The sequence below is a fragment of the Poecilia reticulata genome, chromosome 4 (assembly GCF_904066995.2).
Source record: "Poecilia reticulata chromosome 4, P_reticulata-male-v2, whole genome shotgun sequence".
NCBI lineage: Eukaryota > Metazoa > Chordata > Actinopteri > Cyprinodontiformes > Poeciliidae > Poecilia > Poecilia reticulata.
In genome coordinates, this window is record NC_088833.1 from 433,291 (window position 1) to 505,379 (window position 72,089).

Consider the following 72,089-nt stretch of genomic DNA (forward strand, 5'->3'; position numbering starts at 1 on the left):
TACTTCCCCAAACACCAGATACATTCACTAAATAAGTGATAAAAGTAACAGAAACAGCAGCTGTTGGGGAGGGTCAATCCCTCACAGGCAGTTCTCTGTAGATGGAAACGGTGAACGAGGCTACAGGTTCAAATTGAACCTACTGTCTCTGTTTTCTGTTTGCTTTGTGTGATTCTGCTGGGGGACAATAAAGACATTTCTACTATTTTCTATTCCGTCTTTTATTTTGAAAACCTTGTTTTAAAGCTTCCACAAAGCGGGAATGTTCTCCTGACTGGTTTCTGATCAGTTTTACTCATAAAGTCCAGAAATAAAGACCCTGAGCTGTAAACTGTCCCTGCTCCGTCCCCCAGCAGAACCCGACCGGTACCGCCCCCTCTAGTGCAGCTGCCCCTTTGCGTTGCATACAGTGCATACACACTGGAAGATGCTCTGAAGGTCGGACTTGGTGTGACTGGAGTTTCTTTAGCTTTGGGAGTCGACTCGTGATCATAGCTTTGCTAATCTGGAAGACTAACTAACCAGTCACCCAGTCACTGATGGTGAGAATCTGTTCTGAATGATCTGGACACATTTTAGGTTCTTAAACTGTTTTAGTTTCATCCTGATGATGGAAACAACAAATATCTGATTTTTATTGCTCTATTTGTTACACCTGCTTTAGGAGTGATCAATCATAGCTGTGATAATAAAATGAAGGACATGAAATATTAAACATTTATTTCATCTTGATTTAATTGTAAGGAGTGACTGTGGCTCTTTCTAAGTCAACTTAACTCCCATTAAAAATCTAAACCTGTTGCCACTACTGCACCTACCTGTTTTAACCTGCAGGGGGAGCATAACCCCATCAGTAAGGTGGACAGCAATTTGAGCATTTTAGTGATTTTCTAACCTAAACAACCGTCTACATGTTACTCAGTCATAAGCTGAGAGATAAGATGCACTATTACCTGTACAAGGTCTTTGGATCTTAAAGCTTCATTAAACGCTGCGCTGGAGTGGAATAAGTTCAGCCTGAAAGTATTTATAAAATCCTCCTGGGGACCCGTCTGCTCCAGGACATTTATTATTTTTAAGCTTTAATATAACAGACTTAATCTCTTCTGCTGCTCAAGACTTTAACGTCAACACCCTCAATGTCTGTCATTATTATTTCTTTGTTTTTATTATCATATTTTAGTATTTGTCATTGAGTTAACATCCCTATGCATGTTCATGTTATTTGTTTGAAATAAAGTTATATTTTTAAAAACTTTACCTTAGTTCCACTTTGCTCGACATTTTAAATATAAAAGTATAAAAATCAAGAATAAAGAATTATTTTGTATATATGTGTAACTTTTATATTTTTACAGTACATATTCAAATTCACTTCAAAAATAATTTATTGATCCCAAAGGGAAATTAAATGTTTTAATTCATTGATTGAAATTCTTCATAGTCTCTGTAGATGGTGATGCTGTTGGCAGGAAAGATTCTCTTGTAGCAGTCTGTGTTGCAGTGAATTGAAGACGCCTCTGACTGAAGACACTCTGATGAAGAGGATGCTAACGGTTGTCATAGCAACAGCATTGGCGTTGATTTAGTCTCCTGTTATTATATACAGGCCAACTGACAGCCTGGTTCCATTTGTTTACCAATAATAATTTAGTCATATTAAAACTCTTATTCAGACAAAGAAAAGCTTAAATATCAGAGACAAAATAATCTTTTTGTTTATCTCGTTGCATTGATGTAGTTTAGAAACCTGTGATGTGCGTCTCCTTGGAAACCTCTGCAGAATATTTACTGCAGCTGGATTTATTGCTAGAGTGAAAATCAAAAACTGTACTGTGTGTTTGTTGGTATTAATGGAAAAACATCCATTCATTACGCCGGAGTCAGTCACTGATGTGGTTTTAATTCTTTCCTGTACAGCAGAGCCTCACAGCCCAGAGGGATGAAATACATTAGGTCTCAGTCAAACATGCAGACAAATCCAGTGCTGATTTTAGCTTCTTCACAGCGTTTATCACCATCACTATCATTCAAAGTGTCGACTAATTATTGCTGCTGTCAGCGAAACGGCATAGAAATGAACCTGTTTAGGACCAAACCACCTTAAAGGATAGAAAATAGATGTTAAGCACTTGGAGAAAAAGTGATTTGCAGCATCTTGTCCTGTGAGGTTATGGACACATGGTGGGAATACTGACAAACTGATGTGAGGAACGGAGAGAAAAGGAGGAATAGAGTTAGTGTTGTGGTTGACACCAGCTCAGTGGAACATGGCTTTCCCACAGATTCACAGATCCAGGGTCATGACCCCATCCGTGTTTCCTCATTTCAGTGTCTGTCTGTCTGCTGTTCAGCCACGTTAGGTCACTTCCTGCTTTCTGCTGCTTGGGCTGCATGTGTGAGACTTTTAGGGGATTCTACACACTTTATTTGGAAGTACTGTGGTATATTTTTGGTCATTTGATCACTGACCCCGTTTCCTAGCAACCCTAGCAAAGCCCACCCCGTTTCCTAGCAACCCTAGCAAAGCCCACCCCGTTTCCTAGCAACCCTAGCAAAGCCCACCCCGTTTCCTAGCAACCCTAGCAAAGCCCACCCCGTTACCTAGCAACCCTAGCAAAGCCCACCCCGTTACCTAGCAACCCCAACAGAGCTTAGCCCCGTTACCTAGCAACCCTACCAGAGTCCAGCCCTGTTACCTAGCAACCCAAACAGAGCCCAGCCCCGTTACCTAACAACCCTACCAGAGCCCAGCCCCGTTACCTAGCAACCCTACCATAGCCCAGCCCCGTTACCTAGCAACCCAAGCTGAACTACAGCACATTTGGTCAGCTGGATTTATGCACTGTACAATGGCTGCTGGAAAAGACAAGTGTTTGTTGTTGACTCACCGTCAGGAAACCACTTGCTGCGTTCTTGTTGGTTGTGAAGAAGGTTCCACTTCTACTATTCAAGGATGTACAGTTGTACTACTGCACATCTGTTTGCAGCCATTTTCATTTCCGAGTGTAAACGTTGAGTCGAGGAACGTGGCTAGGTGCAGCACCTTTGGATTTAAAGTGGCAAGTGGCCATAAACGACTCTTACTGAAAGAAGCTCAAAATAGGTAGAAGAAAAGAAAATGTCTCTAAAATGCCCTTTGGTCTGAGCGTGTCTGGATTTTATGTGTCAGATTAGATGGTGAGAGTCTGTGGATATCATCAATTTTTATTTTAGTTATTGATTTAGCTTGAATTCAGGTTTGGTCTTTGACTAGGCCATTTTAACACATGAATGTTCTTTGAGTTAAACAATTCCTCTATAGTTCTGACTGCACATTTAGGCTGTTGAACCATTTTCATACGTGTAGATCAAGAAAGTATAACTTATCTTCCAAGACTGGAAAACTATTTTCTGTTTTGATGAATTTTACTTTAAAGCTTTGGTAAAATGTAGTATTTTAAATCCATGCATCACTTACAGCATCTGCAACTGGGGATATCAGAGCTCTGAGCCAGTTTAGATGAAAATATCCTACCCTGGGTAACTTTGAGAGTCAAAGTCTGGAAAACATTTAAACTAAAACATTTATTGTTAATAATCTTCAACCAGCTGAGATCAGGACCTCAAGCAGGTAGAACCACCTAAAGAACAATTAATACAATTAAAAGTCAATGAAGCTTTTAAAAATATTAAACTGTAGTAAACAGAAGATTATTTACATTTTGTTTTTGCCAGACTCGCTCTCTACCGCCCTCATGTGGTCACACATTGAAACTACACACTAAAATCCTTCAAACTTATGTATAAGAATATAATTATATTAATAGTTAAAAGTTTGTTAATTCACATTAAGATATGTTTTACTGAAAAGGAATGTATTATGTCGAATGTGCGGGTCAATATTACCCAGTAAGTTGTTGTGCAAGGAATTCCTGGCAAGTGTCCTTTCATTATGTCGGAGCTAAAATATTATTGAGTTGTTATTGCAGAAGATTTTGGTGTGTCTCTTTTCCTTCCATTGTGCGTTGCACGCAAATGGAACGAAAACAGAACATGGAAAGGATGTCTGTTTGAACAGATAAGAACTAACAATCTGACTAATGGTCCTCTGAAGGAGCAGATTTAACTTCCACGAGGTCAAACCCAGAATTCTTGGAACTTCCAACACACTCAATGTAAAACAGAGCCAGAAGCAAGATTCAGAACGCCATTGGTCAGACGGTTTCCAATACACAATAGCAGACTGAAACGGTATAAATGCTCGAAGCCAGAAGCAAAAGACAAGACATTTTGGATTCTGAGACGATGAAAATGAGATGATGAAAATGTAATGTGTGATGCTGCAGATGTGCATTAAATGCCTTCCTGTTTGCCAGTGAGCCGGAGAGAATGGAGTTTTGTGTATCGTCTCTTAATTCATGAGTTTATCACCTTTGAATTCCTCCATAAACTGGTGACCCCGACGTGATTTCCTTTTGTTCAATTCTGATTTACGTTGTTCCTTCACTGAGTGATAGTGGGGAGGAATGTTGAGGTGGTAATAATATGACATGGACAATATGTTAAATGTATATGGAAGGTCCTCATGCGCAGGTCACATGTGAGTTATTAATGGGACTTTAGAGTCCAATAAGGAGCATCAAGGATTCTCCATACAAGTAATGAAGACCTTTAATTGGAACATGTTGCACTATAAGATACTGCTCAGTTTTCCTGTCTTCTCAGGGAAACCAGAGTGACTGGCGGTTCAGGGACCCTGTGTGTTGGACTCAGAGACTCATGGACATGGGAATGTGATGGGACCTGAACCTGGACAGTGAGAAGGCAGAGTAATAAAATCAAGGAAACATCAACCCGGAACAACAATTTGCTTCTGCGACCGAGGACAGGACCTGTACTACACAACGCTGCACTGCATCGCTGCAGAGAAGTCAAGTTTACTACTACTCGGTTCAAACCAAGCCAACTGTCCTATGATGGTGTTTGAGCAGAAATCATTGTGGGTACCATGGTCATTGATTTCACTGGTGCCTGAGGGTGGTTGCCCGGAGGGCCATAGGATAATGTTCCCCTCGGATGAAAGGATTGTCAGAGAGGGTTTTTCGATCCTATACCAATGGAACCTATGACCATGGGAGAGCAATGCACTACAGATTAACTAGAAAATAAGTGTCCTTATTTTAGGGGGGAATGTAGAAGAATATAATTATATTAATAGTTAAAAGTTATGTTAATTCACATTAAGATGTGTTTTACTGAAAAGGAATTCAGTAAGATTGAATGATGAATCGGTTTAATGATAAAATCACGACCGATTATCAGTGAACTGAAGGACAGACTCCATTGTTCAGCATCAGAGTTTAGATCTGCAGCTGCTGATAATCAGTTTGTGTTTAAAACGAGTTTCTGCTTAAACCTGTTAGCATCGTTAGCTCCGCTCAGAGTCTCTGCCAGCTGACAGAGAACCCATTACAGTGAACCCAGGAGAAGAATCTGCCTTCATTTACATCACTGGGAACCAGTAAACCTGCTAGTCTGAAGCTGGGAACCAGTTAACCTGCTAGTCTGAAGCTGGGAACCAGTTAACCTGCTAGCCTGAAGCTGGAAAGCCTGGGAATCAGTTAACCTGCTAGTCTGAAGCTTGAAACCAGTTAACCTGCTAGTCTGAAGATGGAAACCAGTTAACCTGCTAGTCTGAAGCTGGAAACCAGTTAACATGCTAGTCTGAAGCTGGGAACCAGTTAGCCTGGGAACCAGTTAACCTGCTAGTCTGAAGCTTGAAACCAGTTAACCTGCTAGTCTGAAGCTTGAAACCAGTTAGCCTGCTAGTCTGAAGCTGGGAACCAGTTAGCCTGGGAACCAGTTAACCTGCTAGTCTGAAGCTGGAAACCAGTTAACCTGCTAGTCTGAAGCTGGGAACCAGTTAGCCTGGGAACCAGTTAATCTGCTAGTCTAAAGCTGGAAACCAGTTAACCTGCTAGTCTGAAGCTGGGAACCAGTTAACCTGCTAGTCTGAACTTGGAACCAGTTAACCTGCTAATCTGAAGCTGGAAACCAGTTAGCTCGTGTATTTTATTTAAATATTCTTGGTCTAAATAATGCAAAATAAACTGCTGTCTAAATGAGAAGCTTAAAGCTCAGATCAACTGAACAGGATGTTTCTGTTATTACTAAATAAACCTGTCAAAGTAAAAATGAAAACTTAAATATATTTTAATTTCTTTGTTGATCCAAATACAAAAAGCTAGAGAGCATGAAGGATTAAAATTAAAGGTGCAGTTATTATATTTGTACAAAGAACATTATTAAAATCTTTATTAACCAAATAACACACATTAGTTTAGAAGAAATATAAAAATAACATAAACCAATCAGCACATAATCCCAGTGATTCTCTGAGGTCTGAATAAGTCAATAAAATCTCAGTAAAGAGCCTGATGTGACACATCGAGTCCTAAAGTTCTCTAGAAAACTAAAACATGAAACATGGAGTTAAAAAGTAAAACACAAAAACAATCAGAGTTTCTGTGGGACATCCAGTTCTAAACTGGTTCAACTGGTTTCTGTGATGGAAGCTGAAGTTTCTCTGCAGTTTCCAGTAAAGCATCTTTTTATCTGTGGAGCTTTGAGGAACATTTTCCTGTCAGCAGAAGAAGAAGCAGCAGAGAAAAGAGGATTGAATGTCTTTCATGATTCAGAGCGGAACTGAAATGATTCCCATGTTTCCATCTCAGACCATTTCTGGTTCAAGCATGAAAATGATCCAGAGAGAAAAAAATCAACTTTCCAGTTGAATCCAGTTCAGATCAAAACTCCATGAAGCCTCTAAATGGAGCCCAGTTGAATCGGATCTTTACTGATCCAAAGAGACAAACAACATCAGACACTAAATGACAGACATCTTGGAGGTCAGAGGTCATCATCAGGATCCAGTCAGAGTCTCTTTAGACTCAAACTGCTGCAGCTTCAACCTCTGAGGATCAGCAGGACACAGAGACCGTTCTCTACTTTACAGAGATCCGATCCTGCAGAGAGAAGAAGGATCAGATCAGTGAGTGTTTCCAGCCTCTCCTGCAGCAGTCAGTGACGCAGCACATCCAGTAGACGGTTTCCAGGCTGCAGTCAGACTGATCTCAGAGCTGTGACCAAGATGAACCTGATCACTTGTTTCCTGTTGAACTGAGAGAATAAGCAGATCTGAGATCAGATCTGCTGCTGCCACAGTCTGATGAATGAGGACCACTGTCTCTAGACATGCTGGACGGCTGGACGCTGGAGTCCAGCTGGACGTCCTGGAGACATGGAGTTAACCTGCTAGTCTGAAGCTTGAAACCAGTTAGCCTGCTAGTCTGAAGCTGGGAACCAGTTAGCCTGGGAACCAGTTAACCTGCTAGTCTGAAGCTGGAAACCAGTTAACCTGCTAGTCTGAAGCTGGGAACCAGTTAGCCTGGGAACCAGTTAATCTGCTAGTCTAAAGCTGGAAACCAGTTAACCTGCTAGTCTGAAGCTGGGAACCAGTTAACCTGCTAGTCTGAACTTGGAACCAGTTAACCTGCTAATCTGAAGCTGGAAACCAGTTAGCTCGTGTATTTTATTTAAATATTCTTGGTCTAAATAATGCAAAATAAACTGCTGTCTAAATGAGAAGCTTAAAGCTCAGATCAACTGAACAGGATGTTTCTGTTATTACTAAATAAACCTGTCAAAGTAAAAATGAAAACTTAAATATATTTTAATTTCTTTGTTGATCCAAATACAAAAAGCTGGACAGCATGAAGGATTAAAATAAAAGGTGCAGTTATTATATTTGTACAAAGATCATTATTAAAATCTTTATTAACCAAATAACACATATTAGGTTAGAAGAAATATAAAAATAACATAAACCAATCAGCACATTATCCCAGTGATTCTCTGAGGTCTGAATAAGTCAATAAAATCTCTGTAAAGAGCCTGATGTGACACATCGAGTCCTAAAGTTCTCTAGAAAACTAAAACATGAAACATGGAGTTAAAAGTAAAACACAAAACAATCAGAGTTTCTGTGGGACATCCAGTTCTAAACTGGTTCAACTGGTTTCTGTGATGGAAGCTGAAGTTTCTCTGCAGTTTTCAGTAAAGCATCTTTTTATCTGTGGAGCTTTGAGGAACATTTTCCTGTCAGCAGAAGAAGAAGCAGCAGAGAAAAGAGGTTTGAATGTCTTTCATGATTCAGAGCTGAACTGAAATGATTCCCATGTTTCCATCTCAGACCATTTCTGGTTCCAGGATGAAAATGAACCAGAGAGAAAAAAAATCAACTTTCCAGTTGAATCCAGTTCAGATCAAAACTCCATGAAGCCTCTAAATGGAGCCCAGTTTGAATCGGATCTTTACTGATCCAAAGAGACAAACAACATCAGACACTAAATGACAGACATCTTGGAGGTCAGAGGTCATCATCAGGATCCAGTCAGAGTCTCTTTAGACTCAAACTGCTGCAGCTTCAACCTCTGAGGATCAGCAGGACACAGAGACCGTTCTCTACTTTACAGAGATCTGATCCTGCAGAGAGAAGAAGGATCAGATCAGTGAGTGTTTCCAGCCTCTCTCCTGCAGCAGTCAGTGACGCAGCACATCCAGTAGACGGTTTCCAGGCTGCAGTCAGACTGATCTCAGAGCTGTGACCAAGATGAACCTGATCATTTGTTTCCTGTTGAACTGAGAGAATAAGCAGATCTGAGATCAGATCTGCTGCTGCCACAGTCTGATGAATGAGGACCACTGTCTCTAGACATGCTGGACGGCTGGACGCTGGAGTCCAGCTGGACGTCCTGGAGACATGGACACAGCAACAACACTCATCTTCACACCAACACAAACACAGGAACACAGCAAGCTGCTGCTGCTCTGATTGGCTGGTTGCTGTCTCTGTGTCCAATCAGGAAGCCTGAACCATTCTCCTCCCACTGAGAAGCTGCAGCTTTACTGGGAACACTGGAGCTTTGCTCTGATGCTAACTGGGTTTAGCTCAACATGCTGACAGCAACTGGACTCACTACAAACATTTACTTACCGTAAAGTCTCTACAAAACGTTTCAGCTGCTGAACATCTGAATCCTTCAGGTTGTTTCCTATCAGGTTCAGATGTGTCAGACGGAGGCTGTTGGACTTCAGAGCTGAGGCCAGAAAATCACAGCTGATCTTTGACAACCTGCAGCTGTTCAACCTGAATAAAGAATAAAAGATGAGCTGAAGCCAACAGGATGCAGGTGAACCAGTCCAACAGAACCAGTTAAAGATTCTCATGAATATTAAAGCCAACAAGCTGCTGCTTCAATAAAGACCTGCTGACTTCAGAACCAGAACCAGAACCTGGTACTGGGTCATGATGTGTTGGAGGATTTTAGTCAGTAAAATCATTCCAGGTTCTGATCAAAGTGTTGAAGCATCAATCATTGATTATTGATTTGTTCCTGTCAGATTCCAGGAATTCACTTTTCTAGACTGGGTTGAATGACCTTTGACCTGCTTGACCTGAGGGGATTTCTACACACTGGGGGTCCGAATGCTGTCCTGTTCTGACCTCAGATCAGCAGGTCCAACTCAGAGGGACTAAATTAAACTCTGGATCCAGGAACAAACTCAGAAAATATTTATTAGATCAGAAGAAATGAACTTTGATTTATGATCAATTATAGATAATTATTCACTCAAATATCAATAATTATATAATTACATACTCCAATGTTTCCAGTCTGCAGCCTTCAGTCTGTAGAAAACCACAGAGCTCCTTCAGTCCAGAACCTTCCAGGTTGGTGTAGCTCAGGTCCAGTTCTGTCAGATGGGTCGGGTTGGACTTCAGAGCTGAGAACAGAGACGTCCAGCTGGTCTCTGACAAACTGCAGCTATAAAATCTGAATAAAGAATAAAAGATGAGCTGAAGCAACAGGATGCAGTTAAAACTGAAACATGAACAAATAAATAATAAAATGTAGAAAATTAATTTCCCTGAATGTAAAAGAAACTTGATGAACTGATTCTAACATCTGATCCAGTCAAACTGGGTTAAAGAGTCCAAACCAGCAGAACCAGAACATTTGATCAACAAAGAAACTCAAAGTTTTCTCTGAGCAGCAGCCTGGATGAGCTGAGCTATTTCTGCTGGTTCTGATCATCAGCTGGAGACCCGACTTGGTAACCGGATCAGAACCACTCAGTTTATCCATGAATGGCTTTGGGTTCTTCTTAAAGCTGCTGAAATCAATGGAGGCCATTATTTCCTCAGGAGACGAGACCTGATGAAGCTTCATCACAGAGACGAGGCTCCAACCGACTGAAGAGGACGGTTCCTCTCTGACCCGGCCCAACAGAACCACAGCTTCAGGACAGAGGGAGGAACCTGCTGCTGCAAACCTCACTGTCATTCAGCTCATCTAGATTTGCTTTTCTACAATCAGTCACTTCTTAGATGTTTCATTAATGGTGATCTGAACTGGTCAGTGTTTGTGGCTCGACTGGAGGATCAACATTTCATTCTGGATGTAAAGATGAGAATCAGAAATAAAACCATCTGAATCTTTACCAACCAAACTGAAACATCTCCATCATTAATTCACTTCATTTCGATTATTTTACTCAGTTTGTTCATCAGTCAGAAACATTTTAAAAACTGAGAAACAAAGTTCAATAATCTCAAAGTCTGAAAAGAGAAAATAATTCATTTATAAGGTTAAATGTTTTAGACATTTTAATCTGACATTTAAACATGTTGGTTTAAAATATTACAATAAAATTATTAATTAAACTAAGAACTAAAGTATCAATGAATGATTTATTGGATAAATAGAGAAGACAAACCTCAGATTCTTCACTTTACTGACTGAACTCGCTAGGATTTCAGACAGATTTTTTATATCAGAGTCTCCAATGGCATCACCAAACAGTGTTCCCAGTTTGATCTGACTTATTTCCAGTTCAGTCAGATCTGGGTTGGACTTCAGAGCTGAGGCCACAACTTCACATTCAACCTTTCGGATCAAACAGCCACCAAGTCTGTGATGAGAGAGAAATAAATTCAGTTCTAATGAAATCAATCTGGATCATAAACAGGTAAAATATGATAACAGTGATGTCATCATGATGTCATCAACTGATCAACCTCTGATCTTCAGGTCAATGAGTTTGACCCGACAGAGATTCTGTGCAGCTCCTGACTACAGTCCAGGTTCTGGTTCTGGTTCTGGTCCAGGCTTCATGTCCTCAGACCTTCAGCTCAGTCAGATGTTGAAGATCTTCTATCATCTGTGAAGGAAAGTTCAGTTTCTCTGCAGCATCAGAGCCTCAAAGGAGCTGCAGCAGCTGATGCAGAGGCTGACTGAGCTGGATGAAGGAAACTACTGGAGATGATGGAGAGGAGGAGGAGCTGCTCACAGCTCTGACTTGGACTAGGCCGTTTGGCTCCTTGAGATCTTCCACCAAGCAGGAAGTGAGTTATAAATGAAGTGAGCAGAGCAGGAAGTCCAGCCTGCTGTGGACCTCTGGCATCTCTGGGTTTGTTTAGCCCATATCTGCTGCTGCAGCATCTAGAATCCTCCTCATCATTAATAATAGTAGCATATTCTATAGAAACGTGGCTCCCAGCAGCAGATTATTAAATGCTGCCACAGAGGAAACTGGGAGCAGACCAGACACATGATGCTCCCAGTTGTGTCTCCGTCCATCTGCTGGATTTGATGCTTTAACAAAGTAGAAAGTGGACAGTCGTCAACCTGCTTCAGCTAAAAGCTGCAGATTGTTCTGGTCGTCCTGCAGAGCAGCAGCAGAACCGGTCCTGCTGCTCCTTCAGGTCTGGACCGTCCTCTGTTGGTCTGAGAGGAACTGGGACAAACTGGTTGGAAGAGGGACACATGTCTCTGCAGTGGTCTGTCCATCGTCTCAGAGGAACAAAGGTTTGGATGTCAGAAGAAATTGTTGCTAAACTCCTAAAGAGCTGAAGAGCAAAACCCCTGGAGGAGACGGAGCGTTTGGGTCCAGCAGCATCTTCATGGTGAAGCAGTGAAAGTTCTCCAGGAACTAAAGAGGCTGGGATGTCTAAAGAGGTGAAGCTCATGTCTCTGCAGGTCTTCATGGAGGACAGCTAACAGCTTCAACAGAGGCTGCAGATGAAGAGCTGATGAGGAAAATGGCTCCAGCTCTGGAAGCAGATTCTCAGAGCTTTGGAGGATCTGACAGAAACCAGGACTTTTTCTGGAACCAGACAACAATCACCACATTTTGGTCTCACACTCTAAAAAGTGTTTTTGGGCTGAAATTCATCTTATGGACTTATTGACATTAATTTAACTTAATTCTTTTGCTGTTGCTATGCCAACTTACTTTTTGTGTTCATTTAACTCAAAACTTACACTAAATAGTTGAACCAACTTAATTGAATTGCTTCCAGAGGTAACAAGCAATTCAATTAAGTTTATCCAACTTAATTTATTAAGTTTAACTAATTCAATATATTGTAATCATCCAACTCAATTTGTTAATTTTATTTAACAAATGTATTAAGTATGTTTAAGATAACAGGTTTAAGTCACTCTTACTCAAATCATTTATTTTCTTCTAATAAACATTTAAAATCTCTTTGTCTTAATTCTACAGAAAGTCAACTCAAACTTTTAAGTTGTTCCAAACTAAATATTTTGAAAAACTTTTACAGTGTCCTCTAAATATGCTCTAATTTAAAAGTTACAAATCTTTTCCTTAAAGGACCTTTTTACTTTGACTTTACTTGAAATAATTAAGTTCAATATTTGTATCCCACGTCTGACCATGACTCCAGCTACCAGGACAGATTCCCCAGTAAGCGACTGTGTCTCTGTGGGTAGAGCAGTCGTCTTGTGATCGGAAGGTTGTAGGTTCAACTCCAGCTTCCTCCTGCCACATATCGATATGGATATTGGTGTGTGAATGTGACTCTAATGTGAAGAGCTTTGAGTGGTCAAAGTGACTGGAAAAGTGCTGTGTAAGTTCAATGATTAGAGTAAGACTGACTTAAATCTGTTAATACATTTGTTTAAAAAATTAACAAATTGAGTTGGATGAGTAGAATATATTGAATTGGTTAAACTTAATTAAGTTGGATAAATGTGAAGTCAAATCAGGAAAAAAAAAAAAGAACAAAAAGTCACGCACTTCCACACGGACCTAAAAGAGGGACGGACAAGGAAAAAAGAGAAGACGGAAGAGAAAGCATAGACATCAATACTAGACGCCTCATGGAGGCTGAGTCGTACGTAAAAGCGTCCGCCATCTTCTATGTGGCAGCAGAGGATCGGAGCTCCTTCAGTCCTGTGTTTCTACCGTTTTACAAACAAACTGGATTCATTAGGATTACCTTCCCCAGGTAAGGAAGAAAGATCAGAATTACTTTACAGCCAGAAATTTGCTTCTAAACAACCGGAAAATATTTCCTATGTAGCTAAATTGGCCAGCAAAATAACCGCTGATTGTTAGCATAGCAGCTAATATAACCGCTGATTGTTAGCATAGCAGCTAATATAACTGCTAATTGTTAGCGTAGCAGCTAATGTAACCGCTTATTGTTAGCGTAGCAGCTAATATAATTGCTGATTGTTAACATAGCAGCTAATATAGCCGCTGATTGTTAGCATAGCAGCTAATATAACCGCTGATTGTTAATGTAGCAACTAATATAACCGCTGATTTTAGCGTAGAAGCTAATATAACGCTGTTGTTAGCATAGCAGCTAATATAACCGCTGTTGTTAGCATAGCAGCTAATATAACGCTGATTGTTAGCGTAGCAGCTTATATAACCGCTGATTGTTAGCATAGCAGCTAATATAACCACTGATTGTTAGCGTAGCAGCTAATATAACGCTGTTGTTTGTTAGCATAGCAGCTAATATAACTGCTGATTGTTAGCGTAGCAGCTAATATAACCGCTGATTGTTAGCATAGCAGCTAATATAACCGCTGATTGTTAGCGTAGCAGCTAATATAACAGCTGGTTGTTAGCATAGCAGCTAATATAACCGCTTGTTGTTAGCATAGCAGCTAATATAACTGCTGATTGTTAGCGTAGCAGCTAATATAACGCTGATTGTTAGCATAGCAGCTAATATAACCGCTGATTGTTAGCAAAGCAGCTAACGTTTCATACTGTTTTCTAATGAGAGTGATGAGAAACGGCTGTTAGAGGAGAAGTTGATTAAAAACCAGAGGATTTAGTGAGTAAAGATCAGTCAGGATCAGAGCTTCAGTCTGTTTCCAGCTCAGCTTCTCCATGTCGGTATTTAGCTATAAAGATGCTACGAGTCAGAGCCCAACATGCTGAAAATGGCTTTTTATGAATGTGAAGGAAACATTGATGTATTTTCTATTACACTTTTGGATAATTTCTCTTTTATTCTTGGCTTTAGCCTGTGAACCAGGACGTCTCAGAAGTCATGGAGTTCTCCCAGTGTGACCAGCAGACTGAAGCCTGTGACCAGTGTTCCCAGTATAATAAATACATGTTTTATTCTTTCACTTTTTGTGTATTTTTAAATATCTCAATCTGAAGTATTATTGTAATAATGTAGATTTTGTAATGAAATATAATTTACTCTGTTAGAATTATTTTCACTCTTTGCTGTCAATAGCAGAGTTGACAAACTGTAATATATATATACTGCTCAAAAAATAAAGGGAACACTCAAATAACACATCCTAGATCTGAATGAATGAAATATTCTCATTGAATACTTTGTTCTGTACAAAGTTGAATGTGCTGACAGCAGGTGAAATTGATGGTCAATCAGTGTTGCTTCCTAAGTGGACAGTTTGATTTCACAGAAGTTTGATTTATTGGAGTTATATTGTGTTGTTTAAGTGTTCCCTTTATTTTTTGAGCAGTGTATATTCTCTGGAAAAAAAGTAAGAAAAATATGTAGTTTAATTTTTGACAATGATTGATTTATAATCAAGTCATTTCTCAATAACGTATAAAAAATACAGGAAAATTATTTGTTTGTCTTGAAATGTTAAATGTATGGAATTATGTAAATATATTATTTAATAAAACACTGTAAAAGTGTGTCTGTTCATCAGTGTCAATATAACAATTATCAGAATAATTTATATCAAATAAAAACATTGTGCTCTTTATTCAGAAATGCCCCAAAACAATTAATCACATCAAGAGTTAGAAACTCTCTTTAGTCATATCTTTGATTGCCAATATATTAATGTGTGAGAAAATGTGTCAATGGCAGGAATTAACTTAAAATACTTTGTAGAACGGCACTTTATAAAGTTCGGTCCATTCACTTGTATTAGCTTACTGGCAGAGATGCCACATTCAATATGGCGGACGCTGTTACGTATCGCAGCAACGGGCCGGCCCGCTCCATGACCTTTGACCCGCTCCATGAGGCGTCTACGTATTAATGTCTATGAGAGAAAGCCGCCAAACAAAGAGGGCAGGAGTTTGCGGACTTGTTGAATCACAGATCCAAGTCAACCTGTGTAAAACTGGATGATCTTGTAGATGAGCAGAGAGGCAGCCGGTAAGACATGAGCTGTATTGTTATGAGATCGGACCGCAAAGTTGTCTACATTCCTCCAGCCAGGCTTCCAGTTTGGCCGATCGGATCATTAACACCTAATAGTGACGCTTGCCGTTCATTGATTGATGGACTTTTATGATTGAATTGTTTATTGTATTGATGAAATGGATTTGGGTACCGAGTTTAATTGTTAATTCATTTATCATCTACTTGAAAGAATAATTTAAAGCTAAATTATAATAAATATTTATTATTAATGTTGAGAAGCAGATGTTTGTATGTTAAGAAATGTAAAAATAAATATTAACTTGAAATGCACTTTAAAGTTAAGCTTAAAGTTAACATAAGTTTAGTTACTTGTGTATTTAATTTTGATTACTTTATATGTTTAATTTGTGATGGGTTGCTTGGTATTATCTAATTTGCCATTTCCTTTGCAATTGAGTGAAATTAATTTATAAAGATTAGTCATTTTTATTTTTGGGTTTGTTTAAAGGTTTTTACCTGCACTTTCTGGATCAACGGTGAACATGTCCATACACTGTAAAATAAATGGAAGTAAAAGCAAGGAAAACTGTTTGGTCCTTCGAGTAAATCCCTGTCATTAAGAATCTCCATGGGATCATCAATCCCTTTTCAAGTGGGGAATTTGCACAGTTTAAAAAGAACTTGACAAGAAACTTAATTGAATTGCTTTTTACCCATAGAAGCAACTCAATTAGGTTGGTTCAACTTTTTCTTTTTAGAGTGCAGTTACAAACTCAGAGGAAACTAGTGGGAGGAGGAAGAGGTGAGGATGATGATGGGATGAGGAAGATCAACACTGTTCACAAAGTTTATAATTAATGGATTATTTAAATGGTCCAACTTTCCATCAAACCTAAACAATTATTTTATAAAAACAGTCAAAGATCCTAAAAGGTGAATTATGGAGCAGCAGCTCAATGAGTGAAGAGTTTAAAGTTTAAAACGTCTCTCTGGCTGATTGGATCTTAGAGAAAATAGACATTTTCTAGAGTTCAGGGTTTTCTATTCATTTCAACCGGAAAACTGATAAAAGTTGAATATTTTAAAATGATCAAAATGTCTAAAAACCAGAAGCTGCAGCTGTCCTGGATGAACTGAATGTTTAGATGTTTGAATGGCTGAAATCATCCAGAGGATGAAGGAAGAAGAAACAGGAGGACAATAGTGCTGTATCAGCTTTCACACAATGAAAACGTCTGGACTCACCGAGCCTTTCTGCAGTTCCTCACAGCTGGAAGAAGTCTCAGTCGTCCTTTATCTGATGTCTTGTACTTCTCCAGGTCCAACTCATCCAGAACCTCTGACATCTGCAGCATGAAGGCCAGAGCTGAACAATCAGTCACTGACAGCTCCTTCCCTGAATCCAGCAGCCGTTGGATCTCCTGATAAAATGAGACGTCGTTCATCTCCACCAGACAGTAGAAGATGTTGATGCTTCTGTCAGCAGAGATTCTATCAGTGTTCATCTTCTTCAGGTTGGTGATGATTCTCTGGATGGTTTCTGGACGGTTCTCTGTCTGACCCAGCAGATCTTCTAAGAGTCTCTGGTTGGACTCCACAGTGAGTCCATGAAGGAAGCGGACAAACAGGTCCAGGTGGCCATTTTTACTGCTGAGGGATTTCTCCATGACTTTCTTCATGAACTCATCTAGAGATGTTTCATTGTATTCTTCTCCCAGGAACGTCTTGATCACCTCTGACCTCCTGCTGGTGAAGCAGTGGAGCATGTAGATGGCAGCCAGAAACTCCTGGATGCTCAGATGAACAAAGGAGTAGACGGAGATGTCGCGCGTTCCTCTCTCCTTTTTAAACATCTCAGTGAAAACTCCTGAGAACAACGCGGCATCTTTAATGTCGATGCCACACTTATCAAGATCTTCGTCATAGAAGACCAGGTTTCCCTCCAGCAGATGATCTAAAGCCAGACTACCTAGAGACTCAATCAGCTTCTTGTTCTCTGGACTCCAGATATTTTTTGTCTTTCGCTGTCCATGAAATTTTTTCTCCTTGATTGTGAACTGAAGCAGCAGGAACTCTATGTACATCTCAGTCAGGGTCTTGGGCAGCTCTCCTCCCTCTCCGTTTTCCATCACATCCTCCAGAACTTTAGCAGTGATCCAGCAGAAAACTGGGATGTGACACATGATGTGGAGACTTTTTGATTTCTGGATGTGGGAGATGATCCTGCTGACCTTCTCTTTATCTCTGAATCTCTTCCTGAAGTACACCTCCTTCTGGGGTCAGTGAACCCTCTGACCTCTGTTACCATGCTGACGCACTCAGCAGGGATCTGATTGGCTGCTGCAGGTCGTGTGGTTATCCAGAGGAGAGCAGAGGGAAGCAGATTCCCCCAGATGAGGTTTGTCAGCAGAACATCCAGTGAGCTGGACTCTGTAGCATCAGTCAGGATCAGATTATTATCAAAGTCCAGTGGAAGTCTGCTCTCATCCAGACCATCAAAGATGAACAGAACCTGAAACTTTTTAAAGCTGCGGATCCCTGCGTCTTTAATATCTTCAAAGAAGTGATGAATCAGTTCCACCAAGCTGAACTTTTTCTCTTTCAGTACATTCAGTTCTCTGAAAGTGAATGGAAATATAAACTGCATGTTCTGGTTGGTTTTGCCTTCAGCCCAGTCCAGAGTGAACTTCTGTGTTAACAGAGTTTTCCCAATGCCAGCCACTCCCATGGTCATCACTGTTCTGATTGGTTCATCACTTCCAGGTGGGGCTTTAAAGATGTCTTCTCTTCTGATTGTTTCTTGTTTCCTGGATGCTGTTTCAATCTGTCTGACCTCATGTTCCTGGTTGACCTCTGTAGTTAACCCCTCTGTGATGTTGAGCTCTGTGTAGATCTGGTTCAGAACCGTTTTATTTCCAGGTTCAGCGACGTCTTCAGAGAGACTCTGGAACTTCTTCTTCAGATGGTCTTTAAGCTCCTTTTGACACCAAACATCAAAATCTGAAAAAAAACAATAAAAACATTTCTGATATTCTAAGAAGGGTTTGTGCATGAACTGCTATGATGGAAAAATAATTACAGAAAACGAATTATTTTTTCAGGGCTGCACAGTGGCGCAGTTGGTAGAGCTGTTGCCTTGCAGCAAGAAGGTTCTGGCTTCGATTCCCGGGAGAACATGCATGGAGTTTGCATGTTCTCCCTGTGCATGGTGGGTTTTCTCCGGGTACTCCGGTTTCCTCCCACAGTCCAAAACTTGACTGTCAGGTTAATTGGTCTCTCTAAATTGTCCCTAAGTGTGAGTGTGTGTGCGTGAATGGTTGATTGTCCTGCGTCTCTCTGTGCTGCCTGCGACAGACTAGCGACCTGTCCAGGTGAACCCGCCTCTCGCCAGAACGTTAACGGGAGAGGCACCAGCACCTCCTGACCACTAAGGAACAAGGGTGTTAGAAAATGGATGGATAATTATTTTTCTACCAAGGTGTCTAAACCTGAAAGTAATTCCAATTTCAGTCATTGAGGAAATAGAAAATTATAATTCTGATTTTCTGAATAAAACTCCCACTGAGGCGACGGATGAAAGAAAAAATCAAATAAATAAACCAGGTTCTTGCTGCACAGACTTGATTAAATCAGTTTTGCTCATTAAAACTCTGATTGTTTTCTCTAGTTGAAGGTTTCAGTTAATCAAACATGTTTCCCACAGAGCGACCTCTGACCTCTTGTCAAAGTGTTTAATTTGAAATGTTATTCTTTTTAGCAGTGTGTGGTGGAAAATGACTGCAAGCTAACATCTGCTGATCATGTTATATGAAATGCTTGTGAACTCTCACCACAGTGAAGTTATTTGGGTTCCATGATCCAGGTTGGGACTTGTTTCCCACAGCTGCATGAGAACCAGACTGTCTCAGCCATTGTTTTGGATTCTTTATCCTGGTATAAATTCATGTGTGTCTCTGCCTGGCAGAGCTTTTCATCCAGACCTGCTTCATCACTCATTGTCCTACAAGCTCTATGAGTTCTGCACAGTTCACAAATAGACCTGATTGAGTGATTTCACCTGAACAGTGCTTGGTCATCATATTTCCCACAACAGTGTCTGCAAGCTGGAAACAAAGAGCCAAACTGGCCACTTTATTAGGTACACCTGTATAGTTGTTAATGGTTGGAGGTTTTAGAAAGGCAGCAGGAGCTGAGATGAAATCTGGTTACAGCCTTAAAGGCATTCACCATTAGATGCAATAATAGATTGAGAAACATTTATTTAAATGTAAAAAAATAAAAAAAGAAAAAATATTGTTGCCTGTTCAGTTTTGATAAAAACTAAATATTCATCATCATTTTCCATTTCTTTTATTTTACTTTAGCTCCAGTTGATGGATTTAGGCCCAGCTAATATATATTATACATGTTTACTACTGTTCACATTATGAAAATGTTTTTTGATATTATTATTACTTTGTAATATAGTTTGACTGAAAATTGCTCAAAACGTATTTATATAAGAGCCCAGATGAACATTATTATAAAGTTTATTTGATAGGGATAGACTCACATCAACATGGACAAACTGAATAAACATCATTCCTTGTTAGCATCATAGCAACAGCTAATTCGCAGCACTTGTCCCTAGATGGGCTTTTTAAAAAGTGACTCTAAAATTTGAAGTGATAATCAGTTAAAATAACTGTTCTGAAGTTTTTCACTAACAACAATATCGCTTTTGTCCGATGTGTAAACAATGGTGTCATCAGCATACATTTAAAGATTGACTTCAGGACAAATTTCAGGAAGACTATTAACATACAAACTTAAAAGGACCGGACCTAAGATGGTTCCCTGTGGAATCCCTGTTGCAATTTTACAGAAGACAGATTTACTGTTATTAATGACAAAACATTGTTCACGATCTTCCAAATATGATTTAAACAAAGACAATGACTGTTCTGAGAAATTAAATGATGAAAGCCTTGAGATCAGTAAAGTGTGATTCACCGTATCAAAGGCCTTTTTCAAAACAAGAAAACTGCACCAGTAATTTGTCCCTTGTCAAGTGATTGTTTAACCTTTTCAAGCAGCAGACTTACAGCGTCTCTGTGGAATGTTGACATTTGAAACCAAACTGAAGTGGATGCAGAAGATTGTTACTTTCTAAATGCAGTAGTAGTTGTTCTAGAATAATTTTCTCCAGCACGTTTGACATGACCGAACCAGACTTATTGGCCTGTAGTTGCTGATTTCATGTGGATTCCTGATTTAAAAATCGGTTTCACCAAAGCTTTTTCCATGCATCGGGAAATTGCCCTGTTCTGATGGAAATGTTGACTATATGAATTAAAGGCTCTACTAAATCTTACTGTATTTTTAAAAAACATAGTGTCTAAATTATACATATCTTTGCATGAGAATTATTTAAACTGTTAATGGCTTTTTGAACATCAGAGTAATGAATTTCCTTAATCTCAAAGAGATCAGAACAGTTTTGGTTGGTTTTGTACCGTGTGTTTCCATTGGAGCTGGCAGAAACTTTGATGCCAAGTTTTTAACTGAAGAGAGGAAAAAATCATTAAACATTGTCGCTAGCTTAGCAGGATCAGTTATGTTTTTCCTGCTATTGCAAGTTCATATTTATATTTAGTGCGTGCATTGGGATTCAGTAAACTGTTTAGTTGTTTCCAGATTGTCTTACCATTCCCTCCAGTTTCTGATAAGGCATTTGTGTAATATTTAGCTTTAGATTTGTACATTTCTTTAACTACTCTGCTCCTCAAACTTTTAAAAAGCAGCCAATCTGTGGTCCTTTATTTTAAGAAAAGATTTAAAGCATAGTCTCTCTTTTCATTAACAGCCGAATGTCATCCGATACCCAAGGTATATGCATTTGTTGAGCTGGAAAATTATTAAACTGACAAAAGCAGTGATGGTCCAGCAACACCGATGTGTTAAGGCTGTAGATGGACGGTAGACAGTCGGAGAGATCATGTCATGCAGATCAGCAGCAGTTTATCATTTACTCCATGTTGGCGCTGCTGCATCACAGTGTGAATTTGGTAGCTGTCTGTGTGTTTCTGCAGGTTCTTCATCTGTAGCTGAATGTTACATTTTTATGTACTGGGTACAGGAATCAATACTAAAATGGGTTTTTATCTTGTGCATTGCTGCCATGTTTTTTTTTACAATATTTACAGTAAATATAAAGTTCCAAAAGTTTATATTTCATGAGCAGCAACCAGTCACCACAGGTGATGTTTAAATAAAAAGCTGCTGAATCCAGAACGTCATTGAGCTCATGTGACTGTTTGATTAAGATTTTCTGTATTTGTTGGTTTCTCTTGTTTGATTTCAGTTGAATTCATTTTCACATGTAATCATGTTTTAACTGTTGTAGAAATCCTCTTACCCTGCAGACGGTCAGCCAGCTCCTCCTGCTTCATCTTCCTCAGGAAGTTCAGGGTGATCTTCATCACCGCCTCTCTGCTGCTCCTCTGCTCTTCATCCCCACCCCTCATCACCTCCTCATCCTCACTCTGACCCTCTGAGCATTCTGGCTCATCTGGACTCAGAACCTTTTGGATCTTCTTCAGCTCGTTCTTCACGAATGTGACAATGTTTTCCTCCAGCAGCTGGAACAGAATGAGAAGATATCAGACTAGATCTGGACATCAGGTCCATGTTGGACAGACTGACAGTCCTCTGGTCTACAGACTGAACAGAACTGAAGTACAGACCATAAATATGGAGTCCAGCTGTGTTTGGTGCTGCTGGGCAGACGGATCAGTGGGAACCTCTGGGATCTGCAGATCCTGTCTGTGGAGGAACCGGGACAAATGAACCAGAATCTGTCTGTCCACACAGAGACAAACTGAGATGATGCTTCTCTGCAGATTGGAGGCAGAATTAGCTCTGCATGGTTCTTTAGTTTCTAAAGCTTAAAAATGGCAGCACAGGTTCCATCTGTGTTTAACTGAGATATTTTAGGATCTGTTTTCTGATGACTGGGACTGAAACGCTGAAAGAAGGACAGCAGCAAAAGTCTGTTTGGTTTAGGTTTAAATATCCAGAACAGAATAAAACATGATCCACCTTCTTTATGCAGAAACAATTAAATTAGCTCTGATTTTAGAATTCAGACCAAAATTATTCATACCCTGGCAGATTTAATTTTTAATTAAATCAGTCAATTTAAAAGTAAAAAAAATATGTAATTCATACTTTTCTCCATAATCAGAGAATTACAGGAATCAACTGTTTTAACCTTGGAGCTCCACTAATGCTTATCTCCTCCACAGATTCTCAACATTGTATCAGCATTTCTTTACATAAATCCCTAAAATGCTCCAACAGGAGGTTTCCACAGAGCTGGAATCTAAGATGGCAGCAGGTGGTGCAGCTCTCAGATCATTACATGTTTTCTCCCTGTTAATAAACTTTCACATCTTGTTCTGCAGCTGCAGAGTTTTCTAGGTTCCTCATGTCTCCCAAACGTTGCTAAAGACCCAGAAAGTCCCTAAAAACATTCAATCATGATGACTTTTTAAAATACAAAACAGAAAATCAAATGTGACCAGAACTGGTATATTTTATGATCATGTCAGTAGAACATTGAACAGAACCTTTGGACCCGGCTCTTTGCTGCTGGAGGCTGGTCTGATTTAAAACGAATATTAAAGTCCTTAGATCTGTTGCTCTTCCATGACACACAGCTGGGCTCAGCTGCATGACTCCTGCAAATGAATGAAAAGGTCATATTAGAAATGGATTGGTGATAAAAAGCCTCCCTGGTTGTTAGCAGCATGACTGGATTGTTTTCCAATAATCACATTAATATATTTGTATAAAACCGTCAAATTTCAGAGGAGAAATATTTCTTCAGGTGATAAAAGGCCAATTTGTAAAGATAATATTTGTTGGGCTCACATGAACACATTTAAAAATAACAAACTTAGATCCAGCTCACCTCTTTGAGTTGTTACTGCTGAAGGAAACACAGCTGGGTCCGGGTCCAGGTTCTGGTTCTGGTTCTGACGGCTTCCTGTGAATGGAGACAGTTTGGTGATTCCACTGCTGAACTTTGACCTTTCCTGCACAGGTAAAGGTCATGACCTCACCTGTGGTCCTGGTGTTCCCCACTAAGAGACATTTTAGAGGGAAGGACTGCGTCCTCTCCGTCCTCACACTGATCCTGCTGCCACTAGGTGGCGCTCCTCCACTCACCTGAAAACACAAATAAGTTTGAAACTTTAACTATTTTATATTCATGTTTCATTGAATTTATATTTATTTTTTAAATCAAATGTTGAAATGATTAATGATTTGTTGAATCAATGAATAGAGTGGAAAATAATTGATCATTTTGTGTTTTGAGGAATCTTGATGAATCTGAGACTTTGAGAGAAAATGGCAGGAGACACTCGTCCACATGACCTGTTAGTAAAACAGCTGGAGAATAAAAACATGAAGCTCATTGATTCAGAACTAAAATAAAATCAAGTAAGAGTAGAAATACGTCATAGTAAAATTACTCAAGTAAAAGTAAAAGCAAAGCGTAGAAAAGTATTTCTGAAAATACATTTTTCAAAGAAGTTACTCAAGCAAATAAAAACTAACTCTGACTGAAGTGGAGTTTTGAATAAGTGACATTTCTCCAGTGGTGGAGAAAGTACTCAAAAATGTACTTAAGTAAAAGTACAAATACACAGACAAAAATGTAGACAAGAAAATGTAAAAGTACCACATTAACATTTTACTTAAGTAAAAGTACTTGCTGAATGCATAACCTAATCGCTAATATCATTAAGTGAACCGATTATATTTAATTTTAATACATTAGAAATGTGCCATTTTAATGAACAATGCCACAGATAAAGCATGTTTTTATTGTTTACTCTGTAACATAGTTTAGACTTAGATATGTGATTCAATGCATCATAATTTCAAGATGGAAACATCTTGTCTCCTGTCCTAACATAACATGAACTTCACTTTTTTTTTTTTTTTACCAGTAGTGGCTTTTATTTAAAAAGAAATCCAAGGATTTAGTAAAGATCCGTCTAGAAGAATCGGATCGTTCCATGAATGTCACATCACTATATTGCACTTTGGTCACAGCGTTGTCCCATATATGCGACACCTCAGTCAAAACCTCCACACAGTAATTCAGCGCATGAGTGACAACTGTATTTCATCGCAGATCAACATGTGTCTCTGTACAGCTAGCTTAGCTAGCATCACGTCCACAGATCTTACCTTTCTTTAAGCTTTCTTTCCACGTGACGCTAAAAGTTGGACAAAGTCCCCACCGTGATTTTTCATGTCGCCATATCAATTTATGCAGCGCTATTATATTACTGACATTAGACAGACATCTTCTCCCGCTCAGAGGAAACCACTGCGCATGTCTGGAGCTCCGCAGCGAGTAAAGGTGGAGCCGATGGGTGACAACAGACACTAAGTCACGTTATTGCTGGGATTTTACGGCGCCACCTTAAATCCCTGAACTTCACATTTTAACGGACAAAAAGAGCAACGAGACTTGGATGTAACGAGTAACGCGACAGTTTAGTAGAAATGTAGTGAAGTAGAAAGTACAGATACTTACTGTAAAATGTAGTGGAGTAAAAGTAGAAAGTACCCATTATTATATCTACTTAAGTACAGATACACGAAAACTGTACTTAAGTATTTCTCAATGAAATGTTAAAATTGTCATCAAGGATTAATGTCACATTCTTTTACCTCAGCAGTATTTAGTATTTCATATAAATATCTATGGATCCTATGAACGTCTTGCAGCTCCAGGCCGCCCGTGTTTTCTGCTGCGGGCAGATTTTCATCGGTTCCTTCCAGTTTCGGCTGGGAATCTGTTACTGGGAACTATGGAGCGGAAGTTTCTGCTGATTCTGAACGCAACGACCCTTAAAACGATCTAAACCATCACAACGAAAGAAATGTTAAGTTTCTTACCCACAGATTGCGGCAAATCCAAACTGCGTCAAAATGAGGAAAGTGAAAATAAAACTCAGAGACGTTCAGGGACCAGAGAAAAAGTCAGAAGAAGTCAGACTCAATCTAAAATAGACGGGAAATACGGAATATTTAAAGAAATGATCCTGTTTAACTGATTATATGTTCTCCCTCTAAATCAGAGGTTCCCAAACTGTGGGGCGCGCCCCTAAAGGGGGCGCCGTGCCATTGCAGGGGGGCGCGGGAAGCCGTCTGGATGAAAAAAGAAAAAACATGAACGCTGTATGTGCTGGGTTTTTACCTTAGAATGGCCAACTCTCTGTTATTCCTCTGTCAGTTTGATACAGTAGGGCTTCCACACTTCCCATATCTGTGTCCTCTGTCACTTTTATCAGCAGTTAATACTGTTTAATCGGGTGTTAACTTGTGGTAACCTGTTTTTCCGAGCCGCTTTTAAACGCAACATGAGCGCTACGACGCTCGCGCTGGGTTTCCACCTGTGCGGCAGTGAAGGAGACCTGCTGCTGCTGGGCGGAGCTGCACAGGTGTTAGAATCATGGCAGCAAACCAGCAAAACGCAAAGAACTTTTCACAGTTTTTCCCCAAACTAACAGACTGAGTTGAGTGAAGCTGCTGGATGCAGGTAAAGTTAGTTAAAAGATGACTAGCTAATACCAATACAGCACCTGAAGCTTAACAAGTAGCCTGTAGGCTACCGGTGTTGTTGTCTATGTCAGCTACGTACAATCATTTTGCCCCAAGCTGAAAGCGTGGATCCATTTCTGTGTGTCTGTTAGCTGTGTGTGTGTCTGTCAGCTGTGTGTGTGTCTGTCAGCTGTGTGTGTGTCTGTCAGCTGTGTGTGTTTTAGCTTGTGTGTCTGTAGCTGTGTGTGTGTCTGTCAGCTGTGTGTGTGTCTGTTAGCTGTGTGTGGTGTGTGTGTCTGTCAGCTGTGTGTGTGTCTGTTAGCTGTGTGTGTGTCTGTCAGCTGTGTGTGTGTCTGTTAGCTGTGTGTGTGTCTGTTAGCTGTGTGTGTGTCTGTTAGCTGTGTGTGTGTCTGTCAGCTGTGTGTGTGTCTGTTAGCTGTGTGTGTGTCTGTAGCTGTGTGTGTGTCTGTTAGCTGTGTGTGTGTCTGTTAGCTGATATCTTTGTGAGAATTATTTAAACTGTTAATGGCTTTTTGAACATCGAGTAATGAATTTCCTTAATCTCAAAAGATCAGAACAGTTTTTGGTTGGTTTTGTACCGTGTGTTTCCATTGGAGCTGGCAGAAACTTTGATGCCAAGTCTTTAACTGAAGAGAGGAAATAATCATTAAACATTGTCGCTAGCTTAGCAGGATCAGTTATGGTTTTTCCTGCTATTGCAAGTTCATATTTATGTTTAGTGTTTGCATTGGGATTCAGTAAACTGTTTAGTTGTTTCCAGATCGTCTTACCATTCCCTCCAGTTTCTGATAAGACATTTGTGTAATATTTAGCTTTAGATTTGTACATTTCTTTAACTACTCTGTTCCTCAAACTTTTAAAAAGCAGCCAATCTGTGTTCCTTTTATTTTTAAGAAAAGATTTTAAAGCATAGTCTCTCTTTTTCATTAACAGCCGAATGTCATCCGATACCCAAGGTATATGCATTTGTTGAGCTGGAAAACTATTAAACTGACAAAAGCAGTGATGGTCCAGCAACACCGATGTGTTAAGGCTGTTGATGGATGGTAGACAGTCAGAGAGATCATGTCATGCAGATCAGCAGCAGTTTATCATTTACTCCATGTTGGCGCTGCTGCATCACAGTGTGAATTTGGTAGCTGTCTGTGTGTTTCTGCAGGTTCTTCATCTGTAGCTGAATGTTACATTTTTATGTACTGGGTACAGGAATCAATACTAAAATGGGTTTTTATCTTGTGCATTGCTGCCATGTTTTTTTTTACAATATTTTACAGTAAATATAAAGTTCCAAAAGTTTATATTTCATGAGCAGCAACCAGTCACCACAGGTGATGTTTAAATAAAAAGCTGCTGAATCCAGAACGTCATTGAGCTCATGTGACTGTTTGATTAAGATTTTCTGTATTTGTTGGTTTCTCTTGTTTGATTTCAGTTGAATTCATTTTCACATGTAATCATGTTTTAATTGTTGTAGAAATCCTCTTACCCTGCAGACGGTCAGCCAGCTCCTCCTGCTTCATCTTCCTCAGGAAGTTCAGGTGATCTTCATCACCGCCTCTCTGCTGCTCCTCTGCTCTTATCCTCACCCCTATCACCTCCTCATCCTCATCTGACCTCTGGCATTCTGGCTATCTGACTCAGATCTTTTGGATCTTCTTCAGCTCGTTCTTTACGATGTGACAATGTTTTCCTCAGCAGCTGGAACGAATGAGAAGATATCAGACTAGATCTGGACATCAGGTCCATGTTGGACAGACTGACAGTCCTCTGGTCTACAGACTGAACGAACCAAAGTAAGACCATAAATATGGAGTCCAGCTGTGTTTGGTGCTGCTGGGCAGACGGATCAGTGGGAACCTTCTTTGGGCTCTGCAGATCCTCTCTGTCGAGAGGAATCCTGGGGAGGCAAACGCCTGAAAGAAGGACAGCAGCAAAAGTCTGTTTGGTTTAGGTTTAATATCCAGAACAGAATAAAACATGATCCACCTTCTTTATGCAGAATAATTAAATTAGCTTCTGATTTTAGAATTCAGACCAAATTATTCATACCCTGGCAGATTTAATTTTTAATAAAATCAGTCATTAAAAGGAAAAAATATTAATTCATACTTTTCTCATAACAGGAATTACAGATCAACTGTTTTAACCTTGGAGCTCCACTATGTTTATCTCCTCCACAGATTCTACATTGTTAGCATTCTTTAGATAATCCTAAATGCTCCAACACGAGGTTTCCACAGAGCTGGAATCTAAGATGGCAGCAGTGGTGCAGCTCTCAATCATTACATGTTTCTCCCTGTTAATAACTTTCACATCTTGTTCTGCAGCTGCAGAGTTTTCTAGGTTCCTCATGTCTCCCAAACGTTGCTAAAGACCCAGAAAGTCCCTAAAACATTCATCATGATGACTTTTTAAAATACAAACAGAAATCAAATGTGACCAGAACTGGTATATTTTATGATCATGTCAGTTGAACATTGAACAGAACCTTTGGACCCGGCTCTTTGCTGCTGGAGGCTGGTCTGATTTAAATGAATAATTCCTTAGATCTGTTGCTCTTCCATGACACACAGCTGGGCTCAGCTGCATGACTCCTGCAAATTAATGAAAGGTCATATTAGAAATGGATTGGTGATAAAAGCCTCCCTGGTTGTTAGCAGCACGACTGGATTGTTTTCCATAATCACATTAATTATTTGTATAAACCGTCAAATTTCAGAGGAGAATATTTCTTCAGGTGATAAAAGGCCGAATTTGTAAAGGTAATATTTGTTGGGCTCACATGAACACATTTAAAAATAACAAACTTAGATCCAGCTCACCTCTTTGAGTGTTACTGCTGAAGGAAACACAGCTGGGTCCGGGTCCAGGTTCTGTTCTGGTTCTGATGGCTTCCTGTGAATGGAGACAGTTTGGTGATTCCACTGCTGAACTTTGACCTTTCCTGCACAGAAAGGTCATGACTCACCTGTGGCCTGGTGTTCCCACTAAGAGACATTTTAGAGGAAGGACTGGTCCTCTCTGTCCTCACACTGATCCTGCTGCCACTAGGTGCGCTCCTCCACTCACCTGAAAACACAAATAAGTTTGAAACTTTATTATTTATATTCATGTTCATTGAATTATATTTATTTTTAAATAAAATCAAATGTTGAAATGATAATGATTTGTTGAATCAATGAATAGAGTGGAAATAATTGATCATTTGTGTTTTGAGGATCTTGATGAATCTGAGACTTTGAGAGAAAATGGCAGGAGACACTCGTCCACATGACCTGTTAGTAAAACAGCTGGAGATAAAACATGAAGCTCATTGATTCAGAACTAAAATAAAATCAAGTAAGAGTAGAATACGTCATAGTAAAATTACTCAGGTAAAAGTAAAGCAAAGCGTAGAAAGTTTTCGAAAATACATTTTTCAAGAAGTTACTCAAGCAAATAAAAACTAACTCTGACTGAAGTGGAGTTTTGAATAAGTGACATTTCTCCAGTGGTGGAGAAAGTACTCAAAAAATGTACTTAAGTAAAAGTACAAATACACAGACAAAAATGTAGACAAGAAAAGTAAAGTACCACATTAACATTTACTTAAGTAAAAGTACTTGCTGAATGGCATAACCTAATCGCTAATATCATTAAGTGAACCGATATATTAATTTATACATTAGAAATGTGCATTTAATGAACAATGCCACAGATAAAGCATGTTTTTATGTTTACTCTGTAACATAGTTTAGACTTAGATATGTGATCAATGCATCATAATTTCAAGATGGAAACATCTTGTCTCCTGTCCTAAACATAACATGAACTTCACTTTTTTTTTTTTTTTTTTACCAGTAGTGGCTTTTATTTAAAAAGAAATCCAAGGATTTAGTAAAAGATCCGTCTAGAAGAATCGGATCGTTCCTGAATGTTATATCACTAAATTGCACTTTGGTCACAGTGTGTCCCATATCTGTGACACCTCAGTCAACACCTCCACACAGTAATTCAGCTCATGATGACAACTTTTTCATCGCAATGCAAACATGTTCTCTGTACAGCTAGCTTAGCTAGCATCACGTCCACAGATCTTACCTTCTTTAAGCTTTCCTTCCAAGTGACGCTAAAAGTTGGACAAAGTCCCACCGTGATTTTACATGTCGCCATATCTATGATTTATGCAGCTATTATATAACTGACATTAGACAGACATCTTCTCCGCTCAGAGGAAACCACTGCGCATGTCTGGAGCTCCGCAGCGAGTAAAGGTGGAGCCGATGGGTGACAACAGACACTAAGTCACGTTATTGCTGGATTTTACAGCGCCACTTAATCCCTGAACTTCACATTTTAACGGACAAAAAGAGCAACGAGACTTGGATGTAACGAGTAACGCGACAGTTTAGTAGAAATGTAGTGAAGTAGAAGTACAGATACTTACTGTAAAATGTAGTGGAGTAAAAGTAGAAGTACATTATTAAATCTACTTAAGTACAGATACACGAAAAATATACTTAAGTATTTCTAATGAAATGTTAAAATTGTCATCAAGGATTAATGTCACATTCTTTTACCTCAGCAGTATTTAGTATTTCATATAATATCTATGGATCCTATGAACGTCTTGCAGCTCCAGGCCGCCCGTGTTTTCTGCTGCGGGCAGATTTTCATCGGTTCCTTCCAGTTTCGGCTGGGAATCTGTTACTGGGAACTATGGAGCGGAAGTTTCTGCTGATTCTGAACGCAACGACCCTTAAAACGATCTAAACCATCACAACGAAAGAAATGTTAAGTTTCTTACCCACAGATTGCGGCAAATCCAAACTGCGTCAAAATGAGGAAAGTGAAATAAAACTCAGAGACGTTCAGGGACCAAGAAAAGTCAGAAGAAGTCAGACTCAATCTAAAATAGACGGAAATACGGAAATTTAAAGAAATGATTCTGTTTAACTGATTATATTTTCTCCCTCTAAATCAGAGGTTCCCAAACTGTGGGGCGCGCCCCTAAAGGGGCGCCGTGCCATGCAGGGGGGGCGCGGGAAGCCGTCTGGATGAAAAAACATGAACGCTGTATGTGCTGGGTTTTACCTTAGAATGGCCAACTCTCTGTTATTCCTCTGTCAGTTTGATACAGTAGGGCTTCCACACTTCCCATATCTGTGTCCTCTGTCACTTTTATCAGCAGTTAATACTGTTTAATCGGTGTTAACTTGTGGTAACCTGTTTTCCGAGCCGCCGTTAAACGCAACATGAGCGCTACGACGCTCGCGCTGGGTTTCCACCTGTGCGGCAGTGAAGGAGACCTGCTGCTGCTGGGCGGAGCTGCACAGGTGTTAGAATCATGGCAGCAAACCAGCAAAACGCAAAGAACTTTTCACAGTTTTTCCCCAAACTAACAGACTGAGTTGAGTGAAGCTGCTGGATGCAGGTAAAGTTAGTTAAAAGATGACTAGCTAATACCATACAGCACCTGAAGCTTAACAAGTAGCCTGTAGGCTACCGGTGTTGTGTCTATGTCCAGCTACGTACAATCATTGCTGGTGTCCATGTGTGTCTGTTAGCTGTGTGTGTGTCTGTCATTGGTGGTTCAGCTGTGTGTGTGTCTGTGTGGGCTTCAGCTGGTGTTGTAGCTGGTGTGGTCTGTGTGTTCAGCTGTGTGTGTCGGTGTGTGTGTCTGTAGCTGTGTGTGTGTCTGTCAGCTGTGTGTTGTGTCTGTTGCTTTTTGTGTCTGTCAGCTGGTTTCTGTAGCTTGTTGTCTGTAGCTGGTGTTTGTGCTGTTGTTCTTAGCTGTGGTGCGAGCTGTGTGTGTCTGTGTGTGTGTGTGTCTGTAGCTGTGTGTGTCTGTCAGCTGTGTGTGTGTGCTGTGTGGTTTCAGCTGTTGTGTGTTTAGCTGTGTGTGTTTCGTGTTTTGTCTGTAGCTGTGTGTGTGTCTGTCAGCTGTGTGTCGTAGTGTGTGTGGTCTGTTAGCTGTGTGTGTTCGTCATGTTGTGTGTCTTAGCTGTGTGTGTGTCTGTCAGCTGGTGTGTCTGTCAGCGTGTGTGTGTCTGTTAGCTGTGTGTGTGTCTGTCAGCTGTGTGTGTGTCTTGCTGTGTTGTTGTTAGCTGTGTGTGTGTCTGTTAGCTGTGTGGTCTGTTAGCTGTGTTGTCTGTTACTTGTGTTGTGTCTGTGTGTGGTCTGTAGCTGTGTGTGTCTGTTAGCTGTGTGTGTGTTTAAATGAACTCTTTTCTGTTTTTTGCAATGTGTTTTAAAACCATGGTCAACATTGGGAAATTATAATCAGTGGGAGGTTTTTGATTTTCTGCTGGGTTTGATTTCCTCGCCGCTCTGCGAGCAAAACTGGAAAAAAAGAGAAAAGAGAGAAGAAGTGATTTCTGAGCCTAAACAGATGGAGGGTGAACTTGAAAAGGAAAAATCTGATCCAAAGTGGAGCATCAGGTCATAGATTACACTCTGAGAGCAAATAGAAGCATTAATAACTTATTTGGCAGAGCATGATGAATATCAAAATAAGGGAGAAAAACTAAATAAAGGGATAGAATACCTGGTGCAGAAGAAAGGAGGCGACCTGTTAAACAGACGGCCTTCTGGGTAAATACCAGCTGGAAGGACTAAATGACACTAAGGGAAACTGATTGGAACTAAACTAATCCGGCACAATCCACTATTTTCACATGTGGTAAAATTAACTATATGAAAGATGAATGAAATTACAAAACAGGTAAAATTATAAACAAAATAAAGTGACATCTAATGTGTTGAAGTTTTTGAAACTCAGCTTAGCTGTAGACAGGTTTAAATTTAAACTTAATGAAAAATTGAGGTTTATAGCAACTTGAACTTTATCATGGACTAATCAATATTTTATCTCTTATTATCAAAAACAGGATTTCTTTTCATTTGAAACTTGATCACCTTAAATGTCTAAAGAGGAACAGAATTGGTAAATAAATATGAGTTTGTGTTTGATTCAAAGGGAGATTATGAAACAGCTCCAGATTCAATTATGGTTCATTACATTGGTTACAACATATTTTTGTCTCAAAGACAATTAATGATTATAGATCTAGATAATTTGGTTACCTCACTTCAAAGTGGGAAATAATATGTTTGAAAAGGAATAATCACATTTCAGCTTTGGTTTAAAACCAGAGAGCATTTATTACGAGACTTTTCATTTAGTTTGACGTGTTTTATTTTAATTTTTATTAATATTATTGTTGTTTTTATTTTCTAATAACAAAACTAACTAACTAACTAACTAACTGCTGCTTTCGAAACACATGCGTGTTGGTAGAAAGGCACAAATTGGACATGATAAACTTTTAAAGTGGATATGATTGATTATGTAAAAACAAACCATCTGATTGGACAACAACTGGCTCACAGCACTTTGTGCCTTAAATTTTGATTGAATTGATGCATAAATTCAAGTCCAACAGAACATTTGATTTGAAACGTAACGACATCTTACAGTACTGAACAATATTTGTCTACATTTATTTTCTCCTCTGTCACAAAAGAAAAATCTGATCAATTTTTCTTTTGTCAGTTCAAAATAAACATTGACACTTTTAGGAAAGCAATCCAAATTCTGATCTGAACTCTTTAAAATAATAAACTTTGCAGTACAGTTTCAGTTGGACATTTTAGAAATATGTACGGAAAAAGAATCTGAAAAATATTTCTGAGAACAATAGAAATGTTGTTGTCAGAAATGTTTGTTTTCTATTTACATGAGAAAACAAAAGGGGGAAATGATAAACAAAACATTTCTGATAAAACTTTACATTTAAAACATCTGATAGTCTACTTTCAATTCCAGATGGATGATTTGGAAAAACTTGTGAAACCCTGTAAAATTTTAGTTTTGGAGAAAAGTAAATGCAAAATCGCTTTCAAATTTTTAAATATATCAACAGGATGGAGAAGAAATAAACTCTAATTATTAGTCGGTTTAAAGATACGGTTAATTATGAATGTATTCATTTGATGTTGGTATATTGTGAGTTGATTTAATGAGCTCTTATTCTGGACCTTCCTGCATGACTGAAATACAGAGTTATAGAGAAGCTCTTACTAAATTAACAATTGGTTATTTAAAATTGAATATCTTTAATCAATATCTATGTTTATTGTCAGATTGATGGGTTTCCTGCATCACCTCTAATTTTAATTGTATAAAGTTACAGTTGGATTTAATTGTTATCATTGAGAACATTTTGGTTAAAAGTACTTTAAATTCTACGGAGCCCCAAAGGGGACATGGAGGAAAATTCAGATAAAATGTGAACAATTTTTAATTCTAAAAAGAAAACAATACATAAATACTCAGCAGTTTTGAAAAATATCAGGATAATGGTAATATTTTCATTAATGGAATAAATAATATTTGATTCGTTTTCTTTTGACCTAAATTATTAAGGAAATTTAACTGGTTGTCTTAAAGTGTGGCAATTTCACAAGGATGCTTTTGTGTAAAATTGTACAATATTGAATTAATTATTTTACATCTGCATTTGAATAACCAATAGATGAAAAGTGTCTGAAGCTGGAAATACAACATTTTGTCTAAATTTTAATAATTTCTTAGAGTTTAATTTTTGAGAGGAGATGATTCCACAATTCTGAAACATGAGGGTGAATCATCTTAACACATTTCTATCTTATCTTTGGAGCTCAGGGCAGTGGACCTTATCTGAGCCGCTCCAGTGACCCTGAGCTGAAACGAAACAAAAAGAGGCAACTCTTCATCTTCATCACAAGCTACAGAAAAGACAGTTCATTTATGATTATGTGAGCAAAAGGTGGCACACACTTTTATTTTCTTAATTTACTTTGTGTTGTACTCTAGCAGAGCTGCTTCCTGTGGTCCGACGGGGACCGTGGGGGTCGTGGAGACCGTGGGGGTCGTGGGGACCGTGGGGGTCGTGGGGACCGTGGGGGTCGTGGGGACCGTGGGGGTCGTGGGGACCGTGGGGGTCGTGGGGACCGTGGGGGTCGTGGGGACCGTGGGGGTCGTGGGGACCGTGGGGGTCGGGTTTTGTGGGTTCAGGGCCGTGTGAGGAGGTGAGGAGAAAAGCCTTCGCTGTTCTTAGCCGCGCTGACTTGGACATTTGCATTTTCTACACCTATGAATTGTACCATCTTCTGCTGGACTGCTGTTTGAGGGCAAAGACCTAGTGGACGATTCCTACAGCTTCTACAGAGGTCAGTGAGGTTGGACTGATTTTTCCTGTTGTCACATGAGGACGGATTGCAGCTCACAGGATCTGATCTCTGAGGAAACACCTGGCTGAAGGACGAGACCCAGACATGATCTCTGAGGGTCTCCTGTGGCAGAAAAGACCACCGGATTCTGCCCGACGTGAGACGGAGGTTTGAAAACAACGACATGCTGTATCTCTCCGTCCTGGGTTCTACGTCTCTGGTCATGTGACCTGGGCCCCGGGGCCCCTGGGATTCCACTCAGTCTTCAGGTTGGAGACAAAATGGCTGCCAACAGAACCTGGATAAGTTTAATGGTACAAGTGAAGCCTCGATGCAGCAGGTGTTAGGACTCTCTGCAGCATGACAACGATTGAAAAAGGATAAAAGTACGGTAAAAACTGTTAATTTCCTGATTTACAAAAGCTCAACCAGCCACACTTCAAATACAAAAGAGGATAGTCTAAGTTCTAGATGGCTCAAATTACAGTGGCTATAAATATAAGGACTCCTATTGATTCCTAACTGTGGCGGGAGCAGTGTGTTCAGAATTGGAAACTTAAATTCAAAAGCACTATTTTAACAAAGATAAAATTGGTTGCAATGACCACTAAAAAGTTACCTTTAAGGCACACAGACCCGCTACAGATGAGGCTCGAGACAATCTCACAATTCAACTATTTATTCCACAATTGGTTAATCAAAAATACTAATCTAAAATCACTCACACCTTAAAAGTCAGTTATGGCTCAACTCAGAGACGGGAGTGAAATTCGGGGTGGTGTCCTAAAAGAAAAGAAACAGCAAACGAAACAAAGCAAAACTAAAGAAAATCACGCACCAAACCAGAAGCAGTTCCACCACCAACACCACGAGCTGGCCGCTCCTGTTACAATAGAAGAAACATTCAAATTAAATACAATTATACAGTTCAGTCCACAACAACTCAAGCAGCAATAGTCCGAATTAAAAGTCCGTCCTGGGAGGAACCGATCCGCTGTAGCAGACGCCACTCAAAGCGGCACTAGAAGGATCAGTCCGAGCTGGTCACCAATCAGCCCAAATCAGCCACACTGGACCAGTGATAGGAGCCGCTTTACGCAGATCCGGACGGCGGGCATGAAGCCAGCAAGCAGGACGACAGGTGGACAACCAGGACAGCAGGCAAACAGCCGGTCAGGGACAAACAGCAGCGGCTATCAGAAATAAATGTTAGAAATGGAATCTAAAAACATGCAAACTGCAGCACTTCACTTACCGCTGAGCTCTTTATGTAGAGCCTCTAACAGGAAGGAGGAGACGTGGAGCCTGGATGTACAACACAAGCTGAGCTAAAGCTAAGCTAACAAATGTCAGGTGTGGGAAGATTCTGACCAGAGGGACGATTGATCAGCGATCAGAGTGTCGTTAAGCGCATTGTTTGAGCGCGCGCATTAATTTGCAGCTCGCGGGCAGCACCAACAAACACAGAGCTCTGAACCGGAAGGAAAACAACGTGACGTCACCAGGTGAGGGAGGCCCTTTATATACAGGCAGCCAGCGAGCGGCACAGCCAATTAGATTCAGGCACTTGTGTGGTGCGTTCAAAGCCTACAGGGCAAACTGCCACATAACGATGACTCCTAACGATTTAGGTTTATTTGGACTCCATTTTAAATCCTAGGACACTTTATTCTACGTCACATTACTGAACCAAATTGTTGGTTTACTGCACATATTGTCAATGACATATTCAATTATTTCACTGAGGTGTAAACACCCTGTTCAAATTAAATCCAACTGTTATAGTTAGCAATGAAGGAAATGTGGGCTAAATGATTTGAGTGGGTTTCTTAGTGTTTCGGTACAGAAACGGATGCATGGAATGAATCTAATCTACAAATTGTGAGTTAATCTGATCTATTGAGAAATTTTTCAGTTTTGGGCTTCAGCAAAATATAAAAGAGGTTAAATTAACAATGATGTGTCAAATAGATTTCTACAAAATAGAGTTTTTAAAACAGGGAATTAATTGTTTGCTTCTCTCTGGCTATAATTAAAAACAATTTGTTTAACCAAGTCATGCAGAGCCTGAACATTATATAATTTAATAAATCTAGTTCTATCAAATTTCTCCCCAAACTGCCAAAAACATTGATAAATATGATAAACACTACAAAAGAGGGTAATTCAGTTAAATAAATATTTTATAAAGGGTTTTGAAAGAACCAACTTTTCAAAGGTTAAAATTGTTGAACTTTTGGGATTTAAAACCATGAAGAGAATAAAATAAGTCAGTTAATTATGGAGCGTCAGGGTGAAATGTATTCTTGTAAAACAGGCTAATCATTATATGAGGTTTTAAAAGGAGAAGAAAAATACAAAGATTCAAAGTAAATTGGGATTTACAAATTATGGAACAGCTTAAAGCAGCAAACAGACGGACAGAATAAAACTAAAACTCTAGTTCTAGGTGTAATTATTGATTCCAGGTAATAATGTCTAAACATTTCTCATAATCATAATCTACAGTTTTTGGTTTGAGACAAAACAGGGTTGTCTTTAATTACATGAGTGGAATATATTACAAAGGATCTTAATTTAACACGGATCATTAACGTTTCACACTATTGATAATATTTAACAAGCCTTTAGTATAGCGAGTCACTTCTTATTAAATGAGGACTATTTGATTGAACTTGATTAAAGTAACAAAAGTAAAAGATTTATAGAGGGTTTACATTTTCTGGTAAAGTTTCTATTAGGGATAATTCATTTATACATTTCAAATGATATTCCTTTGATAAAACATGACTGTGGGCAGTTTTGCACATTAATTTCATAACCTGATCTTTACATGACTTTTTGTTTGGTTTCTGATTTTGTCTGATCCTGTGAATATCCAACACTTAAAACAAGCAAAGCTATTTTTGGGGATTGAAATGTTACTTAGTTTAAGCATTTATTTAACTATTATTAAGAGGAGAACTTAAATAACAGATGCTATTGATATATTGATCTTTTATTGGCTTAGTATAAAAAAATCTTCATCTTCAAGCAGCAGCTTTAAAAAAAGAAGGAAAAACATGATGATGGTGGCCAACCTGAAAGAATCTTCCTCCCTCCTCTCCTCATCACCTGTGGATGCTGCTGCTCCCTGCCTGAGGTCCTCGGCTGGTCAGTGCATCAGAACAGCGGTACCAACAGAACCCACCTGTCCATCAGATGGTTTCCCAGAAGACGATGGTGGAGCTGCAGCTTTCCAGAGTTTAAGGGCAGGACTAGCATCTAGTGACACAAATAGATGCTGTCCTTCACTTTAATGTTCTTTATATAATCCATTGATTTCCCTTTTTGTTGTGTTTCTGTGTTGCAGAATGAAGTCCAGTCCTTTCTGGGTTTGCCAGGATGTGAGACTGTGGCGCCTTCTACGATTGGTGGACCAGTTTACAGCTGAAACGCCCCTGAAGCCTCTCAGGCCGGTCAGGGTTTCCCATCGAGCTGCAACATCTGGACACGCAGAAACTGGTTTGACGTTGATAGAGAGACTGATATGATTAAACTTTATTACTATTACATTTTACTTAAAGCATTTTTACTTGTTTCCTCATCATAGTTCATTCATACCAGTTTATTTTGACTGTGCTGCCTTGATCCTGATTTATTGTTTTGCTGTTTAGTGTTAGTTGTATGTTCTGTGCCTTTCATATTCATTATTCTAAGCTTTTCTTACCGTTTCATTTAACTTTGCATCCTTTCTGTAGTTCATTAACTTTTAAATATTACCTTAAAATTTCAAACAAGTTTGGTTTATCAACGTACTAATAGATCGTTTTACGCATTATTCCTTATTGCTTCATTGACATTAAAGGATAGTATCTTAACATTTTACCTTTTATTAAATTTGGCTCCTGTTTTAGTTCTTAACTTTTAAAACATATATAAATCTAACACTTTATTGACTTTGCATTTTAGTAACTTACTCATTTACTTTTTATTCATTTGAAAATATTAACCCAACACTTTATTTCTTTTGGCATTTTATTAAGTTTTGAAATAATATCCTGACCCTTCATTCAATTTGCATTTCAGTGCATTCTAACAGTTCCCTCAATATAACTTTTAAACATTTCATGTGTCATTAAATATAACATTCATCTCTTTTAACCTTTATTACTAAAGAAAAAACAGAAAACATTCAGATTGAGCTTTTTTACAGTTCTTTAACCTTCTATGGCACAGCGTTGACCTGAGCTAATATTAAACAAAAAACAAACAAATCTGGTTTAAAAATGAATAAAGGATAAAAAATCAAAAATGAAATAATTTACGGTCCAAAATTAAGATTGATGTGTAATTGAAGATGACGAAGCTCTGACAAAACTGCAAAAAATATTTTCTCCCACCACAAAAAAACCAGTCACGCCATGGTGGGTTGACCTATGTTCCTCCAAATTAACACTCTAACATCCTTTAACTATTTTATTTCTTTATTAGCTTGTAAGGGGACATTGTGACTGCGATCCACCGCCTAAGAGGCCTCGGGGTGCCCTGTCCGTTTTTACCCCCAGAAATGAAATGAAATGAATGAAAGACGACATCAATACTTGAAATGAAGTTATGTATGTCAACATCTGCAAAAGCCTCGGGGATGTTTTCCGGAAGGGACAGTGTCGACTCTAGGGTTTGTCTTCTCCTTTTAGAGCCCAACAGGGGGAATGTTGAGACGTTTTACCAGGTGGAGAAAGAGTCACATGCTGTTAGACCCGTAGTAAAGAGCTACATGTTTGATTCTGTTAGACTCCAAGGTCCATTTCTCATGAAAAAGAAACGTTTTCTCAGGCCACAGAGACATGGTGAGATTTCAGGGAGTGTCTTCAGTCCATATAATCAGCTGCTGCCCTCTTTCTCCTCAGACGCTGCACAGACTTTTTAGAAACTTTTCTCGGATGTGATGGTTAAAGTTTCTCCTTTCAGCGCTGAAAGTGAATAAAATAAGTAAAGTCTGAATGATTTTCTTGGCTGATTTTATGCTCCGTGTCTCAATACAAATTATGATTCATCGATCGGGATTTCCATTCCCAACAGGGGGCGCAGGAGAAAAAGTTTGGGAATCACTGCTCTAAATATTTACTTTTGTCTGCTCTATTAATGAAATAGAAAGCAGAAATTAAATAGAAAGGTTTGATTAGACGTCTTTCGCTGAAGTCACGTGACTGCTGAGATGACGTCACACCGTCAGCCTCAAGGACATCCTGGTCGTAAGAGTAATAGACATCAATACTAGACGCCTCATGGAGGCTGAGTCGTAGTAAAAGCGTCCGCCATCTTCTATGTGGCAGCAGAGGATCAGAGCTCCTTCAGTCCTGTGCTGTGTGTTTCTACCGTTTTACGAAACAAACTGGATTCATTAGGATTACCTTCCCCAGGTAAGGATGAAAGATCAGAATCACTTTGCAGCCAGAAATTTGCTTTAAAGCAACCGGAAAATTTTTTATTCCTAAATTGGCCTGAAATAACCGCTGATTGTTAGCATAGCAGCTAATATAACCGCTGGTTGTTAGCATAGCAGCTAATATAACCGCTGATTGTTAGCGTAGCAGCTAATATAACCGCTGGTTGTTAGCGTAGCAGCTAATATAACCGCTGGTTGTTAGCGTAGCAGCTAATATAACCGCTGATTGTTAGCGTAGCAGCTAATATAACAGCTGATTATTAGCATAGCAGCTAATATAACCGCTGATTGTTAGCATTGTAGCTAATATAACCGCTGATTGTTAGCATAGCAGCTAGTATAACCGCTGGTTGTTAGCGTAGCAGCTAACGTTTCATCCTGTTTTCTAATGAGAGCTGATGAGAAACGGCTGTTAGAGGAGAAGTTGATTAAAAACCAGAGGATTTAGTGAGTAAAGGTCGGTCAGGATCAGAGCTGGAGCTGCTGGTCTTCAGTCTGTTTCCAGCTCAGCTTCACCATGTCGGTATTTAGCTATAAAGATGCTACGAGTCAGAGCCCAACATGCTGAAAATGGCTTTTTATGAATGTGAGGAAATATTTATGTATTTTCTATTACACTTTGGATAATTTTCTTTTATTCTTGGCTTTAGCCTGTGAACCAGGACGTCTCAGAAGTCATTGAGTTCTCCCAGTGTGACCAGCAGACTGAAGCCTGTGACCAGTGTTCCCAGTATAATAAATACATGTTTTATTCTTTCACTTTTGTGTATTTTAAATACCTCAATCTGAAGTATTAGTGTATTAATGTAGCTTTGTAATGAATAAACATAATTTACTCTGTTAGAATTATTTTCACTCTGCTGTCAATAGTTGACAAACTGTAATAAATATTTATTCTCTGGAAAAAGTAAGAAAATATGTAGTTTAATGTTTGATAATGACTGATTTATAATCAAAAGTAATTTCTCAATAACGTATAAAAAATACAGGAAAATTATTTGTTTCTTGTCTTGAAATGTTAAATGTACATTAAATGATCTGCAGCTGCTTTAAATACTTTGAACCACGACAACGCATGTATATCTATCTAGTTATCGGATTCTAAACAATTTCATGACTTATTCTCGTCATAACTTGTTGCGTCTGCTGAACTGACACTCCGCTGCCGGTCGATCTCCTCCTCGTACTGGACGATGGTTTTTTCCAGCTGGGTGAAGATTTCTTCAGCAGCAGCAGTTAGTCTCTCTCTGATAAACTCTCTCAGAGGCTCAACGGAACACATTGTTGCTGCGCAGACTCACAACACACCTGGACACGGCCTGAGACACACGAGCTAACGAAGCTAACCGGAAGCGGTAAAATGCAGCCTGCTGCTGCCACCTGCTGGACAGAAGTGAAGCTCAAACATGTGAACGTCAGAATAAATAATAATATAGGTATTATCTAATAATACCTGCTGGTTAAATGCTTGTGGTCTCACTAGCTGAAGCGGTTCGAGTCTCACGCAAAAGGCTGGAAGTTGTTTTTCCTGCAGCTGCATGAGAACCAAACTGTCTCTGGGGTCAAACTCTCAGCCTGCAGAGCTTTCAGTCCAAACAGTGACCGTCTAATATGCTCTGTTCTGGTCACAATATATGAAGAAACCTGATTCAGCGATTTCACCCAGCAGTGCTCGATATATAAAGAAACTAAATATTTATATAGCACTACATTTAGTTATTTCTTTAAACAAACTACTATTTATCTCCTTACACAAATCAGAGTTTATAGTTTCTCATGGTTTTTGCTAAATTAAGGGCCTTTTGTGCTACAGCAGAAATATTTAAAACTATTTTACTTTTAGCTCATGATGAGAAAAAACATCAACCATCAAACCCAAAACATCTACTGGTGTTTATCTGCAGCAGTCTGGTCATCACACACACACACACACACACACACACACACACACACACACACACACACACACTCACACACACACACACACACACACACACACACACACACACACACACACACGTATACAGGTATATGTGGTTTAGCATGCCTTTTTCGCCAAACAGGCCCGGTGGTGGTTTAGATGGACTACCCTTTCCCAAGTAGCTAGAGCAACGAGAGATGGCTTAAAACACTGTAAAAATCTGAAATTTTTTTAGCTCACTTTAGGTTTCAGATAGCAGCTACACAGCCTTTGTTTCAGCAATCTGACACCATGGTGAGTTATATGGACATCAGCAAATTTACCATTTATGCTTACCTGTGCACAGTTATTCCACCAACATGTCCATATTGAGAGCTACGGCTTCAAATTGGGATTTAATTTTTAAAAACCTGGCGTCTGGGACTGTTTAGTAATAAGACACGTCCACAGTTTTTTTCCAGTCAATCAGATGATGACCGGCTAAAAGCGCGTGTAATGTATGGAAAATGTCTGTAAAAGTGCAATTCATACACACCGCCGCTTGAAATCAGGCAGCGCTGTGTTATACACTGGAATACACAAATCTCAGGTCACATGGTATAAAAGGACAATTAAAGAAAGTGAGATATCACGCTGTTTATTCACTGAAAGTACAAATATATGGTCCACATCATCCAAAAACTGGCATAGTTCCATTAAAACTTTAGATTTATGAGAAAAAGTGTTGTTTAGATACTCAAACTTTAAAATACACTCTTTGATTCATGAGGACATCAGCATTGTCCTTGTATTACCCTTAGGTCCGTAAGTGCGTATTAATTCAAAAGGCAGGCTAAACCACGGATACCAACACACACACACACACACACACTGTCGAGAAAAGTCGAGCTCATCCCACTTCCCCATGCTGGAGATTTTAGTTTAATAGTAATAATAAATAAAATTACCTTAAAATTAATGACATAGGTGACATCAAGACCCAACAATAGAGTCAGACTGTAATAAAATGAATCTGGTTGTGTGTTGTTATTGTGTCCTGCAAACTTTGCTTTAATTCTACTTTTTTATATTTAATCATAAAAAATCATAGTCAGGCAGAAAGAAAGTCATGAAACAGGAAAAGCTGATTTCCTTAATAAAGAGGAAGTTTCTGTCTTGCATCAGGCTAAAAATAATTCAGACCATTCCTTATTTTAAAGCATTAAAGGTTTTTAAAGAATAAATCTAAACATTTGAGAGATTGGATAAAACCCACAGTAAAATACTTAAAATAATGACTTATCATTATGCCAATAATTAATATTGGTTTAACCAGTGGTTGATGTTGATTGATTATAAGAATATTTACACTTACTCTTACACTTGTGGAAGTACTTAAAGGTGAAACAAGTAACTGTAACATGGTATCAGATAATTACAATAATGGATTATTATTGGGTTCTTTCAGAAATGTCTGTAATAACTCACCTTATGATTATAATAAGAGTAACTAATAAGTTATGGTTATTATAACATTATAAATGAATGTTGAATCAGATAAACTAAAAGGTTATAAATGTGATTTTGACATTGAACTTGAAAAGGTGTAAAATGTTGTAACTGTAATTAAAGGTCACTGATGTTGTGTAGGAGGTAGATGGTAGGTGGAAGGACAGGGCAAAAATAGGAACTGATAGGAGAACGGAGAAGACAACGCCTTATTGCTAAACTTCAACTTGCCTAAGAAAAGGTTGGGCAGGAAACAGAGGTAGGAGGAACTGTTGAGCAACTTGGGGACATTAGAACAGAGATCCGGTCATAAGGTCTCCAGGGTGATGGAGATGAGATCATCTGTCCAAGCAGTCAGCCAATGAGACAGGCACAGCAACAAAGCTAGCCAATGTAAATGCACCAAAAGGTGGATAAACCCTTTATAAGGTGGGTGCAACAGAGGAATCTTTGGTTGGATCCTTCAGGCAGCTTCGAGCCAAGACGGAGATGGACAAAGAACTCTGCAGCTGAAGAAGAGCCGGGGCCACAGAACCGAAGACTGTTCTGCACATGGGGACCAACCCGTTAGCCCCGCAACATGTGGCTTCAAATCGCACTTCTCTCAACAGCTGGGTTTAGACCCCCAAAGACCAAGGCAAAGATGAAGATAAAGACAAAGATAAAGACAAAGGCAAAGAACAAAGGCAAAGAGGAAGAACTGGTGTGTTCCTTCCGTGGGACCAGAAAGATCGTGAGACGAGTAGAAGGGAGCTACAGAGCTGCAAGACATGAAGCTGAGTACCGCTACGCGCATGAGGAAGTCACCCTGAGGCCAGAGACCTGCCGCTCTAAGTCAGTACTCTTCCTGTACTGGGAACCTCCTGCTGCTGCAACACCTTCTTCATCATCAGGCCAGTTCTGGGGTTCAAAATGCCAAACTCTGTCCGTCTCTCTCAAAGTTTCCCTTTTTTAGTTCTCAGTGTCAGCATTAGGGAAAGATAGGCTAGATTATTGATTTTACTTATTTGATTATTTCTGCTACTGAATTAAGCTGTACTGACCCTTGCAAAATTGCCTTACTAATAAAATAATTAGCATTTAAGAAAATCTAAAAGATGTTGTGGACATTCAATTAATGAGTCACCTTAAAGTTCTTTGATGGTTGTGAAATAGCTATGAAGTTTGATTCTGGGAGGAAAAAGTAGAAATGTTTTATAGGTTGCTTTTGGCCAAAACTAAAACAACACCCTTGGGACTCGCCCGAGTCACTAAAACCAACCTGGTTCAGTAACAAGTGCAAGTTGTAAAAAAGAGAAAGAGCGACCGTTAACAGGTGTGCTCTGTGAAGCTAGTTGGTTGCAAGCTACTCAATCTGGCTAATTCACAGGGTGAAAAAGGGTGGGACATCTGGAGGGGGAGGTCGTTAGAAACCAGGCTAGTCTTTCTCGATGCCAGCTTAAACAGAGTTTACTCAGTTCTGAACAGGGTAAAATCCCAGCAGATTTAGAAAACTCAAATTACCCGTTAGATGGAGAGCTGGCTGCACATCTCCCTCCTCTGAGAAGGGGAAGTAGAGTGAGAGAGAAGGGGGGGGAGGTGTTGCGCAACAACAAGTGGCGCCCAACGTGGGGCGTTGCGTAACCACAACAAGGTGGAGCCCAACGTCATAGAAGTCTAAGCGTGTAAAACAGGAGGATAGTTCTGGATCTCGCAGTAACTACACGGCGTGTGGGTGAGGGGAGTTTCACTGAGGACAGTTGACCATGTCCATCAGTGACGCTAGTAGCCAAGATAGCCTAGACCCATTCCTGCTCGATGGCTTAAGAGAGGCTTTGGGGGATAGGCAACTCGGAGACAAGGAGGACGACGCGAGGTCGTACGTCCAGAAGATGTAAGCAATTTCACAAGGAAGTGGTGAAATGCATCTGGAGCTCAAGGTCGAGCATCTTATAGCACGCATGAGGGAGCTCATTGGCGTGGAAATGATGAAGTGGACTGCTATGTCCAGCAGAGGAAAATTGTCCTTGTCGGAGCCGAGAAGTGGGACAGTACTCCCAGAGGACGGGAGGCCCCATGGATAACAGAAAAGAGAGGTGAGGAGTACCTCTTGGTGCTGATGGACATGGTGTAACAGTGACAGCTGAAAAAGAGCAGGTCTTCCCCTGCAGAGGAACTCCGTTCACGTCACAGAAAGCCGGAAGGCGAAGGCACTTCTCCTTTTTGCCCAGAGAGGGAAAGGGGAAGTTGCAGTTTACAGTGTCATTGAAAACAGGACAGAAAGTTTGGATTAAAGATCAAGATCGGCCTGTAGTCACGGTGATCAAGTTGAAATTCAATGGAATGAATTTTGTGAAGCAAGTACTGCAATGTAGAAAAGTATTACTTATGAAGAAAGGGTCACGAGGTCAGTGTTCAAGCCAGTTCTTGGCTAAAGCGAACCAGAACATTGCAAGAATCAAGCATCATGCCATCCTGTGTTAGACTGGCTACTATTACAGGATGATTGCCATTCAAGAACAACTTCAAGGCTTAGGACTAGGAGGGCCCTGAAGAAATTGGATTATGCTAAAGAAGAACTCCTGTCACAAAGGATGGATTAAACAGGAAAAGGGACTGAAGTCGTGAGGAAGGAGTGACGTCATAGACAACCACCAAGATCAATCCTGCAACAAAGTGTTGAAATCACACCCAACACCTGGAAGCAACCTGTGGACTTCACAGAGTCCTGCCTGACAGAGTCCTGTTGCTCGACAACTCCAGTAACCCTTTAACGACCCAGCGATGGAAAAGGATTATGATTATGGATAAAGCGTCGTGCTGCTTATGCTTTTTGTTTTGCTCTACTGAACATCCAGAGTTTTTTTTTATTTTTTATTTGAGGCTTTTTGCCCATCAACCTGTCCCTAAGGAATCTTCCACATCCTGAAGAACCAACGCTTCATTCAGCTGAGGATTTTTTGTCACTATTAAAGGATCAGAGCGACCTGGGTTCTCTTCAACATTCGTCACTTCCTGAGAGACATCAAAACTCCAAGGAGGGGGTGTCAAAGAGCAGTGGAGTTTGAAGGCTGCTGAGGCCTTGGTGACGACTGAGAATCTGCATCTTCACATCCCAGGCTGCTGAGGCCTTGGTGACGACGGAGGATCTGCATCTTCACATCCCAGACTGCTGTGGCCTTGGTGACGATGGAGGATCTTCACATCCCAGACTGCCATCTTCTCTTTCCAGGGGATGAGGACGCAGACCTGCAAGAGGATGTTGGGTTCCCAGCATGTGAAAGGTCTGACCTCGCGGAGGGGGTGTCGAGAAAAGTCGAGCTCATCCCACTTCCCCATGCTGGAGATTTTAGTTTAATAGTAATAATAAATAAAATTACCTTAAAATTAATGACATAGGTGACATCAAGACCCAACAATAGAGTCAGACTGTAATAAAATGAATCTGGTTGTGTGTGTTGTTATTGTGTCCTGCAAACTTTGCTTTAATTCTACTTTTTTCTATTTAATCATAAAAAATCATAGTCAGGCAGAAGAAAGTCATGAAACAGGAAAAGCTGATTTCCTTAATAAAGAGGAAGTTTCTGTCTTGCATCAGGCTAAAATAGTTCAGACCATTCCTTATTTTAAAGCATTAAAGGTTTTTAAAGAATAAATCTAAACATTTTGAGAGATTGGATAAACCCACAGTAAAATACTTAAAATAATGACTTATAATTATGCCAATAATTAATATTGGTTTAACCAGTGGTTGATGTTGATTTGATTATAAGAATATTTACACTTACTCTTACACTTGTGGAAGTACTTAAAGGTGAAACAAGTAACTGTAACATGATATCAGATAATTACAATAATGGATTATTATTGGTTTCTTTTCAGAAATGTCTGTAATAACTCACCTTATGATTATAATAAGAGTAACTAATAAGTTATGGTTATTATAACATTATAATGAATGTTGAATCAGATAAACTAAAAGGTTATAAATGTGATTTTGACATTGAACTTGAAAGGTGTAAAATGTTGTAACTGTAATTAAAGGTCACTGATGTTGTGTAGGAGGTAGATGGTAGGTGGAAGGACAGGGCAAAAATAGGAACTGATAGGAGAACGGAGAAGACAACGCCTTATTGCTAAACTTCAACTTGCCTAAGAAAAGGTTGGGCAGGAACAGAGGTAGGAGGAACTGTTGAGCAACTTGGGGACATTAGAACAGAGATCCGGTCATAAGGTCTCCAGGGTGATGGAGATGAGATCATCTGTCCAAGCAGTCAGCCAATGAGACAGGCACAGCAACAAAGCTAGCCAATGTAAATGCACCAAAAGGTGGATAAACCCTTTATAAGGTGGGTGCAACAGAGGAATCTTTGGTTGGATCCTTCAGGCAGCTTCGAGCCAAGACGGAGATGGACAAAGAACTCTGCAGCTGAAGAAGAGCCGGGGCCACAGAACCGAAGACTGTTCTGCACATGGGGACCAACCCGTTAGCCCCGCAACATGTGGCTTCAAATCGCACTTCTCTCAACAGCTGGGTTTAGACCCCCAAAGACCAAGGCAAAGATGAAGATAAAGACAAAGATAAAGACAAAGGCAAAGAACAAAGGCAAAGAGGAAGAACTGGTGTGTTCCTTCCGTGGGACCAGAAAGATCGTGAGACGAGTAGAAGGGAGCTACAGAGCTGCAAGACATGAAGCTGAGTACCGCTACGCGCATGAGGAAGTCACCCTGAGGCCAGAGACCTGCCGCTCTAAGTCAGTACTCTTCCTGTACTGGGAACCTCCTGCTGCTGCAACACCTTCTTCATCATCAGGCCAGTTCTGGGGTTCAAAATGCCAAACTCTGTCCGTCTCTCTCAAGTTTCCCTTTTTTAGTTCTCAGTGTCAGCATTAGGGAAAGATAGGCTAGATTATTGATTTTACTTATTTGATTATTTCTGCTACTGTATTAAGCTGTACTGACCCTTGCAAAATTACTAATAAAATAATTAGCATTAAGAAAATCTAAAAGATGTTGTGGACATTCAATTAATGAGTCACATTAAAGTTCTTGATGGTTGTGAAATAGCTATGAAGTTTGATTCTGGGAGGAAAAAGTAGAAATGTTTTATAGGTTGCTTTTGGCCAAAACTAAAACAACACCCTTGGGACTCGCCCGAGTCACTAAAACCAACCTGGTTCAGTAACAAGTGCAAGTTGTAAAAAGAGAAAGAGCGACCGTTAACAGGTGTGCTCTGTGAAGCTGGTTGGTTGCAAGCTACTCAATCTGGCTAATTCACAGGGTGAAAAAGGGTGGGACATCTGGAGGGGAGGTCGTTAGAAACCAGGCGAGTCTTTCTCGATGCCAGCTTAAACAGAGTTTACTCAGTTCTGAACAGGGTAAATCCCAGCAGATTTAGAAAACTCAAATTACCCGTTAGATGGAGAGCTGGCTGCACATCTCCCTCCTCTGAGAAGGGGAAGTAGAGTGAGAGAGAAGGGGGGGGAGGTGTTGCGCAACAACAAGTGGCGCCCAACGTGGGGCGTTGCGTAACCACAACAAGGTGGAGCCCAACGTCATAGAAGTCTAAGCGTGTAAAACAGGAGGATAGTTCTGGATCTCGCAGTAACTACACGGCGTGTGGGTGAGGGGAGTTTCACTGAGGACAGTTGACCATGTCCATCAGTGACGCTAGTAGCCAAGATAGCCTAGACCCATTCCTGCTCGATGGCTTAAGAGAGGCTTTGGGGGATAGGCAACTCGGAGACAAGGAGGACGACGCGAGGTCGTACGTCCAGAAGATGTAAGCAATTTCACAAGGAAGTGGTGAAATGCATCTGGAGCTCAAGGTCGAGCATCTTATAGCACGCATGAGGGAGCTCATTGGCGTGGAAATGATGAAGTGGACTGCTATGTCCAGCAGAGGAAAATTGTCCTTGTCGGAGCCGAGAAGTGGGACAGTACTCCCAGAGGACGGGAGGCCCCATGGATAACAGAAAAGAGAGGTGAGGAGTACCTCTTGGTGCTGATGGACATGGTGTAACAGTGACAGCTGAAAAAGAGCAGGTCTTCCCCTGCAGAGGAACTCCGTTCACGTCACAGAAAGCCGGAAGGCGAAGGCACTTCTCCTTTTTGCCCAGAGAGGGAAAGGGGAAGTTGCAGTTTACAGTGTCATTGAAAACAGGACAGAAAGTTTGGATTAAAGATCAAGATCGGCCTGTAGTCACGGTGATCAAGTTGAAATTCAATGGAATGATTTTGTGAAGCAAGTACTGCAATGTAAAAAGTATTACTTATGAAGAAAGGGGTCCACGAGGTCAGTGTTCAAGCCAGTTCTTGCTAAAGCGAACCAGAACATTGCAAGAATCAAGCATCATGCCATCCTGTGTTAGACTGGCTACTATTACAGGATGATTGCCATTCAAAGAACAACTTCAAGGCTTAGGACTAGGAGGGCCCTGAAGAAATTGGATTATGCTAAAGAAGAACTCCTGTCACAAAAGGATGGATTAAACAGGAAAAGGGACTGAAGTCGTGAGGAAGGAGTGGCGTCATAGACAACCACCAAGATCAATCCTGCAACAAAGTGTTGAAATCACACCCAACACCTGGAAGCAACCTGTGGACTTCACAGAGTCCTGCCTGACAGAGTCCTGTTGCCTCGACAACTCCAGTAACCCTTTAACGACCCCAGCGATGGAAAAGGATTATGATTATGGATAAAGCGTCGTGCTGCTTATGCTTTTTGTTTTGCTCTACTGAACATCCAGAGTTTTTTTTTTTTTTATTGAGGCTTTTTGCCCATCAACCTGTCCCTAAGGAATCTTCCACATCCTGAAGAACCAACGCTTCTTCTGCTTGAGGTTTTTTTGTAACTATTAAAGGAGCAGAGCGACCTGGGTTCTCTTCAACATTCGTCACTTCCTGAGAGACATCAAACTCCAAGGAGGGGGTGTCAAAGAGCAGTGGAGTTTGAAGCTGCTGAGCCTTGGTGACAACTGAGAATCTGCATCTTCACATCCCAGGCTGCTGAGGCCTTGGTGACGATGAGGATCTGCATCTTCACATCCCAGACTGCTGTGGCCTTGGTGACGATGGAGGATCTTCACATCCCAGACTGCCATCTTCTCTTTCCAGGGGATGAGGACGCAGACCTGCAAGAGGATGTTGGGTTCCCAGCATGTGAAAGGTCTGACCTCGCGGAGGGGTGTCGAGAAAAGTCGAGCTCATCCCACTTCCCCATGCTGGAGATTTTAGTTTAATAGTAATAATAAATAAAATTACCTTAAAATTAATGACATAGGTGACATCAAGACCCAACAATAGAGTCAGACTGTAATAAAATGAATCTGGTTGTGTGTGTTGTTATTGTGTCCTGCAAACTTTGCTTTAATTCTACTTTTTCTATTTAATCATAAAAAATCATAGTCAGGCAGAAAGAAGTCATGAAACAGGAAAGCTGATTTCCTTAATAAAGAGGAAGTTTCTGTCTTGCATCAGGCTAAAAATAGTTCAGACCATTCCTTATTTAAAGCATTAAAGGTTTTTAAAGAATAAAATCTAAACATTTTGAGAGATTGGATAAAACCCACAGTAAAATACTTAAAATAATGACTTATATTATGCCAATAATTAATATTGGTTTAACCAGTGGTTGATGTTGTTTGATTATAAGAATATTTACACTTACTCTACACTTGTGGAAGTACTTAAAGGTGAAACAAGTAACTGTAATGGTATCAGATAATTACAATAATGGATTATTATTGGGTTCTTTTCAGAAATGTCTGTAATAACTCACTTATGATTATAATAAGAGTAACTAATAAGTTATGGTTATTATAACATTATAAATGAATGTTGAATCAGATAAACTAAAAGGTTATAAATGTGATTTTGACATTGAACTTGAAAAGGTGTAAATGTTGTAACTGTAATTAAAGGTCACTGATGTTGTGTAGGAGGTAGATGGTAGGTGGAAGGTCAGGGAAAAGAGGAACTGATAGGAGAACGGAGAAGACAAGCCTTATTGCTAAACTTCAACTTGCCTAAGAAAAGGTTGGGCAGGAAACAGAGGTAGGAGGAACTGTTGAGCAACTTGGGGACATTAGAACAGAGATCCGGTCATAAGGTCTCCAGGGTGATGGAGATGAGATCATCTGTCCAGCAGTCAGCCAATGAGACAGGCACAGCAACAAAGCTAGCCAATGCAAAGCACCAAAAGGTGGATAAACCCTTTATAAGGTGGGTGCAACAGAGGAATCTTGGTTGGATCCTTCAGGCAGCTTCGAGCCAAGACGGAGATGGACAAAGAACTCTGCAGCTGAAGAAGAGCCGGGGCCACAGAACCGAAGACTGTTCTGCACATGGGGACCAACCCGTTAGCCCCGCAACATGTGGCTTCAAATCGCACTTCTCTCAACAGCTGGGTTTAGACCCCCAAAGACCAGCCAAGGCAAGATGAAGATAAAGACAAAGAAAAGAACAAAGGCAAAGAGGAAGAACTGGTGTGTTCCTTCCGTGGACCAGAAAGATCGTGAGACGAGAGAAGGGAGCTACAGAGCTGCAAGACATGAAGCTGAGACCGCTACGCGCATGAGGAAGTCACCTGAGGCCGAGACCTGCCGCTCTAAGTCAGTACTCTTCCTGTACTGGGAACCTCCTGCTGCTGCAACACCTCTTCATCATCAGGCCAGTTCTGGGGTTCAAAATGCCAAACTCTGTCCGTCTCTCTCAAAGTTTCCCTTTTTTAGTTCTCAGTGTCAGCATTAGGGAAAGATAGGCTAGATTATTGATTTTACTTATTTGATTATTTCTGCTACTGAATTAAGCTGTACTGACCCTTGCAAAATTGCCTTACTAATAAAATAATTAGCATTAAGAAAATCTAAAAGATGTTGTGGACATTCAATTAATGAGTCACCTTAAAGTTCTTTGATGGTTGTGAAATAGCTATGAAGTTTGATTCTGGGAGGAAAAAGTAGAAATGTTTTATAGGTTGCTTTTGCCAAAACTAAAACAACACCCTTGGGACTCGCCCGAGTCACTAAACCAACCTGGTTCAGTAACAAGTGCAAGTTGTAAAAAGAGAAAGAGCGACCGTTAACAGGTGTGCTCTGTGAAGCTGGTTGGTTGCAAGCTACTCAATCTGGCTAATTCACAGGGTGAAAAGGGTGGGACATCTGGAGGGGAGGTCGTTAGAAACCAGGCGAGTCTTTCTCGATGCCAGCTTAAACAGAGTTTACTCAGTTCTGAACAGGGTAAAATCCCAGCAGATTTAGAAAACTCAAATTACCCGTTAGATGGAGAGCTGGCTGCACATCTCCCTCCTCTGAGAAGGGAAGTAGAGTGAGAGAGAAGGGGGGGGAGATGTTGCGCAACAACAACACACACTCTCTCTCTCTCTCTACTGGTCATTCAGAGACCATGAGAGCCTGAGTGACCAAGCATAGATAATAACTACATAGAATGAATCCTGTAAATTTCTTCATGTACCGATAAATAATTCACACAGATCAGGTCAGACTGACTTTAGTGTAGAAACAAGCAAACACCACCAGGTTTCTGACACATGAGGAAATATTAAAACGTATTTAATAAGAAAAGTGTATTCAGGCCATCGCGCCACCTGCAGTCAGGTGTAGCAACAGGCTCACAGAAAAGACGTTTTATCTCAGTTTCATCTGATTGTCATGAACAGCAGATCCACAGTTCAGACGCTCCGTTCGCTGCTTCTGGCTTCAATATGAATATTTGATAAGGAGTCAAATGAACAGCTGCTGGTTCAATCAATAACTAATGAAAACAAACACAGAGCTCTGACCATGAAGAGACGTCAGGACGTTTCCTGAAGCTTCTTGTGTCCATAGAAAACTGTTCTTTCATTCAGATTAAGAGACAAAACTATTTCATCTGGAATCAAAAACATTTTGTCTTGGCTGTTTAAACAAAAGGTCAAAGTTCAGCTTTGAAGACAGTTACAATGAACTCAAACAAAACTAGAAACAAAAACAATCTGGGCCCAAACAAAATCAAAAACTTCTCTCCTCCCTCTCAGAAAATGGATTTTCCCAATGAGGCTGATTGAAAACACCAGGTCCTCGTCAGCGCTGCTCATGGGCGCGTTTCCATGGCAACACATGACCCGGTGACCTCAGAGAGATGAGAAGGTGATTAAAACAAGTAAATAAATCAAGTTACTTCCCCAAACACCAGATACATTCACTAAATAAGTGATAAAAGTAACAGAAACAGCAGCTGTTGGGGAGGGTCAATCCCTCACAGGCAGTTCTCTGTAGATGGAAACGGTGAATGAGGCTACAGGTTCAAATTGAACCTACTGTCTCTGTTTTCTGTTTGCTTTGTGTGATTCTGCTGAGGGACAATAAAGACATTTCTACTATTTTCTATTCCGTCTTTTATTTTGAAAACCTTGTTTTAAAGCTTCCACAAAGCGGGAATGTTCTCCTGACTGGTTTCTGATCAGTTTTACTCATAAAGTCCAGAAATAAAGACCCTGAGCTGTAAACTGTCCCTGCTCCGTCCCCAGCAGAACCCGACCGGTACCGCCCCCTCTAGTGCAGCTGCCCCTTTGCGTTGCATACAGTGCATACACACTGGAAGATGCTCTGAAGGTCGGACTTGGTGTGACTGGAGTTTCTTTAGCTTTGGGAGTCGACTCGTGATCATAGCTTTGCTAATCTGGAAGACTAACTAACCAGTCACCCAGTCACTGATGGTGAGAATCTGTTCTGAATGATCTGGACACATTTTAGGTTCTTAAACTGTTTTAGTTTCATCCTGATGATGGAAACAACAAATATCTGATTTTTATTGCTCTATTTGTTACACCTGCTTTAGGAGTGATCAATCATAGCTGTGATAATAAAATGAAGGACATGAATATTAAACATTTATTTCATCTTGTTTTAATTGTAAGGAGTGACTGCGGCTCTTTCTAAGTCAACTTAACTCCCATTAAAAATCTAAACCTGTTGCCACTACTGCACCTACCTGTTTAACCTGCAGGGGGAGCATAACCCCATCAGTAAGGTGGACAGCAATTTGAGCATTTTAGTGATTTTCTAACCTAAACAACCGTCTACATGTTACTCAGTCATAAGCTGAGAGATAAGATGCACTATTACCTGTACAAGGTCTTTGGATCTTAAAGCTTCATTAAACGCTGCGCAGGAGTGGAATAAGTTCAGCCTGAAAGTATTTATAAATCCTCCTGGGACCCGTCTGCTCCAGGACATTTATTATTTTTAAGCTTTAATATAACAGACTTAATCTCTTCTGCTGCTCAAGACTTTAACATCAACACCCTCAATGTCTGTCATTATTATTCTTTGTTTTTATTATCATATTTAGTATTTGTCATTGAGTTAACATCCCTATGCATGTTCATGTTATTGTTTGAAATAAAGTTATATTTTAAAACTTTACCTTAGTTCCACTTTGCTCGACATTTTAAATATAAAGTATAAAATCAAGAATAAAGAATTATTTTGTAAATATGTGTAACTTTATATTTTTACAGTACATATTCAAATTCACTTCAAAAATAATCTATTGATCCCAAATTAAATGTTTTAATTCATTGATTGAAATTCTTCATAGTCTCTGTAGATGGTGATGCTGTTGGCAGGAAAGATTCTCTTGTAGCAGTCTGTGTTGCAGTGAATTTAAAGACGCCTCTGACTGAAGACATTCTGATGAAGAGGATGCTAACGGTTGTCATAGCAACAGCATTGGCATTGATTTAGTCTCCTGTTAATATATACAGGCCATCTTACAGCCTGGTTCCATTTGTTTGCCAATAATAATTTTAGTCATATTAAAACTCTTATTCAGACAAAGAAAAGCTTAAATATCAGAGACAAATAATCTTTTGTTTATCTCATTGCATTGATGTAGTTTAGAAACCTGTGATGTGCGTCTCCTTGGAAACCTCTGCAGAATATTTACTGCAGCTGGATTTATTTGCTAGAGTGAAAATCAAACACTGTACTGTGTGTTTGTTGGTATTAATGGAAAAACATCCATTCATTACGCCGGAGTCAGTCACTGATGTGGTTTTAATTCTTTCCTGTACAGCAGAGCCTCACAGCCAGAGGGATGAAATACATTAGGTCTCAGTCAAACATGCAGACAATCCAGTGCTGATTTTAGCTTCTTCACAGCGTTTATCACCATCACTATCATTCAAAGTGTGACTAATTATTGCTGCTGTCAGCGAAACGGCATAGAAATGAACCTGTTTAGGACCAAACCACCTTAAAGGATAGAAAATAGATGTTAAGCACTTGGAGAAAAAGTGATTTGCAGCATCTTGTCCTGTGAGTTATGAACACATGGTGGGAATACTGACAAACTGATGTGAGGAACGGAGAGAAAGGAGGAATAGAGTTAGTGTAGGTGTTGTGGTTGACACCAGCTCAGTGGAACATGGCTTTCCACAGATTCACAGATCCAGGGTCATGACCCCATCCGTGTTTCCTCATTTCAGTGTCTGTCTGTCTGTCTGCTGTTCAGCCACGTTAGGTCACTTCCTGCTTTCAGCTGCTTGGGCTGCATGTGTGAGACTTTTAGGGATTCTACACACTTTATTTGGAAGTACTGTGGTATATTTTGGTCATTTGATCACTGATCCTGTTGTTCTTTCTGTGAGAAGAAAAACAAAGTACACAGAGTTCATGGCATTCGTAGCTCTGAAAGTGTTGAACCAGGGATACTTTCTATGGGAAGGAAACCGAAGCAGTTCAGAAGTAGTTTCTCATTTAAAAAAGGAAACTTTCTTGTTGTAGCAAGATTTAAACAATTTGTTCTACGTAAATTCGTCAGTAAATAGCAAAACCTCTTGGGAGCTTTAGACATCGTCTAGAGGAGACAGTGACATCTCTGACTTTATGTCAGTGGAGCATATTTTTATATCTTCTGAAATGATCAACTTTCTTCTCACAACGAGAAATGTTCTCATTAAAATGAGATACCGCTCCTGAATCTATGACACACTTTACATTATATTTAGAATTAATATCACATTTTCTGCAGCATTTGAAAGGAGATTGTTGCAGTTTATTTTTACATGTTTGACCAAACATGTGACACTATTGGTGTGTTAAATTGTGCTGAACTAAACCTCAAATATCGGTATCTGTAGAGACAAAGTGGATCGGTTCATCTCTTATTGTCAAAGCTGGTTATTAAGTGCAGGGGGAGACAAATTATTTTTCATTTCTACAATAATTCAAGTGTTTTGGAAAGAAGAAAGAAGAAAGGTGGGGTGCACTCATAAACGAAAGGAAAAGATGATCCTTTCAGTCGCTTGATGATATTAATCCCTCAAGCCATTAGTTCGTTGGAGACGTTTTGAACGAGAAGCTATCAGAAGAAGAGTCAGGGGCCTCCTCTTCCTCCTGCCTCTGTCTTCATCTCCGTCCCTTGGCAACGGCGAAATCCCTCCACAAGATGGCGGTGTGTGCAGCCAGAACCACATGGGATGTAATTACAGAGTTTCAAAGCAGGGAAGTGTTGAAATGAGGGACAGAAGTGAACTGATTGAACGACAGAAGCAATAATGGCCGCCTTGCTCCAAACGCTGATGGGGAATCTCTTGACAAATGGCCGCCGGGCCCTGTGAGCGGAAGAGTCCCTCACTCATCAATACTCACAGAAGGGAAACAAGCCGGACCGGACCAGAGGGGCTCCTTTAGTTTGGGAATGTAATTGTGACATTTGAACAACTTTTGCCAGGTTTTGTAGGTTTTCTGGTGGAACGAAATTCTTGGAACTTTTTCAAGAGAAAAATGAGCTTTTATGACAGAAATAAAAACTGGAAGCAAAAAGTACGAGTAATAACATTATTATCTTTAACGTTAGCATCCGATGCCTTAAGACAGCATTATGTAGTGTTTTTATACTTAAAGGGGCTCTATAATGCTAAATTCTAATTTGCACATTTTGTACTTGTGTTTGGGTTTCACTGCTTCTAAAACGCCCCGTTACCTAGCAACCCTACCAGAGCCCAGCACCGTTACCTAGCAACCCTACCAGAGCCCAGCCCCATTACCTAGCAACTCTACCAGAGTCCAGCCCCGTTACCTAGCAACCCTACCAGAGCCCAGCCCCGTTACCTAGCAACCCTACCAGAGCTCAGCCCCGTTACCTAGCAACCCTACCAGAGCCCAGCCCCGTTACCTAGCAACCCTACCAGAGCCCAGCCCCGTTACCTAGCAACCCAAGCTGAACTACAGCACATTTGGTCAGCTGGATTTATGCACTGTACAATGGCTGCTGGAAAAGACAAGTGTTTTGTTGTTGACTTACCGTCAGGAAACCACTTGCTGCGTTCTTGTTGGTTGTGAAGTAGGTTCCACTTCTACTATTCAAGGATGTACAGTTGTACTATTGCACATCTGTTTGCAGCCATTTTCATTTCCGAGTGTAAACGTTGAGCCGGGGAGCGTGGCTAGGTGCAGCACATTTGGATTTAAAGTGGCAAGTGGCCATAAAACGACTCTTACTGAAAGAAGCTCAAAATAGGTAGAAGAAAAGAAAATGTCTCTAAAATGCCCTTTGGTCTGAGCGTGTCTGGATTTTATGTGTCAGATTAGATGGTGAGAGTCTGTGGATATCATCAGTTTTTATTTTTAGTTATTGATTTAGCTTTGAATTCAGGTTTGGTCTTTGACTAGGCCATTTTAACACATGAATGTTCTTTGAGTTAAACAATTCCTCTATAGTTCTGACTGCACATTTAGGCTGTTGAACCATTTTCATACGTGTAGATCATGAAAGTATAACTTATCTTCCAAGGCTGGAAAACTATTTTCTGTTTTGATGAATTTTACTTTAAAGCTTTGGTAAAATGTAGTATTTTAAACCCATGCATCACTTACAGCATCTGCAACTGGGGATATCAGAGCTCTGAGCCAGTTTAGATGAAAATATCCTACCCTGGGTAACTTTGAGAGTCAAAGTCTGGAAAACATTTAAACTAAAACATTTATTGTTAATCAGCTTCAACCAGCTGAGATCAGGACCTCAAGCAGGTAGAACCACCTAAAGAACAATTAATACAATTAAAAAGTCAATAAAGCTTTTAAAATATTAAACTGTAGTAAACAGAAGATTATTTTACATTTTTGTTTTTGCCAGACTCGCTCTCTACCGCCCTCATGTCGTCACACATTGTAACTACACACTAAAATCCTTCAAATTTATGTAGAAGATATAATTATATTAATAGTTAAAAGTTATGTTAATTCACATTAAGATATGTTTTACTGAAAAGGAATGTATTATGTCGAATGTGCGGGTCAATCTGACCCAGTAAGTTGTTGTGCAAGGAATTCCTGGCAAGAGTCCTTTCATTATGTCGGAGCTGAAATATTATTAATTGAGTTGTTATTGCAGAAGATTTTGGTGTCTCTTTTCCTTCCATTGTGCGTTGCACGCAATGGAACGAAAACAGAACATGGAAAGGATGTCTGTTTGAACAGATAAGAATTAACAAATTGACTAATGGTCCTCTGAAGGAGCAGATTTAATTTCCACGAGGTCAAACCCAGAATTCTTGGAACTTCCAACACACACTCAATGTAAAATAGAGCCAGAAGCAAGATTCAGAATGTCATATGTCAGACGGTTTCCAATACACAATAGCAGACTGAAAACGGTATAAATGCTCGAAGCCAGAAGCAAAAGACAAGACATTTTGGATTCTGATATGATGAAAATGAGATGATGAAAATGTAATGTGTGATGCCACAGATGTGCATTAAATGTCTTCCTGTTTGCCAGTGAGCCGGAGAGAATGGAGTTTTGTGTAACGTCTCTTAATTCATGAGTTTAGCACCTTTGAATTCCTCCATAAACTGGTGACCCCGACGTGATTCCTTTATTGTAGTCACAGTTTTGTTCAATTCTGATTTACGTTGTTCCTTCACTGAGTGATAGTGGGGAGGAATGTTGAGATGGTAATAATATGACATGGACAATATGTTAAATGTATATGGAAGGTCCTCATGCGCAGGTCACATGTGAGTTATTAATGGGACTTTAGAATCCAATAAGGAGCATCAAGGATTTCGCCATACAAGTAATGAAGACCTTTAATTGGAACATGTTGTACTATAAGATACTGCTCAGTTTTCCTGTCTTCTCAGGGCAACCAGAGTGACTGGCGGTTCAGGGACCCTCTGTGTGTTGGACTCAGAGACTCATGGACATGGGAATGTGATGGGACCCTGAACCTGGACAGTGAGAAGGCAGAGTAATAAAATCAAGGAAACATCAACCCGGAACAACAATTTGCTTCTGCGACAGAGGACAGGACCTGTACTACACAACGCTGCACTGCATCACTGCAGAGAAGACAAGCTTACTACTACTCGGTTAAAACCAAGCCGATTGTCCTATGATGGTGTTTGAGAAGAAATAATTGTGGGTACCATGGTCACTGATTTCACTGGTGCCTGAGGGTGGTTGCCTGGAGGGCCGTAGGATAATGTTTCCCTCGGATGAAGGATTGTCAGAGATGGTTTTTCGATCCTATACCAATGAAACCTATGACCATGGGAAAGCAATGCACTACAGATTAACTAGAAAATAAGTGTACTTATTTTAGGGGGGAATGTAGAAGAATATAATTATATTAATAGTTAAAAGTTATGTTAATTCACATTAAGATATGTTTTACTGAAAAGGAATTCAGTAAGATTGAATGATGAATCGGTTTAATGATAAAATCACGACCGATTATCAGTGAACTGAAGGACAGACTCCATTGTTCAGCATCAGAGTTTAGATCTGCAGCTGCTGATAATCAGTTTGTGTTTAAAACGAGCTGCTGCTTAAACCTGTTAGCATCGTTAGCTAGGCTCAGAGTCTCTGCCGGCTGACAGAGAAACCATTACAGTGAACCCAGGAGAAGAATCTGCCTTTATTATATCACTGGGAACCAGTTAACCTGCTAGTCTGAAGCTGGGAACCAGTTAACCTCCTAGTCTGAAGCTGGGAACCAGTTAACTGCTGTCTGAAGCTGGGTTAACCTGCTAGTCTGAAGCTTGAAACCAGTTAACCTGCTAGTCTGAAGCTGGGAACCAGTTAGCCTGGGAACCAGTTAACCTGCTGGTCTGAAGCTGGGAACCAGTTAACCTGCTAGTCTTAAGCTGGGAACCAGTTAGCCTGGGAACCAGTTAACCTGCTAGTCTGAAGCTGGAAACCAGTTAACCTGCTAGTCTGAAGCTTGAAACCAGTTAACCTGCTAGTCTGAAGCTGGGAACCAGTTAGCCTGGGAACCAGTTAACCTGCTGGTCTGAAGCTGGGAACCAGTTAACCTGCTAGTCTGAAGCTGGCACCAGTTAGCCTGGGAACCAGTTAACCAGCTAGTCTGAAGCTGGTAACCAGTTAACCTGCTAGTTTGAAGCTGGAAACCAGTTAACGTGCTAGTCTGAAGCTGGGAACCAGTTAACCTGCTAGTCTGAAGCTGGGAACCAGTTAACCTGCTAGTTTGAAGCTGGGAACCAGTTAACCTGCTAGTCTGAAGCTGGAAACCAGTTAGCTTGTGTAATTTATTTTAATATATTTGGTCTAAATAATGCTAAATAAACTGATGTCTAAATTAGAAGATTAAAGCTCAGATCAACTGAACAGGATGTTTCTGTTATTACTAAATAAACCTGTCAAACTAAAAATGAGCTTAAATATATTTTAATTTCTTTGTTGATCCAAATACAAAAAGCTGGACAGCATGAAGGATTAAAATAAAAGGTGCAGTTATTATATTTGTACAAAGATCATTATTAAAATCTTTATTAACCAATAACACATATTAGGTTAGAAGAAATATAACAATAACATAAACCAATCAGCACATTATCCCAGTGATTCTCTGAGGTCTGAATAAGTCAATAAAATCTCAGTAAAGAGCCTGATGTGACACATCGAGTCCTAAAGTTCTCTAGAAAACTAAAACATGAAACATGGAGTTAAAAAGTAAAACACAAAACAATCAGAGTTTCTGTGGACATCCAGTTCTAAACTGGTTCAACTGGTTTCTGTGATGGAAGCTGAAGTTTCTCTGCAGTTTCCAGTAAAGCATCTTTTTATCTGTGGAGCTTTGAGGAACATTTTCCTGTCAGCAGAAGAAGAAGCAGCAGAGAAAAGAGGTTTGAATGTCTTTCATGATTCAGAGCTGAACTGAAATGATTCCCATGTTTCCATCTCAGACCATTTCTGGTTCCAGGATGAAAATGAATCAGAGAGAAAAAAGATCAACTTTCCAGTTGAATCCAGTTCAGATCAAAACTCCATGAAGCCTCTAAATGGAGCCCAGTTTGAATCGGATCTTTACTGATCCAAAGAGACAAACAACATCAGACACTAAATGACAGACATCTTGGAGGTCAGAGGTCATCATCAGGATCCAGTCAGAGTCTCTTTAGACTCAAACTGCTGCAGCTTCAACCTCTGAGGATCAGCAGGACACAGAGACCGTTCTCTACTTTACAGAGATCTGAACCTGCAGAGAGAAGAAGGATCAGATCAGTGAGTGTTTCCAGCGTCTCCTGCAGCAGTCAGTGACGCAGCACATCCAGTAGACGGTTTCCAGGCTGCAGTCAGACTGATCTCAGAGCTGTGACCAAGATGAACCTGATCACTGAGATCAGATCTGCTGCTGCCACAGTCTGATGAATGAGGACCACTGTCTCTAGACATGCTGGACGGCTGGACGCTGGAGTCCGGCTGGACGTCCTGGAGACATGGACACAGCAACAACACTCATCTTCACACCAACACAAACACAGGAACACAGCAAGCTGCTGCTGCTCTGATTGGCTGGTTGCTGTCTCTGTGTCCAATCAGGAAGCCTGAACCATTCTCCTCCCACTGAGAAGCTGCAGCTTTACTGGGAACACTGGAGCTTTGCTCTGATGCTAACTGGGTTTAGCTCAACATGCTGACAGCAGCTGGACTCACTACAAACATTTACTTACCGTAAAGTCTCTACAAAACGTTTCAGCTGCTGAACATCTGAATCCTTCAGGTTGTTTCCTCTCAGGTCCAGTTTTGTCAGACGGAGGCTGTTGGACTTCAGAGCTGAGGCCAGAAAATCACAGCTGATCTTTGACAACCTGCAGCTCATCAACCTGAATAAAGAATAAAGATGAGCTGAAGCCAACAGGATGCAGGTGAACCAGTCCAACAGAACCAGTTAAAGATTCTCATGAATATTAAAGCCAACAAGCTGCTGCTTCAATAAAGACCTGCTGACTTCAGAACCAGAACCAGAACCTGGTACTGGTCATGATGTGTTGGAGGATTTTAGTCAGTAAATCATTCCAGGTTCTGATCAAAGTGTTGAAGCATCAATCATTGATTATTGATTTGTTCCTGTCAGATTCCAGGAATTCACTTTTCTAGACTGGGTTGAATGACCTTTGACCTGCTTGACCTGAGGGGGATTTCTACACACTGGGAGTCCGAATGCTGTCCTGTTCTGACCTCAGATCAGCAGGTCCAACTCAGAGGGACTAAATTAAACTCTGGATCCAGGAACAAACTGAGAAAATATTTATTAGAACAGAACATATGAACTTTTATTTATGATTAATTATATATATAATTATTCGCAGAAATGTTAATAATTATATAATTACATACCCCAATGTTTCCAGTCTGCAGCCTTCAGTCTGTAGAAAACCACAGAGCTCCTTCAGTCCAGAACCTTCCAGGTTGGTGTCGTACAGGATCAGTCCTGTCAGATGGGTCGGTTTGGACTTCAGAGCTGAGAACAGAGACGTCCAGCTGGTCTCTGACAACCTGCAGCTCATCAATCTGAATAAAGAATAAAAGATGAGCTGAAGCAACAGGATGCAGTTAAAACTGAAACATGAACAAATAATAAAATGTAGAAAATTAATTTCCCTGAATGTAAAAGAAACTTGATGAACTGATTCTAACATCTGATCCAGTCAAACTGGGTTAAAGAGTCCAAACCAGCAGAACCAGAACATTTGATCAACAAAGAAACTCAAAGTTTTCTCTGAGCAGCAGCCTGGATGAGCTGAGCTATTTCTGCTGGTTCTGATCATCAGCTGGAGACCCGACTTGGTAACCGGATCAGAACCACTCAGTTTATCCATGAATGGCTTTGGGTTCTTCTTAAAGCTGCTGAAATCAATGGAGGCCATTATTTCCTCAGGAGACGAGACCTGATGAAGCTTCATCACAGAGACGAGGCTCCAACCGACTGAAGAGGACGGTTCCTCTCTGACCCGGCCCAACAGAACCACAGCTTCAGGACAGAGGGAGGAACCTGCTGCTGCAAACCTCACTGTCATTCAGCTCATCTAGATTTGCTTTTCTACAATCAGTCACTTCTTAGATGTTTCATTAATGGTGATCTGAACTGGTCAGTGTTTGTGGCTCGACTGGAGGATCAACATTTCATTCTGGACGTAAAGATGAGAATCAGAAATAAAACCATCTGAATCTTTACCAACCAAACTGAAACATCTCCATCATTAATTCACTTCATCTGGATTATTTTACTCAGTTTGTTCATCAGTCAGAAACATTTTAAAAACTGAGAAACAAAGTTCAATAATCTCAAAGTCTGAAATAAAAAATAATTCATTTATAAGGTAAAATGTTTTAGAGATTTTGATCTGACATTAAAAAATGTTGTTTGAAAATATTACAATTATTCATTTATTAATTAAACTAAGAACAAAAGTATTAATTAATGATTATATTGTTTAAATAAAGTAAACAAACCCAAGACTCTTCACTTTACTGACTGAACTCTCCTGGATCTCAAGCAAATTCTTCATATCAGAGTCTCCACCTCCAGTTATGATGATCAGATTTATGTCCAGTTCAGTCAGATGTTGGTTGGACTTCAGAGCTGAAGCCAAAACTTCACATTCAGTCTCTTGGATCAAACAGCCACCAAGTCTGTGATGAGAGGAGAAATAAATTCAGTTCTAATGAAATCAATCTGGATCATAAACAGATTAAAATATGATAACAGTGATGTCATCATGATGTCATCATCTGATCAACATCTGATCTTTTCCTGAGTTTGACCCGACAGAGAGTCTGTGCAGCTCCTGACTACAGTCCAGGTTCTGGTTCTGGTTCTGGTCCAGGCTTCATGTCCTCAGACCTTCAGCTCAGTCAGATGTTGAAGATCTTCTATCATCTGTGAAGGAAAGTTCAGTTTCTCTGCAGCATCAGAGCCTCAAAGGAGCTGCAGCAGCTGATGCAGAGGCTGACTGAGCTGGATGAAGGAAACTACTGGAGATGATGGAGAGGAGGAGGAGCTGCTCACAGCTCTGACTTGGACTAGGCCGTTTGGCTCCTTGAGATCTTCCACCAAGCAGGAAGTGAGTTATAAATGAAGTGAGCAGAGCAGGAAGTCCAGCCTGCTGTGGACCTCTGGCCTCTCTGGGTTTGTTTAGCCCATATCTGCTGCTGCAGCATCTAGAATCCTCCTCATCATTAATAATAGTAGCATATTCTATAGAAACGTGGCTCCCAGCAGCAGATGATTAAATGCTGCCACAGAGGAAACTGGGAGCAGACCAGACACATGATGCTCCCAGTTGTGTCTCCGTTCATCTGCTGGATTTGATGCTTTAACAAAGTAGAAAGTGGACAGTCGTCAACCTGCTTCAGCTAAAAGCTGCACATTGTTCTGGTCGTCCTGCAGAGCAGCAGCAGAAGCGGTCGTGCTGCTCCTTCAGGTCTGGACCGTCCTCTGTTGGTCTGAGAGGAACTGGGACAAACTGGTTGGACGAGGGACACGTGTCTCTGCAGTGGTCTGTCCATCGTCTCAGAGGAACAAAGGTTTGGATGTCAGAAGAAATTGTTGCTAAACTCCTAAAGAGCTGAAGAGCAAAACCCCTGGAGGAGACGGAGCGTTTGGGTCCAGCAGCATCTTCATGGTGAAGCAGTGAAAGTTCTCCAGGAACTAAAGAGGCTGGGATGTCTAAAGAGGTGAAGCTCATGTCTCTGCAGGTCTTCATGGAGGACAGCTTCAACAAAGGCTGGAGATGAAGAGCTGATGAGGAAAATGGTTCCAGCTCTGGAAGCAGATTCTCAGAGCTTTGGGAGGATCTGACAGAAACCAGGACTTTTTCTGGAACCAGACAACAATCACCACATTTTGGTCTCACACTCTAAAAAGTGTTTTTTTTGCTGAAGTTCATCTTATGGACTTATTGACGTTAATGTATCTTAATTCTTTTGCTTTTGCTGTGCCAACTTACTTTTTGTGTTCATTTAACTCAAAACTTACACTAAATAGTTGAACCAACTTAATTGAATTGCTTCCAGAGGTAAAAAGCAAATCAATTAAGTTTATCCAACTTAATTTATTAAGTTTAACCAATTCAATATATTCTAATCATCCAACTCAATTTGTTAATTTTATTTAACAAATGTATTAAGTATGTTTAAGATAACAGGTTTAAGTCACTCTTACTCAAATCATTTATTTTCTTCTAATAAACATTTAAAATCTCTTTGTCTTAATTCTACAGAAAGTCAACTCAAACTTTTAAGTTGTTCCAAACTAAATATTTTGAAAACTTTTTTTACAGTGTCCTCTAAATATGCTCTAATTTAAAAGTTACAAATCTTTTCCTTAAAGGACCTTTTTACTTTGACTTTACGTGAAATCATTAAGTTCAATATTTGTATCCCACGTCTGACCATGACTCCAGCTACCAGGACAGATTCCCCAGTAAGCAACTGTGTCTCTGTGGGTAGAGCAGTCGTCTTGTGATCGGAAGGTTGTAGGTTCAATTCCAGCGTCCTGCTGCTACATATCGATATGGATATTGGTGTGTGAATGTGACTCTAATGTGAAGAGCTTTGAGTGATGAAAGTGACTGGAAAAGTGCTGTGTAAGTTCAATGATTAGAGTAAGACTGACTTAAATCTGTTAATACATTTGTTTAAAAAATTAACAAATTGAGTTGGATGATTAGAATATATTGAATTGGTTAAACTTAATTAAGTTGGATAAATATGAAGTCAAATCAGGAAAAAAAAAAAGTCACGCGCTTCCACACGGACCTAAAAGAGGGACGGACAAGGAAAAAAGAGAAGACGGAAGAGAAAGCATAGACATCAATACTAGACGCCTCATGGAGGCTGAGTCGTACGTAAAAGCGTCCGCCATCTTCTATGTGGCATCAGAGGATCGGAGCTCCTTCAGTCCTGTGCTGTGTGTTTCTACCGTTTTACGAAACAAACTGGATTCATTAGGATTACCTTCCCCAGGTAAGGATGAAAGATCAGAATTACTTTGCAGCCAGAAATTTGCTTCTAAACAACCGGAAAATATTTCCTATGTAGGTAAATTGGCCAGAAATAACCGCTGATTGTTAGCATAGCAGCTAAAATAACCACTGATTGTTAGCGTAGCAGCTAATATAACCACTGATTGTTAGCGTAGCAGCTAATATAACCACTGATTGTTAGCGTAGCAGCTAATATAACCACTGATTGTTAGCGTAGCAGCTAATATAACCACTGATTGTTAGCGTAGCAGCTAATATAACCATTGATTGTTAGCGTAGCAGCTAATATAACCACTGATTGTTAGCGTAGCAGCTAATATAACCACTGATTGTTAGCGTAGCAGCTAATATAACTGCTGATTGTTAGCATAGCAGCTAATATAACCGCTGATTGTTAACATAGCAGCTAATATAACTGCTGATTGTTAGCATAGCAGCTAATATAACCGCTGATTGTTAGCGTAGCAGCTAATGTTTCATCCTGTTTTCTAATGAGAGCTGATGAGAAACCGCTGTTAGAGGAGAAGTGAATTAAAAACCAGAGGATTTAGTGAGTAAAGATCAGTCAGGATCAGAGCTGGAGCTGCTGGTCTTCAGTCTGTTTCCAGCTCAGCTTCTCCATGTCGGTATTTAGCTATAAAGATGCTACGAGTCAGAGCCCAACATGCTGAAAATGGCTTTTTATGAATGTGAAGGAAACATTTATTTTCTATTACACTTTAGGATAATTTCTCTTTTATTCTTGGCTTTAGCCTGTGAACCAGGACGTCTCAGAAGTCATGGAGTTCTCCCAGTGTGACCAGCAGACTGAAGCCTGTGACCAGTGTTCCCAGTATAAGAAATAAATGTTTCATTCTTTCACTTTTGTCTATTTTTAAATATCTAAATCTGAAGCATTAGTGTAATAATGTAGATTTTGTAATGAAATATAATTTACTCTGTTAGAATTATTTTCACTCTGTTGTCAATAACAGAGTTGACATACTGTAATAAATATTTATTCTCTGGAAAAAAGTAAGAAAAATATGTAGTTTAATGTTTGATAATGACTGATTTATAAATCAAAAGTCATTTCTCAATAACGTATAAAAAATACAGGAAAATTATTTGTCTTGAAATGTTAAATGTACATTAAATTATGGAATTATGTAAATATATTCTTTAATAAAACACTGTAAAAGTATGTCTGTTCATCAATTTCAATATAAAAATTATCAGAATCATTTCTATCAAATAAAACATTGTGCTCTTTATTCAGAAATGCCCCAAAACAATTAAATAATCACATCAAAAGTTAGAAACTGTCTTTAGTAATTTCTTTGATTGTCAAATATATTAATGTGTGAGAAAATGTGTCAATGGCAGGTATTAACTTAAAATACTTTGTAGAACGGCACTTTATAAAGTTCGGTCCATTCACTTGTATTAGCTTACTGGCAGAGATGCCACATTCAATATGGCGGACGCTGTTACGTATCGCAGCAACGGGCCGGCCCGCTCCATGACCTATGACCCGCTCCATGAGGCGTTTACGTATTAATGTCTATGAGAGAAAGCCGCCAAACAAAGAGGGCAGGAGTTTGCTGACTTTTTGAATCACAGATCCAAGTCAACCTGTGTAAAACTGGATGATCTTGTAGATGAGCAGAGAGGCAGCCGGTAAGACATGAGCTGTATTGTTATGAGATCGGACCGCAAAGTTGTCTACATTCCTCCAGCCAGGCTTCCAGTTTGGCCGATCAGATCATTAACACCTAATAGTGACGCTTGCCGTTCATTGATTGATGGAGTTTTATGATTGAATTGTTTATTGTATTGATGAAATGGATTTGGGTACCGAGTTTAATTGTTAATTCATTTATCATCTACTTGAAAGAATAATTTAAAGCTAAATTTATAATAAATATTTATTATTAATGTTGAGAAGCTGATGTTTGTATGTTAAGAAATGTATGAAATGTAAAAATAAATATTAACTTGAAATGCACTTTAAAGTTAAGCTTAAAGTTAACATAAGTTTAGTTACTTGTGTATTTAATTTTGATTACTTTATATGTTTAATTTGTGATGGGTTGCTTGGTTTTATCTAATTTGCCATTTCCTTTGCAATTGAGTGAAATTAATTTATACAGATTAGTAATTATTATTTATTGGGTTTGTTTAAAGGGTTTTACCTGCACTTTCTGGATCAATGGTGAACATGTCCATACACTGTAAAATAAATGGAAGTAAAAGCAAGGAAAACTGTTTGGTCCTTCGAGTAAATCCCTGTCATTAAGAGTCTGCATGGAATCATCCATCTCTTTTCAAGTGGGGAATTTGCACAGTTTTAAACGAACTTGACAATAAACTTAATTGAACTGCTTGTTACCCATAGAAGCAATTCAATTAAGTTGGTTCAACTTTTTCTTTTTAGAGTGCAGTTACAAACTCAGAGGAAACTAGTGGGAGGAGGAAGAGGTGAGGATGATGACGGGATGAGGAAGATCAACACTGTTCACAAAGTTTATAATTAATGCAATGGTTTATTTCAATGGTCCAACTTTCCATCAAACCTAAACAATTATTTTATAAAAACAGTCAAAGATCCTAAAAGGTGAATTATGGAGCAGCAGCTCAATGAGTGAAGAGTTTAAAGTTTAAAAAGTCTCTCTGGCTGATTGGATCTTAGAGAAAATAGACATTTTCTAGAGTTCAGGGTTTTCTATTCATTTCAATCTGAAAACTGATAAAAAGTTAAATATTTTTAAATGATCAAAATGTCTAAAAACCAGAAGCTGCAGCTGTCCTGGATGGACTGCATGTTTAGATGTTTGAATGGCTGAAATCATACAGAGGATGAAGGAAGAAGAAGAAACAGGAGGACAATAGTGCTGAATCAGCATTCACACAATGGAAACATCTGGACTCACCGAGCCTTTCTGCAGTTCCTCACAGCTGGAACCAGTCTCAGTCGTCCTTTATCTGATGTGTTGTACTTCTTCAGGTCCAACTTATCCAGAACCTCTGACATCTGCAGCATGAAGGCCAGAGCTGAACAGTCAGTCACTGACAGCTCCTTCCTTGAATCCAGCAGCCGTTGGATCTCCTGATAAAATGAGACGTCGTTCATCTCCACCAGACAGTAGAAGATGTTGATGCTTCTGTCAGGAGAGATTCTATCAGTGTTCATCTTCTTCAGGTTGGTGATGATTCTCTGGATGGTTCCTGGACGGTTCTCTGTCTGACCCAGCAGATCCTTTAAGAGTCTCTGGTTGGACTCCACAGTGAGACCATGAAGGAAGCGGACAAACAGGTCCAGGTGGCCATTTTCACTGCTGAGGGATTTCTCCATGACTTTCTTCATGAACTCATCTAGAGATGTTTCATTGTATTTTTCTCCCAGGAACGTCTTGATCACCTCTGACCTCCTGCTGGTGAAGCAGTGGAGCATGTAGATGGCAGCCAGAAACTCCTGGATGCTCAGATGAACAAAGGAGTAGACGGAGATGTCGCGCGTTCCTCTCTCCTTTTTAAACATCTCAGTGAAAACTCCTGAGAACAACGCGGCATCTTTAATGTCGATGCCACACTTATCAAGATCTTCGTCATAGAAGACCAGGTTTCCCTCCAGCAGATGATCTAAAGCCAGACTACCTAGAGACTCAATCAGCTTCTTGTTCTCTGGACTCCAGATATTTTTTGTCTTTCGCTGTCCATGAAATTTTTTCTCCTTGATTGTGAACTGAAGCAGCAGGAACTCTATGTACATCTCAGTCAGGGTCTTGGGCAGCTCTCCTCCCTCTCCGTTTTCCATCACATCCTCCAGAACTTTAGCAGTGATCCAGCAGAAAACTGGGATGTGACACATGATGTGGAGACTTTTTGATTTCTGGATGTGGGAGATGATCCTGCTGACCTTCTCTTTATCTCTGAATTTCTTCCTGAAGTACTCCTCCTTCTGGGGTCAGTGAACCCTCTGACCTCTGTTACCATGCTGACGCACTCAGCAGGGATCTGATTGGCTGCTGCAGGTCGTGTGGTTATCCAGAGGAGAGCAGAGGGAAGCAGATTCCCCCAGATGAGGTTTGTCAGCAGAACATCCACTGACCTGGACTCTGTAGCATCAGTCAGGATCAGATTATTATCAAAGTCCAGTGGAAGTCTGCTCTCATCCAGACCATCCAAGATGACCAGAACCTGGAACTTTTTAAAGCTGCGGATTCCTGCGTCTTTAATATCTTCAAAGAAGTGATGAATCAGTTCCACTAAACTGAACTTTTTCCCTTTCAGTACATTCAGTTCTCTGAAAGTGAATGGAAATATAAACTGGATGTTCTGGTTGGTTCTGCCTTCAGCCCAGTCCAGAGTGAATTTCTGTGTTAACAGTGTTTTCCCAATGCCAGCCACTCCCATGGTCATCACTGTTCTGATTGGTTCATCACTTCCAGGTGGGGCTTTAAAGATGTCTTCTCTTCTGATTGTTTCTTGTTTCCTGGATGCTGTTTCAATCTGTCTGACCTCATGTTCCTGGTTGACCTCTGTAGTTAACCCCTCTGTTATGTGGAGCTCTGTGTAGATCTGGTTCAGAACCGTTTTATTTCCAGGTTCAGCAACGCCTTCAGAGAGACTCTGGAACTTCTTCTTGAGATGATCTTTAAG

The 72,089-nt window shown here is 40.0% G+C and overlaps 2 long non-coding RNA genes and 2 pseudogenes across 4 annotated transcripts in view; 1 reads left to right on the top strand and 3 right to left on the bottom strand.

Moving 5' to 3' along the window:
• Positions 1-7,700: 7,700 nt before the first annotated feature.
• LOC145551253 (protein NLRC3-like) lies at positions 7,701-36,810 on the bottom strand (annotated as a pseudogene). The gene is made up of 12 exons (XR_014087084.1): positions 36,585-36,810; positions 36,168-36,522; positions 23,617-23,722; positions 23,466-23,540; positions 23,122-23,232; positions 22,237-22,315; positions 21,909-22,131; positions 16,757-18,511; positions 10,822-11,016; positions 9,705-9,878; positions 9,038-9,190; positions 7,701-8,526 (listed from the first exon to the last, which is right to left on the bottom strand). The product of XR_014087084.1 is annotated as a protein NLRC3-like (transcript).
• Positions 36,811-39,985: 3,175 nt separating this feature from the next.
• Positions 39,986-41,519, top strand: LOC145551291 (uncharacterized). The gene is made up of 2 exons (XR_014087099.1): positions 39,986-40,734; positions 41,411-41,519. It is a non-coding gene; the product is annotated as an uncharacterized LOC145551291 (long non-coding RNA).
• A 20,730-nt stretch (positions 41,520-62,249) lies between these two features.
• Positions 62,250-64,587, bottom strand: LOC145551287 (uncharacterized). Its single transcript, XR_014087095.1, has 3 exons — positions 63,799-64,587; positions 63,132-63,284; positions 62,250-62,656 (listed from the first exon to the last, which is right to left on the bottom strand). It is a non-coding gene; the product is annotated as an uncharacterized LOC145551287 (long non-coding RNA).
• A 308-nt stretch (positions 64,588-64,895) lies between these two features.
• The window catches only part of LOC145551330 (NLR family CARD domain-containing protein 3-like), a 10,534-nt pseudogene continuing 3,340 nt past the window's right edge, over positions 64,896-72,089 (bottom strand). The window contains exons 3-4 of the transcript XR_014087138.1: positions 70,361-72,089; positions 64,896-65,094 (exon numbers count right to left, since the gene is read on the bottom strand). The exon at positions 70,361-72,089 is cut by the window's right edge and continues 26 nt beyond it. The product of XR_014087138.1 is annotated as an NLR family CARD domain-containing protein 3-like (transcript). The remainder of the gene's footprint in view (positions 65,095-70,360) is intronic.